The sequence below is a fragment of the Sinohyriopsis cumingii genome, chromosome 1, assembly GCF_028554795.1.
Source record: "Sinohyriopsis cumingii isolate HCF-2022 chromosome 1, ASM2855479v2, whole genome shotgun sequence".
NCBI lineage: Eukaryota > Metazoa > Mollusca > Bivalvia > Unionida > Unionidae > Sinohyriopsis > Sinohyriopsis cumingii.
In genome coordinates, this window is record NC_142961.1 from 21832050 (window position 1) to 21891590 (window position 59541).

Below are 59541 nucleotides of genomic sequence, written 5' to 3' on the forward strand. Positions count from 1 at the left end.
TACATATTTCTTCATGTGTCTCTGTTCCAGAATTGAGTCGTTTTTCTAATGTTGCATCATCTGTTAAAATACATGTCACCAATTATTTTCGACTGCTCATAAAGTTGTGTCTTATTCAGATTGCTAACATTTGTGATTTGTGCTATAATGTTGAGAATGACTGTTATTATTTGCTTGCTGGAGGAAACTCTTCATGTCCATGACCTGTAGAGCTAAAATCTGACATTTTGGGGGAAAGGTGCTAATTTTGGAATCAACATGATGTCATTGTCAGATCCATACAACACTTTTTACTATAGCCTTGCATTACATACTAAAGGTGTATTAAAATTTCACAAGGCATTTAAATTAAAAATGTCACTCCAAAGAGAAATTACATAAAAGTACAGGAAACTGAAAGACTAACATAATCATTTTTGGGAAATTTAAATTAAAATACAAGGAAGAAAGATATGTAAAGTAAAGACCTGAATTTACTTATAATTTTCCTATTACTCAATGTCAACAACGTAACAGATACAAAGACATGATTTACAACTGTGGTCAAATGAAATAGGCAATAATCTTAATAATTGACCTCTAGGTCATAATTTTAAGGCATAAAACCAAAGTTCAAATTCTGTTCCGAAAACTTTGTAACTTTAGCTGGAGTTATTGGAATTCCAAAATTTCTGATCAACTTGTGTACTTCTGATATCCAAATTGCAATGACATTAATGATTCGTCAACATCATGTTTGATTTTGGTGTTTTTGAAACTGAATGTTAAATTTTATGCTAAAAAAGATTACAAGAAAAGGGCCTGAGAAAGTTCTCAGATAACTGAGCTTTATTGATTCAAAATAAAGACAGTAAAACCTGTATTTGCTGATACCTTCATATAAAGGACACCTGATTGTAAAGGACCTCTTTTCATGGTTTCACATTCATATTATGAAAAATACATGTGTTAAAAAAGGACAAAATCGGCTTCTATTAATGCTTTTAGATCTACACACAGTGCTCCACATTAATTGGTTTAAATAACTATCTGCCAACTACATTTGGTAAAACTCCCTGTGCAAAATATGTTGTTCAACATTATATATATATATATATATATATATATATATATATATATATTTCTTGAGCTGAAGTCACATGTTCATGTCCCTAATAAAATAATGATGACTGAAGTTACTGCTGGAACATAACATTAATATTATGAACATTTTTATTATATTATCATTCTATCAGTTAGCAGAATATTACTGAACTATCAAAAATAAATTTAATAATTTATTTTAAGCTTTTTGTCTCTTAATAAAAATGAAACAAATGAAAAATATATGACCTTATCATAAATACCATATGCAAGCACCATAATTGAAAACAAAAACATATTTCAACATCTTTCTCTTAATGCAGTCACTGTTATTAAGCATTGAAAAGTACTGTTTAATTTAGGAATACTCTCACCTGTCTAACTTGCCTCATTATCCATTCTAAATATCTAAAACCCATGAGATCCTTGCTGGCATTACTTAATTCCACAGAAATATAGTCCTCTTACATGTATGACAACTTAAGTCAACACAGAATAACAAAGCCAAAGGAACAATGACTGCCACATACTACATTTTCAATTATTCAGCCCACACAAAACAATGAATAAAAACCATATGTGGCTTCAAAGGTTCCAATTATCTAACATTTGGACATAGAGAAAAATTCACTGGTGTGAACAGGAAATACTGGTATTTTATGACAAGACTGATTAATCATAATTAGTAATGACCATTATACATAACTGTTTAAAGTTTGGGGTGTGCTAGCAATCCCCAAGAAGTCACAAGTATTCAGCAGGACAAAATGGCTCAGTTCCATCTGTGCACTGATGTATCCTGCACATATGACTTGCAAAACTTGAACACAAATTTCTGATGCCATTGCAACTGTTCTTACTAATGCTTGAGGAAAAAAGATATATCTGGCTCACTATGCGTACACAGGGAAGACAAATATGAAAATGTTGTTGTTTTGGGTTTAACACCATTTTTCTGTACCTAATAGGCTGTACATGGCTGAAAGTATAATAACTGATCGAGGAAAACCCTGGCAAGAACTACTGGCCCACGGAAGCTACTGGCAAACTTTCTCATATAACCCAAGCTGGCCGAGCCCCAGACTCAAACCAACGCAGAGGTGAGATTGCAGTGATTGGTATGGGCAAATGCTTCTGACAACAGCCACCCGAGGCCCCCAAATATGAAAATCTCATAATTCCCAACTAATGTTGACAAAGGTGAAGTCTTATGTACTTGGACTATTGTTGGACAACAAAAGACAAATGTTTCATGGAACCTATTGTCTCACCATGTTCCATTGAACCTCCTGTCTTACTACCTATGTGTGTTGATATATTCTCCAGTATCTAACTTTAATACACAACTGGAATATTGTTGATGATAAAGCCAATGCCGCCAGAAAAACAACCTCACGATACACAGTAAGTCCCTTACCAACCAATCAGCCATGAGGATGAGATAAACATGGACTTAAAATTCAATGAAAAAAAAAAAACCCATGTATTTTACCCAAAAATACTTTAAACACAAATTGTCCATAACTCTGGTCAGTTTACCAACATATTTTACCCTTAATCTGTCACACATTTATACACAAGTTTTCTTTCAAAAAATATGTGATACAAATATCAATGTATAGCATACAATATCTTTTCAATATTCTTATGTAATGCACATCAAACCAAGAAATTTTGAAGGCACATACATTATTTTTTTAATAAAAATTGTTTTATAGTAGAGATCATGCAAGACATATTTAGAATTCTTTGAGAACAAAGTTTAATCATATTAAAAAATAGAATGTAAATAATTACATAGCTCACTTCTATTAAGTTTTAGGAATTCTTTAGCACCTATTTTAATGTACATTGTTGTGCAGAAATAAATTCAGACTAAACTTTCAAAATATTAAACCATTTTCTAAATCAAGTTTTTATTTTGTATTTTAACATTTTCTGAACCTAATTTATAATAATCACTATGCAGCCAATATTAAACTATAAACTTACATACATACATCTATCCATACATGAAAGGGAATAAAATATATAAAGTAGAAGGAATATTCTTCTCTATGATATCAAAGTAGAAATACTATTCTGAGGACAAAAACCAGATCAATTTTTCTTAATCACAGTCCTTTAAAGCCAAATCAGAAGCTATTGCCATTGTCCAGTCAGATGAAAGCTTGGGCAGTCTTAGTTCATACATCTGTAATTATCTTGATTTGCAACTAGAGCTGAGGCCTCACATGAAAATCGTGCAGTCCAATCATCTAACTCTGGTACTCTTTCACATATACAATACACAGTTAAGCTATTGAGGGTAATTTAAAAAAATATTCATGTAGAAAGTTAAGTACTGAATAGACAATTTTTATTCCTACTTCCAACTTCACTGTTCAGGAAGCACTTTCTGAGTAGGTCAGAATGCATATAGCTCCAAAAATAAAAACATGTAGGCATGAGCTTAATAAAAATACTAAACCTATGTTTTAGTATATGCATAAAATGTAGGTCACAGTGATCCTTTTTGGTTGTAAGGGTGTACTGCTGATAGAGATGTAACCAATTGTTATGTTTCATGACTCGGCACATAAAAAGCACCTAATAAATGAACAGCAGAGCTCAACAAATCACAGAAGGATGAAATATAGGTCACAGAGAACTCTTTTTGAAATATGGTTGTAATAATAGTATACAAAAACTGATGTGATCCTGAGCTAAATGAAAAATCCTGTAAAAGATAAAATCTTCATCATGTGCTTCTTTTGCCGCAAGGGGTTAGTGATAACAAAGACCGCTCCGGTGGCCTAGTGGTTAGAGCATCCACTTTGGATACAGGAGGTCGTGGGTTCGATCCCCAGCCGAGTCATACCAAAGACTTACAAAAATGGTACTAACAGCTACCTCGCTTGGCGCTCAGCGTTAAAAGGTTAGTGTTAGGACTGGATGGCCTGGTGTCAGGATAATGTGACTGGGTGGGACATCATGCTACATGTCTGCTCCAGTGCTAGGCATCACTATAAACTGTTACACTGCAGACATCGTAGCAATATGACTGAAAACTTGTTAAAGCTATGTTAAAAATCCAGATCACACACACACACAAAGTTGCATATCATTATCAATTTCATGAGTCAACCATAAAAAGCACTGAAGAAGTGAACATCAAAGTGAAAAATTTAAATCAAGTCAGCTAAGCAAGAAATATGGGCCACAGTAACCTAATTATGCAATGAGGAAGTGGTGCTCATCAAGAAGCATCCCCTCACAAAGTTTCCTTATTCTAAATCAGACTGTATGTATACAACATATAAAAAATACACTGTGTGATGATGAGCTAATTGCAAAATCTTTTACAAAGCCAGTCAAATGTGAAATGCAAGTTACATTATCATCCTTTCTGTATAGGTGTCATACTAACTGTAATGTACAGAGTCATCTAGTTGAATAATTCTATCATCAAAGTCAAAAACACATTTGAATGAAGTCAATGAAGCAGCAAAATATGCATCACAACAACTACTTTCATGATTTTAGGTACAAGAGCGTGCAAACAGGCCGCAAAAAATCAGTGTGGAAATGAACTAAATGCAAAACCCTGACTGAAGCCAGTACAATATTAAATGTAGGTCATGCTGACCTTTTGTTGTATTAAGAGATGCATACATATTTGGTCTGAAGATTCCAGTAGGAGCAATGTATGAGAAATACAAAAAATACAGAGTTAAACAAAAGCCAGTGAAACATGAGTCACAATGACCTACGAGAGTGTAGTACACATCAAAATGCATCCATCACCAAGTTTCAGGAGTCCAGATAAAACAGTATAGACACACAGTGAAATGTTAGCCATTTTAGCCCCCTCCACAAACAGCAAGTGCTATGAAACACATTTGAAACTTTTGCCAGGGACCTAGAAATAAAGAACTGTTGATATGCAATGAAACTGTGCATACTTATTTAATGTGTGCAGATGCTGGCATCAACAACAGAGATAGTAAAATACCTCTCTCCCATATTGAAGAGACAAACAAATATTTACAGATCTTAACAATCTCTGACTAATCCATATCAATATACCCACAATGAGGTTTTCAAATAATAAAATGGTAAAAGTCATACCAGGCCACTTTTTCTTAGGATGTCAGTACTGAGAATTCTATCCAAAGTCCCAATAAAATACATGCATACAAAGCTCATTTTCATGCAATTTTGTGAGTCAGGTACTCTCCATATTGCATCAGAATGACCATGCCTACTGCTATAACTTGCATAAAACAATGTCAATTTATGAGAAACTTTCTATTTTCTGAATTCACTGTTGATATTGTCTGATTTTCTTGATCTATCCAAAATATTACAAAGTGTCTAGTTGTTAAATCCACTGTGTATTATTTTCAATTTGGTTCAAAACTTTATATTTTGTTAGAAAGCAAGAGAATATACTTATATGTCAACACAAAGCCATAGTTTTACCCTAACACAAATTACAGACTGAAAAAAAATATCTTTAAAGGGTTGTTAGCAGATACTAAAGGGCATCATTTATGTTGAATGGATTGTTAATTAGCAATTAAAGATGTCAACATTATCTGAATAATCTTAACATAATTATTAATATTTCTTCGTCTTGTTACGAAGATAAAAATGAAAAATGATATTAAAATAAAAATAAAACATCATGTCAGACATAATGGGAAAATGTATCCGATAAAAAATTATCCATATGACCATGGCCACATCTGTATCTTACATACCCACGCTGGCCGACCTCGAGACTTGAACATACACGGATAGAGATGAGATGATGGCCATATTTGTATCTCACATACCCACACTGGCCGACCTCAAGACTTGAACCTACACAGATAGAGATTAGATGATGGCCATATCTGTATCTCACATACCCACACTGGCCGACCTCCAGACTTGAACCTACACAGATAGAGATTAGATGATGGCCATATCTGTATCTCACATACCCACACTGGCCGACCTCAAGACTTGAACCTACATGGATAGAGATGAGATCGCAGTGATCAGTAAAGGCAATCACTTTGGACCAATCGGCCACCAGGGCCCCCTTAATAGTGTGACTGATACTCCATAGATATCAAAACATAATAGAAAAAATCAAGATAAACATTAATGGAGAAAGAAGTAAATAACTTGCTTTACTGAGAATTTTCGTCATCATCATCATCAGCAACATCAAAAATCGCGTAAGATTTTTAAAAAAAAGAAATTCAGTATCAAATACAGTGAATGAGATGTTTATGATTATGGTATCATTCGAGCTATTTAATTAGTATTTCACCATCTATATGCTAATGAGTCCTCTAAAACTATTGTTATGTGTATTTAATTTTTATTATCTGTTGGCTATTCCATGTTATATACATTTGTATTTTGTACCTGACCTTGTCCAAAATCAAGTTCAGTGTGACTAGGGACATTGATCTTGTAAACAACATAATACATAGCTAATATTTTTCTGTGAGTATAGATTAAATATTAGGATCATGTCAATGGAGATGAACATGCTTATCTTAATTGGAGTCTAGGATAATGGTGTACCTGATGTTTCCCATGTTCTTTATTACAATTTTAGTAATAGACCTTATCTTGTTGACAATGTTCCGAAAATGAACTTTTGACCCTCATCCTAGTTTTATTTCTGTATCTTAGCTTTCAATATAATGTTTACTTGAGAAAGTACTCATTCTTGCCTTAACACCTTAAAGTAAAATCAGTCCTACTGTCATGTTCAGTTTTTCATGTGGGTAGAAATATTCATATTATTAATTGTTGGAAATGCAAAGTGCTCATCAATAATATTCTTGGAATAGAACAATGATTTGGAATCATAGTGAATTCAACAAGAACATTTTTGGATTTTATTACTGTGATACATCAAAAAACTGTTAGCATATAATCACAATTGATACTGGAATATTACCCATTTGAGACTACAGGCGCATCAACACATTCAATATTGAAACTTATTTGGAATACCTCAGGAATTCAGTTGGAACTTTATACATTTGGATATTGTATAGACTGTTAGGGATTTAATAAACATTACTGTAAGTTCTTGTTGAATTTTCACAAGGTATTCTAATGAAATATATTATTTGCTGAATTTTACAAAACTTATTGGTTTTTGCTCTTTTCTGTTACTTAGCTTAAGACCATAGAGTTGTAACAATAAAATGAAAGGCACAGATAAAACAAAGCCCTGCTAATCCGGCCTTTCCATTAGATATACTAAACTGCATACATGTTTTTGTTTCAAGTTATTGGGAAAACAAAGAGTTTTTATGTGGCATACAGATATATCAAGACCATCAGGCTAAGATGCCTTCTAATGAAATAATCAACAAGCTCTTTCCCCCTTATTGTGAACAAAGCAATGTTACAAACACTTCATTACATGGGGCCCCGAGTGATCAAGTGGTCTAAAGCGCTCTCCATTATGGATCACTGCCATCTCACCTCTGTCTGCGTGGGTTCGAGTTTCAGATTTGGCCAATGTGGGTATGTGAGAAAGCCTGCCAGTAGCTTCTCGTGGGTCGGTGGTTCTTTCCTGGGGTTTTCCCGGGTTCTTCCTCCACCATTAATACTGGCCGCCACGTATAGCCTATCGTGTGCTGAAAAATGGCGTTAAACCCCACAACAACAACAACAACAACTTCATTACATACCTATTTAATCTTACATGGACGATCTGACATTTGATACAGATGTATAATCTGTACTGCCAGCAATCATACATCACACAGCCATGTTAAAACTCTTCTCTCTGATGCCCACTTATTGGTATGTTTTGACACACTGAATCAAACTTTTAATAATCCCAATTTGTTTTGAATTTCATTCCCATTGTAATGCTAAAATGCTTCAAAGAGGGTGTAAGTAACAAATTCAAAACTTTGTGTTTTGTTTTGAGCCAGGAGAAATAACTTGTTTAATATGGCCTATAAATGCATTGAAATCATCAGGTTGAGACATCCCTATGCCATATCAAACTCAATTTTTCTGCTGGCTCAGAACAAAATATATCAAACTCAAATTTTCTGCTGGCTCAGAACAAAACATATCCAACTCAATTTTTCTGCTGGCCCAGAACAAAACATATTTAGTTTTGTGTATCTTCAAGACTCATAAAAAGTTGGATTTATACATTTTAAAATTTTCTGGAATGGAGTAATATTTATTACTTGAAATGTAGAGTAAACCTTTTCAATGGTGGCAGTCTGTCTCCATTTATCTGAATATCTAACTATCCAAAGATCAACTGGGAACATATTATGAATTCAGTATTATTCAAATGGGTAACAAATTTGTGTGGACAATGTGGCTTCTTAAAAAAATGTTTTAATGCATAACAAAGAATATCTTTGCCATAAAAACATCTGTGTCAAAAATATATCCACACACTAAAGAATTACTGAAAATTTAACTTTTGCAAAACCATGAAACATGAATGCCCATGCACACTGATAAATTCCAAGTATTTTTTCCATTAGTTCAGATTCAGTGTTGATATGAAGAAAGGAATTGGAAATTGAATCTATCTATCCATCCCTGCCCATCAGCCTATGCTTGAAGCTAAAGCTCCTCTCATTTCTGACTATATCATCTCACATGAAATCATCTGAATCATTTCCTGTATCCTGAAAATAGAAAACCAGCATTTATATATGTAAACACATGTATAAACATTCTAACATCATTTCTGTAATTCGTTCTATTTTAATGTGCATGTGTGTGTTTTGGATTTTTAATGTAGCTTGAAAAAAAATTCAGTCATATTCCTACAATGTCTACCATGTGACAGCTTACAGTGATGTCTAGCACGGAGGCATCGTGCCACAGACATGCAGCATTAAGTCCCACCCAGTCACATTATCCTGACACCATTTTGACCAGTCCTAACACTAACCTCTTATGCTGAATGACAAGCAAGGCAGCTGCTTTGATAAGACTTGGCTGGGGTTTGAACCAGTGACCTCCCACATCTGTGGTGGCTGCTCTAACCCATTCTATTTTAATATCATTACAATTTGGTGCACACTACAAATTTGAGCATATATTTTAAACAACTCATGAACATTTTAGGATGAATCTGTGGCAAATGTTTTTTAAACAGAATTTGTGACAAGTTTCTGGTTAAAATTTTCATAACAGGGTTGTTCCTAATTTGAGTGTATTTACTATAGATAATTATTACTCTGTTCATTAGGGCTACTCCCTAGCTCAAGAATTTGTATTTTGAAATATCCAGTCAAAAGTCTGTAAATACTGCTTGCCAGAATTCTTCTTCAAACAATCAAAATCTACAAAGGTTAAAATCCCCCCCAAAATGGGGATACTGGAGTGTTTCGAAGCCCTGGGAGATAAATGACGAAGAGATGCATGGAAAGAAAAATTAATTTCTTGAATCTATTACTGAAGTTGTGAGAAACAACAAAGATCTTCACATCTGAAAAGGACCTTAGACCAGAGTATAATCAACAACTAGATAGCTCACCTCTACAAAGCTTTCAGTAGTCTCCAATAGCCACTGTAAATATTAATTATCATAGAGGAAGTAATCAACAACTAGATAGCTCACCTCTACAAAGCTTTCAGTAGTCTCCAATAGCCACTGTAAATATTAATTATCATAGAGGAAGTAATCAACAACTAGATAGCTCACCTCTACAAAGCTATCAGTAGTCTCCAATAGACACTGTAAATATTAATTATCATAGAGGAAATAATCAACAACTAGATAGCTCACCTCTACAAAGCTTTTAGTAGTCTCCAATAGACAATGTAAATATTAATTATCATAGAGGAAATATGTTCCGACTGAAATGTTGGGGGCCCCGAGTGGTCTAAAGCACTCTCCATTATGGATCACTGCCATCTCACCTCTGTCTGCGTCAGTTTGAGTCTCAGATTTGGCCAATGTGGGTATGTGAGAAAGCTTGCCAGTAGCTTCTTGAGGGTTGGTGGTTCTTTCCGGGGATTTCCTGGGTTCTTCCTCCACTATTAATACTGGCTGCCATGCATAGCCTATCGTGTGCTGAAAAATGGCGTTAAACCCTACAACAACAACAACTGAAATGTTGACAATAAAACGTTAGACACTTTTTCTAATTAAAGTTTGTCTGCAATTTGCTCTTTTCACATTTTAACTTTTAGTCTTTTCAAAATTGTTTTAACTTGTAACTGGCATTTAAAGCCAGTATTGAGCTGACATACCATACAACTACCACCTCCCTACCAACCTACCATATTTCCATGAATGACAGGGCATAAAAGATATAAAACAACATGCAGAGGATTATTTTTCCCAATTTATTAAAGTGGAGGTTTTCATAAAAACAGTTCTGAAAGTTTCTGCATTCTTTTTTTATTTACAATAAATCTGCTGGGAAAGCTGTTGTTCTTGTCCAACCACGGAAATAAATTTTACAGGTTCTAAGTGGCCTTAGAGCGTCAGCCACCTGCTTCGCATGTATCAATAAGTATCACCATTAGCACCACATGCAACATAGAGTCTGCATATCCATACAAAATTAGCTTGTTATTGGTAACCTATCACAATAATTGTACAATATCTAGCCTTTATTATGGAAAGTTTACCACTGAAGAAACATGTTCTACTTCCAACTGTTCTGGTCTGAAAATGTTTTCAAAATAATATGAAACAAATACAGCAGTGAAGAATCTAAATCATAAAATGTAGGTCACAGTGACCTACTTTGGTTGTAAGAGGGTAGTAAAAGAGATACATGCAACTATCAAGTTTCATGATTGGAACATATGCAGCAAGCCAATAAATGAATTCTTATCAAAAAAGTTCAACCAAGTCAGTGAATGATGACATATATGTGGCAGTTGCCTCATTTTGCAAGATGCATTCTGTCACCAAGATTCCTGATTTTATGTTGGGCAGCATGCATAACGATTTCCAACAAGACATGGGAACACCAGCTAGTTGCCTCATTTTGCAAGATGCATTCTGTCACCAAGATTCCTGACGTTATGTTGGACAGCATGCATAACAATTTCCAACAACACGTGGGAACATCAGCTAATTGCCAAAAATTAATAAAACCAAGTAAAAATGATAAACAGGTCACAATGACCTTCTTTTGTTGTAAATGTGCAGTAGTAACAGAGATGCATCAACTTAATGATCCTAGCATGAACAGTGCTAGAAAAATGAATATCAAATAAAATATTATATCATGTCAAAGAAGCATAAAATATGGGTCAATATGACCTACTTGAGCAATTAAGAGAGTAGACCTCATCAAAAGATACATCCTCCTCAGGTTTCATGACTCTAGAGAGGAGAGTATGTACACAGTATGCCAAAAACTTGTCTGGTCATGAGTTGATGCAAAACAGAACTTATGCAAGTAAAATGTGAAATGTGAGTCACAGTGACCTTGCAAAACAAGATATATACAATCAACTAATCTATGATTCTAGCATGCACAGAAAAACAGATTTTTTAAGTAAATTTTTTTTCTCCTAGAATATGTACCCAATCACATTAATGTTGGGAGTATAAGCCTTACTACCTCCCAAATCCAGCCCTCACAAAGATGAAAATTTACTGTTTCTATCTATAATATATAGACAAAGAGGAATAACTCTTTCCCATTTCTTCCCCTTGTTACCTACAGTTGGTGCTAGTTTTATACGGAGAGAAACATCGTGTAATTGGTATGGTCACATTGCAGGGAGGATAGAAGGGTATTAAAGTAATGTGATCTGGTAATTATTTTAAAATTTGTATTCTCTGATCACACTAACGTTGGAAGAATAGGTAGGTGGAGGGAATGTTTAACATCCAGCATATACCCCAGATAACCTCTGAGGGGAGAATGTTAGATTTTCTACATGTATTTATCTTGTTTTGTATTGTCACTGTGACCCAGTCTACTAATTGCAATCAGAAAACTGATGGCAACATGGTTTACATCTGGAAATGAGAAATGAGATCTTGCCGCATAAAAACCTCACTGGGTAAATGAAGGTGCACAGTTTATGATTCCACCTGGTTGTAAGAAGATGAATCATTGAATGCCTTAATAGCTGACAAATTTGATGAAAGACAAATAAATGGAGGGACCACTCTGTTTTAAAAATCTGCACCTCCTTGACAGAGAATTGGCCAAGACAATGAGTCTGTCAGGAATATATCTGATCTGGATGTCAATGTTACATGGACTGACCAGACCTGAATGCAGAATTGGAGTGAGCTGGTACCTTCCTGTTTAAGGAGGTTTGTCACCAGTTTTGAGTTGCATGACATGATGAGCTCCCTCATTCTGAAGATGGGCACTCCACAAATGAAAGGATTTGATGATAGCTTTTGTCTCCAAAAGAATGATGTGGAGACCTGTGTCTTCTGGACCCCACTGGTCATTGTAGAGTTGGGATGATTTGGTGATTTTGTGATTTGGATTTTAATGTAGCTTTAACAATTTTTCAGTCATATCACTACGATGTCTGCAGTGTGGCAGTTTATAGTGAGGTCTAGCACTGGGGCAACATGCCGCAGATATGTAGCATGATGTCCCACCCAGTCACATTATCCTGACACCACGCCGACCAGTCCTAACACTAACCTCTTAATGCTGAGTGACGAGTGAGGCAGCTGTTAGTACCATTTTTGTAAGTCTTTGGTATGACTTGGCCAGGAAACGAACCCACGACCTCCCGCATCCAAGGCGGATGCTCTAACCACTAGGCCACTGGAGCAGTCTTTGTTATCACTAATTTGGTACCACCATGTTTAAGGAGATATGTCACTAATGCTGAGTTGTCAGGATTGATGAGCTCCATCTCATTATGATGATGGTTGCTCCAAAAATAAAGGCTTTGATGACAAGAGACTGATGTTTCCTCAAGTCCCCACTGATTAGTGACAATTTCAAAGTCTGGTAACAGATGGATTGCTTGACCACAGGTGTTTATGTTTGTACAAAGTCACATATAAGTGCAGCTGTTCAAGAGATATTCAGGTCATGAGCCAACCTTGGTTACATCACTGGTCCAGGAATGATACTATCTTGTTACACTGATCCTGTAACCAAGCTGCATGGAAGAGGGACACCCTTGAGATAACAGTGTCATCTGCATGTAGAGACAACCAAGTGGGATAAGATCTGTTGTTGCAAGAACAACCCAAGAAGGAAGTTGCTGAAACTCCCTGGTTGTGATCCATTTGGTTATGTAAACTGATTTTGTTAAAACAATGATTCAGACCACCCAAAGGTCAGAAAGATGTACCCAGCTGAGATGGTGAGAAAATCCATACCACAGACAGCAGTGTACATGACTGTGCTGGAGTAATAGCAATGTTAGGCAGGCAGATGGATCTATCAATACGATCCCTGGACTCTTAGCCCAACTTGAGAAGCACAGGACAATATGTAATGGAAGCCTTATAGTCATAGAACAGTATGGACTGAAAAACAGATGGCTGGTATGGTCAGCAGTCAATCTAGCATCAAAACTGAGGTGTGGCCAGACAGTATGGATCAAGAACTGGATTGGATGGTATGGACTGCAGCCGAGATGGCATCGAAACTGAGGTGTGGCCAGACAGTATGAATCAAGAACTGGATTGGATGGTATGGACTGTAGCCGAGACGGCATCAAAACTTAGGTGTGGCCAGAAGTATGGATCAAAAACTGGATTGGATGGTATGGACTGTAGCCGAGATGGCATCAAAACTTAGGTGTGGCAAGACAACAACAAAACTGAGGTGTGGCCAGACAGCATGGATCAAGAACTGGATTGGATGGTATGGACTGTAGCCAAGACGGCATCAAAACTTAGGTGTGGCCAGACAGTATGGATCAAGAACTGGATTGGATGGTATGGACTGTAACCGAGATGGCATCAAAACTTAGGTGTGGCAAGATGGCATTAAAACTGAGGTGTGGCCAGACAGTATGGATCAAGAACTGGATTGGATGGTATGGACTGTAGCTGAGATGGCATCAAAACTTAGGTGTGGCAAGACAGCATCAAAACTGAGGTGTGGCCAGACAGTATGGATCAAGAACTGGATTGGATGGTATGGACTGTAGCCGAGACGGCATCAAAACTTAGGTGTGACCAGACAGTATGGATCAAAAACTGGATTGGATGGTATGGACTGTAGCCAAGATGTTATCAAAACTTAGGTGTGGCAAGACGGCATCAAAACTTAGGTGTGGCCAGACAGTGTGGATCGAGAACTGGATTGGATGGTACGGACTGTAGTCAAGATGGCATCAAAACTTAGGTGTGGCAAGATGGCATCAAAACTGAGGAGTCACACCCATTCAAGTCATTTATAAGCTCCATGTGCCCAGACTTACATGCCCAAAGGCCATGTTCAAACTTACGACACCTTGGCTGCTTATGGTGGAGACTTCCCCATAGTGAGATAATTTTCACACAAATGAGAGAAGATGGAAGGATATAGACATGATCATTCAAGTTATTTATCAATCCCATTCACCAGGGCTTGGAGACCCAAAGGTCATGCTTGGACAAGTGGGGATACTTATGCCACCTGAGCTGTCTAGAATTGGGTGTAACAGCATCCCTGAAAAGGCTGGACCAAAAACATCAGTACCCTTTGTCCTTTGATTTTTTATGTTCAAAACATAAGTCCTTTGATTTCACATTGCTACTCACTACTTCTTTAAGTTTTCAGTTTTCTTTAGAGCTGCTGACCATGTATTCTCTGACCAACTGGCACAAACGTTGCACACAGCTGACAATGTACACTTTGTATATGCAATACACAAGTTATGAGATTTCTTGCTGGCTTGCATTCTTGCATTTAGCATCCTTTATCAAAAGTTGATTCTGAAATGACACAGTAAGAAAAAGAAAAAAAATGCATAATTAACTGCTTTAAAACTGTCAGCGACACCCACTATTCAAGGGGTGATAAATAGTGTATGTGAAGAACTTCAACATGCTTCAATACAATGCAGTCATGTAGAGTCATGTGGTCAGAGAACAATGAAATTAAGTCTTTATAAGTGAAAGAGATTCAATATTTAAAAAACATATTTTATACCACATGTAGAACTATCCTTAATACATACAAAAATAATAAAATCCTCAATGGATGGAATGAAAATAGTACAAATATCCACTTGTATTTTTTTTTGGTGGGGGAAGACTGTCTTGTCATTTCACAAGGAAAATCTTGCATTGGCCCCACCTGAGGTTGGCAAAGGGAGGTAGTGAGCAAGAGTTACTGCCCTTTGACAATATACTATAGACAAACAAAAAAGACGAAATTTTGTCTTTGGGAGAGTTGGATTCGGGAGTTAGTGTGGTTTATATTCCTAATGTTAATATGATCAGGGGTTGTATTAGAGGGAGAAATAAAAAATGTAACCAAAGTCAGTTAAGTGACCTACTTTTAACATGAGGGTGTAATACTCAACATGATGCATCCTTTCATCAAGCTTCATTATTCTTATACACTAGATGATAACATACATGGTCATGAGCTATTAAAGTTGAAAAACTGAACATAAAGCCAGTAAAATGTAGGTCACAAATACCTTCTTTTGTTGTCAAGGTTTGGTACTAAGATAAGCATACCCTAGTTTGATGATTCTGGCATAAACAGTGCCAGAGACTGAACCCAAGTCAGTGATGCATGACATTTAGGTCAAAGCAACCCCTTTTGTGATTAGAGCTTATTGCTTACTGAGATACATCCCTTTAACAACTTTCATGATCCCATGTATAACAGAGTTTATAAAGTGTGCAAAAAACCAGAACTAAATCTGAAAACCAAGAATGTACAATGCTATCCCCCAATGCCCCCTTCCCCAGGGGAATGTGCTATGATATCCACTACAAAGTGTTGCCTAGAACCTAGGAAAAAAGAGTGACATTCTGTAATGGTGTACATTAAAATACACTGTGGGTCATTGATGAAGATTCCATGGTTAGCAAAATAGCTCTCCTCTACTTTGTTGAGAAGTGAGCCAAACAGCCATCTTACCTGATTAGAAGTCATATTTTCAACCTTCATCAACGACGAATATGATCTGAAAGGACAAAGAAAATAAATACAATGTTAGATTAAGTCACAACGTAAAGACAAACTTGGCCCTTTACTACAATGAAAACCTTCCAACCACAAATTTCATGATGCCCGACATTTCTCCAGGATTATTCTTCCTCTGATATTTCATAAAAGGTGATATTTCATCAATCTGAAGTGGGTGGGGTGAGGTGTGGCTTTTATAGAGAACAGACCCATAACAAAAAGGCGAATTTTGTTTTATAAAATAAGCTTCTTCAACAATATTTACCTGATCATAATACCTTAGGAATAAGACCACTACCATGCAACTGCCTTCCAAAGTAAAATTTTAGCTGTAAGAGTTCAAATTTGTCTGGTCACTTAGGTGGGAGTAAAAACGTGATCTTCCCTTGGATAGACGGACTGGCTCCAAATCCTGGTCATACTTCAGTTATTACCTCCACTCTTGTTAAGAAGAACACTTTTTCTTGAGACCTCACTAAAAATGAATTTTTAATGAAGGCTAGATTTCTGACGTTGTGTTTATACACCTAAGTTATGATTCATCAGGAAGTGCATCTGAAGACATTATTGTGATTAGCAACTTTTTATGAATCTAGATAAAATTTAAAGCTGTTCTTCATTATCAGCAGCAGCTATCATGTGTTATGATAATGGTATTGTATCATATACAATAAAACAGAGAGCAGAGACATTATCTCCAAATACTGACAACCACATATCTGTCATCATCCAACATCAAATGCAATTAGTAAAATGCTTTTATTAACTAGATATTAAATGATAATGCCTGATTGCTCAATTGCGAAAATTCACACTTCCAGCACTTGATTATATTTAATGATTAGAAGTCAAGCCCTTAATGCTTTTGATCATAGTTTCATAATATTAATGTTACAGGTTTTGTTACATTTCCTGCTAATCCACAGTGCATGGAATTTTGTGCTTAGTCGTTTGGAGATGGGGGGGTAGGGTCCCATCAAGTTTAGCAATGGATTCCTGTAATCTTGTATCATGAGAAAATATATTTTTGTTTTTTTAATAAGAATATGCAGTCAAAACTGTCAATAGCAGCCACTGATGTGAAAAAGCAAATCTGGCCATTGCACACAGGTGACTAATTTCTGCCATGACTACATGCCTATTTTCCAATCATCCAGTTCATGAGTTGTTTCAACCCTACCTCTCTCTCTCTCTAATGAAGTGAATCACGTCACATTTAAATTTGACAAAATGACTAGCTACAAATGGCAGTGTGACTGGAGTACAGTGTGCAGAAACAAGGAATATTTACACATAGGTCAACATGTTATACCTTAATGCAAATAATGCCTACCTTAAGCAAAAAGCAAATTATAGTTTTGATTTTTTTTCTTCTGTGCAAACCTTGAAAGTGACTACTTGTCTCTGATAAAAAAATCTAATAAAACATTTTCACTTCAAACCCCGAACAGCAACTTATAAGTTAACTGCAGAATACAGAATGTATGTACTTGGCTATAAAAATATAGAAATCATTTGGTGCTGTGGGGCAAATGCAGAGGCATATATATAAGAATATAGATTATTTCCACCAATACAAATCTATTTTCATAAGGCCTAACACAAATGCAAAAACAAATAGAAAACAAAATTCTGACCTCTGTCAGCAAATTAAGTTGCAGAGACCTAGTTTGTGGCAGCCTGCAAAAATCCTAAAATAACAGGAATATACTTGTAAAATAATGTAAATAACAATATTTCAATGTCACTATATTTTCTACTAATTCAACACGTTACTATTGTCATATCATACATATTTTCATTAGAGAAATTCTTTTCAAATTCAGTTCACCAACAAAATTCTTGAAAATTGTAAGCACAGTAAAATTATATTATTAACAGAATGGTGGTCTTAGGAAAATTGATGTGAAAGACTTATGATGTTGTATGTCTGAACAAGAACTTCTAAGAACAAAATCCTCAATTTTAGCAGCAAAAGTAAATTACAGCAACCTAATTTTTGCTAAACACATATCATCTAATGTTGTTCAAGATGCCTCCAAAATTTGTTTCATGGCTGCTGACTACTAGTGTTGAAAATAAATAGATGTGTAAATGTACACACCATTACAAAACTGCCAATGGTACAGAAATACAAAAAGAGTACAAGGAATGGCATTTGATATGGCCAACCAATGCTTAATTTTTCGTCATGAAGATAACTCTGTGTGTGTGTGGGGGGGAGAGAGATATGGATTTTTTATGTAGCTTTAAACATTTTTCAGTCATACTGCTATGATGTCTGCAGTGTGGCAGTTTACTAGAAATGTATGCAAACCTTTTTTTCCTTCAGTTACACTGACCTTTTATTGTTTGATCCAAAAAAATCAACAACTTTCTTCCTTACCCCATGTAAATGAAATCTGCAAAGTTTGGACCAGATATTTGAAGTGGAACTAATGCTACTGTGCAAAAGCTGCTTTTCTTCTCTTGGTCACAATGAGTCTGACCTTCGACTTGTTGATCCCCAGATCAATAGGTTTTACTTTACCCCATATGCAAACCATCAACAAACATTAGTAAATGTAGATGGTGCAGAACTTTTATTGCACAGAAACCATTTCTCTTTCAGAACGTGACCTAGGCTGTTGAACCTTTTACCCAAAGTCAATACGGTTCTTTTTTAACCTAAGTATGAGTCAGCCACAAAGTCTGTCAACCGTAAATGGCGGACAACATTGAGTTACTGTGTAGAAATGAAATTGATAACAAGCAGATGGATGAATTCACAGACTGTCATCATAGCATAACACACTCTGTGTAATGGCAGGTGTAAAAAAGTCTATAACTGAAAGAATTTCATAACTTTTTCTATAACTGAAAGAATTTCATAACATTTTCTATAACTGAAAGAATTTTATAACATTTTCTATAATTTTTATAGCATTTTCTATTACCGAAAGAATTTCATAACATTTTCTATAACTAAGAATTTTGTAAAATTTTACTTTAATTCGGACTCTTTCTGTTTTTTATCCATCTCCTCTTTCTCTTTCTTTTTCAGTTCCTGCAGTTTTTTCTTCTGATCGTCCCTTTCCTGTCTGTCCCTCTCTTCCCTCAATGCTCTCAGGTCAGGATGTTGTTCTTCCTTTGTCTTGTTTAGTCTGTTTACAATCTCATTGATTCGCTTTTCCACTTTCACTTTTCTCACCTAGAAAAAGGTGAATGGTATTTTCAATGTAATTCAGAACAAAAGTATGTCTAACTAGTGGACTGCCAGATGATAAAACTTCCTGTTCATGACTTTAAAGAAATAACACAAAATTTAAATGCCAGCACAGTCACTGTGATCATCTAAAGGGTGATACGATTCCCTTGCCATTCGCTAATGCTGCGTAAAGAAAGCCTTTTTGTATTTCATTTGTGAATATCCAGACTCCATCATTAAAAACATTTTCAGAGGAGAAAAACAAAGAAACAAAACTAAAATATTCAAAATCTAAAACCCAAAGTTTAAGGCAATTTATTTGAAATCTGAAACAAATGAATAGTCATGTAATCTAGTACAATCCTCATAATTTTATACGTGCATCACTTCTGCAAAGAGACATATTGATAGTTCAAGTTTTAGTGTGCGAGTATGTGTCGGAAAAAAATGGCAGATTTGTCAGAACGTTCAAAGCAGTATAAAATAAGAACCCCTCCTCTTGAAAATGATAATGTATAAACACAATTTAATATTATGATTTTGATTTGACCCCTATTCTATACAATATTCTTTACCAACTTGCAGTATTACATGCTATCCTTTTTAAGAGTATGCGAATGCCAGAAAATGGAAATTATGGCAATGTTGTGAGCCATGTGACTATTCAGAACTTTGAGAATATGATAGACTTTGAGGGTGGGCATTTGAATTTCTGGTGATTTATTAAGTCTGAAATTATTCTGTTGTAAACTAATTCAATGTTGTAAAGTTGACATTTTGCTTTCTTCATTTCAAAAAATTATATCAAAACAGAGCTATGACTTCATGGTCAGAAACAGCTGAGTTCACTGTATATGTTGATACTCCTTAGGAAACAGAATGAATACTATATATTAAATAATACTATATATTAATAATCTGTTCAACAATTCACATAAAGTATTCTGATTCCAAAGTTAAGTTTTCTGTTTCAGATTTAGTGGAGGTTCTGAGGATTTATTTAAACCCTTCCTTTACCAATATAATCAGCATCCTCCAAAGTGGAAAACAGAAAGTCAACTTGTCAAAACTGAATACTGCAGAGAAAATTAGGGATAAATTGTTGTGATAAATGGTTCTATCTGATTTGTTACATCCACAAATGAGCAGGAAACAGCCTTATACAAAAAAAAAAAATCCAACATCAGGATCTGGAACAAAACCAAGAACCAAACAAAGAGGCTGACTTCAATAGCTCAAGTAATCAAATCCTCTCCCTGCCACATCCCCCCAACCATTTATGAGGCCTTCTGATGCATGTCTTCCTAAGTTTTACAATAATTAATTAATTTATAATTTATAATTAATAATTTTCTTTAAATATTATAAAGTTTTAGTGCCAAAATAGAAAAGAATTGGATTTACTAATTTGGCAAGATGTATTCTTTCTTTATAAGAATCAAGATGTTGAAATTTTCTATTTGTGACTGCTCATTTCAACTGAGTAAATGGTTACTTATTTATAATTCTGTCAGATCTTTAAAAAACTAATATTTGTTAATCAAACTATTTTTGTAGTTATTAACAAAACTGCCATCGACTCCAACATGAATATGAACTGAACTTGTTATCCTAGAAGACCTGTGTTTGAAAAAATTAGACTTTTTGTTTCACAAATGTAAACATATTGCTTATATCTAGTGAATAAGTGATTTATTCACTGGTAGAGTGGTGAAGCCACAAGTGAAAATACTATAATATTTTCACCCTCAAGTTGAAAAATATCTGTTATGAACACAAGCAAATTTTCTTTATTCTCAGACATGTCTGCTAAACTGTAAAACAGACTAAAGTATAGATTTCTTATAGCAATATCAGCTGTTTACCACTTTTATTGTACTGTTTTTTGTGTACATTTGCACAGAAAATATGAGTATTAATACACATCTTCCCAAATTCAAGGTAAGAAAGCACAAACTTGAAGAAAAACAATGAATGAAAAAAATATAACCTCATAGTGAGATTCAAATGGTGTTCTATTGTGTGACAGGTCAACATGCCACCACTGCACCAAGCAAATAACAACATGGCAAATTAAATTCTTCTGACATAATGTTATCAAGGTCTATTGAGAAAAATTCTCGCGTGAAAACAAAATTCCAGTTAATTATCAAATTTATTTCTCTTGTAAAATCTACTAATTCATAGAGCAGCATAAAATAAGTAAAAAATAAAACATAAATGCTCTTAACTGTTCTAGTGGAGTGAAAGTAACAAGTGCTGTATCTGAAAAACACCAGCTTACAGTATATTTATTATTTTTTGCTTAAATAAAGAAACTTAAATACTGACACATGGATAAGGAAACCCACAGACAGAGTGGAGAAAGCAAAATATCTAAAATTCTCATTTCCCCAATTGCAAACCTGATTTAAAATAATTTATGATTCAGGTATGGAAATCCAAAGCGATAAACATTGTTAACACTTCATATTTTTGTCTAAACATATAAAAACAAAGGCTGTATCATCTATAACACAAAATATGACTGCAATATTTATCCAGAAGAGCTGTAATGTTAAATAATGACGATATGTATTATGACAAAGTATTTTTTGCTTGTATCAATCACTTTTGACAAGAAAAAAATGTCATTGATAACGACTATACTCATACTTAAAACTAGTCCCATTTTAAAACATGATACCTTGGTGGGGATGGGACTGGAAAGGACAGCAAGGAGGAAAAGAAGGAATTGGCATTTAAATCAATGAGGTATGTAAATGTTGGTAAAGGCAGAAACATTACACCATTAAAACCTTGGTACTGTATTTATGAAACAGTGTATTCATGAACTGACTTTTGTGAGAAGCAAACTTTTTAGCAAAACAAAACAGATATCTGTCTATATGTTATATTTAGACAAAGGGAAGAAACTCTTACAGGTTAACTTCCATTTCTACCTGCTAGGTGGCAAGCCAATTTAAATGAGTTTTTTCCTTGAATGACACACTAAAGGATGCTCACAGGTAGATATTACTGAAGAAAAATAATTTACTACAAATTTACTTTCTCCATCAATACATGATCAAATGACATTAGCAAAATAGGTAAAAGGAGGAGGAAATGCTGAGCATTTGACCATTATGTATGTCATTCAGTAGGTACATGACTGCTCTACTAAAAGGATGAACTTTTTAATGTTGGTTTAGCACAATATGAGTTAACATTTTTATATATGTGTGTAGCATATCCCTGCATGATTCCTCTCTTGAATACTGTCTCACCATCAAAAAGTTTCCCAGGTGCATCTGGCGAAAGTGGCAAATTATGTCTGGGTCAAAGGTTGTGCTTGCATGAATGGGGTGTGTGTATGTGTTTGTGATTTGGATTTTTAAAGTAGCTTTAACAATTTTTCAGCCAAATCACTATGATGTCTGCAGTTTGGCAGTTTACAGTGATGTCTAGCACTGGAGCATCATGCCACAGACATCATGTCCCACCCAGTCACATTATCCTGACACCAGGCTGACCAGTCCTAACACTAACCTCTTAATTCTGAGTGCCAAGCAAGGCAACTACTAGTACCATTTTTGGTATGACTCAGCTGGGATTTGAACCCATGACCTCCCGCATCTGAGGTGGATGCTCTAACCGCTCAGGCCACTGGAGCAGTCACTTTCATGAATGGAAAGTGGTCACTGTCTGTACAGCTACCACTAACCTGATGAGATTCAGTTCTTTCCTTAGCAAGGTCGTCTCATGCAAACAGAAACTAGATGCCAGACTGGGCATACCAGTCATCTGACTCTCCATGTCCCAAATTGAGACATTACATTCAAGGGCAGGCTCATGGAAGCTGCTCGATCTTTGCTAGCTCAAATCTTCCTGAGTGTACCTGATCCTGTGAGAGTTCAGAATACAACATTTTGATAACTCCCTTTAGTCAAGCAGCCAGCACCTGTGGGGTTTTGTTTGCGTTCCTGCCTTCAGCAGTAGAAAGTCTTTCATAGTTGATGCAGTCATTGTGCAACTGTAACTATGGTCCCATCTGAGGGTACACATATGGTCCTGCATCTTTGCCTCTCTTGACAGAACAATCAAGGAGAGGGAACAAACAGTTATTGTTGGTTGACTAGTGACAGCAAGCTGCTCTTGGGAAGGAACCAGCTATTGTGCTTAGAATGACAAATGTCAGTCTAGAATCGACCTACATGTAGAATGGATCGATGGATAAAGCATATAGCTCACTCATTCATCAAAAATAATGCGAGTGGGTGTGATTTGTGTGTTTGAACTGAACCCCAAGCTGGAAATTATCTTGTTTCCGCCAAATTCATCTCTTCCTTGAAGTCTGAACATGTCTGAGATCATGAATATTAAACCCTGATTGTAAAATGAAATAATTTCTTGTATTTTAAGAGAAAAGGAAAGAAATCTTCCTTTGGGGAATAAATGCTGAAAGTGGTGTAACTTCACTAATGTGACACCAGTAATCAACAACAAACAATTTCCCCTTGTATGTCCTCATGAGGAGGATCCTCAGCTGTTCTGATCCCCCCATCAATGAAGCTCTAGACTCATTTTTAATCACAACATCCCTGAAATGAGCCATGAGTGAAGGAAGAGTTTCTCTGGACAGGGATGGAATAGTGCCAATCTCGATTGCCTGAAAGGTATGGAGATCACGATGACTTGTTTTGCTGTCTGTCACTAAAGGAGCAGATTGTTGAGAAAGCAAGTTTCATCTCAGTGGACAATAAGAGCTAATGCAATCTGTGTCTCACATTTTGTAACTGTTTTCATGATAAACACTAATGGAAGGAAGGTAACCACATTACCTACCAGATAATTAAAACAGCACATATAGCCCATTCTTATGGGTCATGGAAGAATGAAAAATCAATGCCTGACATCTTACTGAAGATTCACCTTCAACATATTGGTTGATGCCTTCTCCATTGCATGAGCAATTCTTTTGATGCACTTTGAAGAAAATGCCAAGTTAATGTGCCCACATTACCTTCCAGATAAAAGATGCCAAGTTTATGTGCCCACATTACCTTCCAGATAATTAAAAGATGTCAAGTTAATGTGCCCACATTACCTTCCAGATAATTAAAAGATGCTAAGTTTATGTGCACACATTACCTTCCAGATAATTAAAAGATGCCAAGTTTATGTGCCCACATTACCTTCCAGATAATTAAAAGATGCAAAGTTTATGTACCCACATTACCTTCCAGATAATTAAAAGATACCAAGTTTATGTACCCACATTACCTTCCAGATAATTAAAAGATGCCAAGTTTATGTACCCACATTAACTTCCAGATAATTAAAAGATGCCAAGTTTATGTGCCCACATTACCTTCCAGATAATTGAAAGATGCCAAGTGTATGTGCCCACATTACCTTCCAGACAAAAGATGCCAAGTTTATGTACCCACATTACCTTCCAGATAAAAGATGCCAAGTTTATGTGACCATATTACCTTCCAGATAATTAATAGATGCAAAGTTTATGTGCCCACATTACCTTCCAGATAATTAAAAGATGCCAAGTTTATGTGCCCACATTACCTTCCAGATAAAAGATGCCAAGTTTATGTGCCCACATTACCTTCCAGATAATTAAAAGATGTCAAGTTAATGTGCCCACATTACCTTCCAGATAATTAAAAGATGCTAAGTTTATGTGCACACATTACCTTCCAGATAATTAAAAGATGCCAAGTTTATGTGCCCACATTACCTTCCAGATAATTAAAAGATGCAAAGTTTATGTACCCACATTACCTTCCAGATAATTAAAAGATACCAAGTTTATGTACCCACATTACCTTCCAGATAATTAAAAGATGCCAAGTTTATGTACCCACATTAACTTCCAGATAATTAAAAGATGCCAAGTTTATGTGCCCACATTACCTTCCAGATAATTGAAAGATGCCAAGTGTATGTGCCCACATTACCTTCCAGACAAAAGATGCCAAGTTTATGTACCCACATTACCTTCCAGATAAAAGATGCCAAGTTTATGTGACCATATTACCTTCCAGATAATTAATAGATGCAAAGTTTATGTGCCCACATTACCTTCCAGATAATTAAAAGATGCCAAGTTTATGTGCCCACATTACCTTCCAGATAATTAAAAGATGCCAAGTGTATGTGCCCACATTATCTTCCAGATAAAAGATGCCAAGTTTATGTACCCACATTACCTTCCAGATAATTAAAAGATGCCAAGATTATGTACCCACATAACCTTTCAGATAATTAAAAGATGCCAAGTTTATGTGCCCACATTACCTTCCAGATAATTAAAAGATGCCAAGTGTATGTGCCCACATTATCTTCCAGATAAAAGATGCCAAGTTTATGTACCCACATTACCTTCCAGATAATTAAAAGATGCCAAGTGTATGTGCCCACATTACCTTCCAGATAAAAGATGCCAAGTTTATTTACCCACGTTACCTTCCAGATAATTAAAAGATGCCAAGCTTATGTACCCACATTACCTTCCAGAGAATTAAAAGATGCCAAGTTTATGTGCCCACATTACCTTCCAGATAATTGAAAGATGCCAAGTGTATGTGCCCACATTACCTTCCAGACAAAAGATGCCAAGTTTATGTACCCACATTACCTTCCAGATAAAAGATGCCAAGTTTATGTGACCATATTACCTTCCAGATAATTAATAGATGCAAAGTTTATGTGCCCACATTACCTTCCAGATAATTAAAAGATGCCAAGTTTATGTGCCCACATTACCTTCCAGATAATTAAAAGATGCCAAGTGTATGTGCCCACATTATCTTCCAGATAAAAGATGCCAAGTTTATGTACCCACATTACCTTCCAGATAATTAAAAGATGCCAAGATTATGTACCCACATAACCTTTCAGATAATTAAAAGATGCCAAGTTTATGTGCCCACATTACCTTCCAGATAATTAAAAGATGCCAAGTGTATGTGCCCACATTATCTTCCAGATAAAAGATGCCAAGTTTATGTACCCACATTACCTTCCAGATAATTAAAAGATGTCAAGTTAATGTGTCCACATTACCTTCCAGATAATTAAAAGATGCCAAGTGTATGTGTCCACATTACCTTCCAGATAAAAGATGCCAAGTGTATGTGCCCACATTACCTTCCAGATAAAAGATGCCAAGATTATGTACCCACATTACCTTCCAGATAATTAAAAGATGCCAAGATTATGTACCCACATTACCTTCCAGATAATTAAAAGATGCCAAGATTATGTACCCACATAACCTTCCAGAGAATTAAAACATGCCAAGTTTATGTGCCCACATTACCTTCCAGATAATTAAAAGATGTCAAATTAACGTGCCCACATTACCTTCCAGATAATTAATAGATGCCAAGTTAATGTGCCCACATTACCTTCCAGATAAGGGGGCCCCAAGTGGCCAAGTGGTCAAAAGCGCTCTCCGTTATGGATCATTGCCATCTCACCTCTGTCTGCATGGGTTTGACTCTTGGATTCAGCCAATGTGGGTATGTGAGAAAACTTACCAGTAGCTTCTCGTGGGTCAGTGGTTATTTCCAGAGTTTTCCCAGGTTCTTCCTCCACCATTAATACTGGCCGCCATGTATAGCCTATCGTGTGCTGAAAAATGGCATTAAACCCTACAACAACAACAACAACCTTCCAGATAAAAGATGCCAAGTTTATGTGCCCACATTACCTTTCAGATAATTAAAAGATGCCAAGTTTATGTGCCCACATTACCTTCCAGATAATTAAAAGATGCCAAGTTTATGTGCCCACATTACCTTCCAGATAATTAAAAGATGCCAAGTTTATGTGCACACATTACCTTCCAGATAATTAAAAGATGCCAAGTCTATGTGCCCAAATTACCTTCCAGATAAAAGATGCCAAGTTTATGTACCCACATTACCTTCCAGATAGGTAAAAGATGCCAAGTTTATGTGCCCACATTACCTTCCAGATAATTAAAAGATGCCAAGTGTGTGTGCCCACATTACCTTCCAGATAAAAGATGCCAAGTTTATGTACCCACATTACCTTCCAGATAATTAAAAGATGCCAAATTAATCTGCCCACATTACCTTCCTTATAATTAAAAGATGCCAAGTGTATGTGCCCACATTACCTTCCAGATAAAAGATGCCAAGTTTATGTACCCACATTACCTTCCAGATAATTAAAAGATGCCAAGTTAATGTGCCCACATTACCTTCCAGATAAGGGGGCCCCAAGTGGCCAAGTGGTCTAAAGCGTTCTCCGTTACGGATCATTGCCATCTCACCTCTGTCTGCATCCGTTCGAGTCTTGGATTCAGCCAATGTGGGTATGTGAGAAAGCTTGCCAGTAGCTTCTCGTGGGTCGGTGGTTATTTCCGAGGTTCTTCCTCCACCATTATCACTGGCCGCCATGTATAGCCTATCATGTGCTGAAAAATGGCATTAAACCCTACAACAACAACAACAACCTTCCAGATAAAAGATGCAAAGTTTATGTGCCCACATTACCTTTCAGATAATTAAAAGATGCCAAGTTTATGTGCCCACATTACCTTCCAGATAATTAAAAGATGCCAAGTGTATGTGCCCAAATTACCTTCCAGATAAAAGATGGCAAGTTTATGTACCCACATTACCTTCCAGATAATTAAAAGATGTCAAGTTAATGTGTCCACATTACCTTCCAGATAATTAAAAGATGCCAAGTGTATGTGTCCACATTACCTTCCAGATAAAAGATGCCAAGGTTATGTACCCACATTACCTTCCAGATAATTAAAAGATGCCAAGATTATGTACCCACATTACCTTCCAGATAATTAAAAGATGCCAAGCTTATGTACCCACATTACCTTCCAGAGAATTAAAAGATGCCAAGTTTATGTGCCCACATTACCTTCCAGATAATTAAAAGATGCCAAGTTTATGTGCCCACATTACCTTCCAGATAATTAAAAGATGCCAAGTGTATGTGCCCAAATTACCTTCCAGATAAAAGATGCCAAATTTATGTACCCACATTACCTTCCAGATAATTAAAAGATGTCAAGTTAATGTGCCCACATTACCTTCCAGATAATTAAAAGATGCCAAGTGTATGTGTCCACATTACCTTCCAGATAAAAGATGCCAAGGTTATGTACCCACATTACCTTCCAGATAATTAAAAGATGCCAAGATTATGTACCCACATTACCTTCCAGATAATTAAAAGATGCCAAGCTTATGTACCCACATTACCTTCCAGAGAATTAAAAGATGCCAAGTTTATGTGCCCACATTACCTTCCAGATAATTAAAAGATGCCAAGTGTATGTGCCCACATTACCTTCCAGATAAGGGGGCCCCGAGTGGCCGAGTGGTCTAAAGTGCTCTCCGTTACGGATCATTGCCATCTCACCTCTGTCTGCATGGGTTCGAGTCTTGGATTCAGCAAATGTGGGTATGTGAGAAAGCTTGCTAGTAGCTTCTCGTGGGTCGGTGGTTATTTCCGGGGTTTTACTGGGTTCTTCCTCCACCATTAACACTGGCCGCCATGTATAGTCTATCGTGTGCTGAAAAATGGCATTAAACCCTACAACAACAACAACAACCTTCCAGATAAAAGATGCCAAGTTTATGTGCCAACATTACCTTCCAGATAATTAAAAGACGCCAAGTTTATGTACCCACATTAACTTCCAGATAATTAAAAGATGCCAAGTTTATGTACCCACATTACCTTCCAGATAACTAAAAGATGCCAAGTTTATGTGCCCACATTACCTTCCAGATAATTAAAAGATACCAAGTTTATGTACCCACATTACCTTCCAGATAATCAAAAGATGCCAAGTTTATGTACCCACATTACCTTCCAGAGAATTAAAACATGCCAAGTTTATGTGCCCACATTACCTTCCAGATAATTAAAAAATGTCAAGTTAATGTGCCCACATTACCTTCCAGATAAAAGATGCCAAGTTTGTGCCCACATTACCTTCCAGATAATTAAAAGATGCCAAGTTTATGTACCCACATTACCTTCCAGATAATTAAAAGATGCCAAGATTATGTGCCCACATTACCTTCCAGATAATTAAAAGATGCCAAGTTTATGTGCCTACATTACTTTCTAGATAATTAAAAGATGCCAAGTTTATGTACCCTAATTACCTTCCAGATAATTGAAAGATGCCAAGTTTATGTACCCACATTACCTTCCAGATAAAAGATGGCACGTTTATGTGCCGACATTACCTTCCAGATAAAAGATGCCAAGTTTATGTGCCCACATTACCTTCTAGATAATTAAAAGATGCCAAGTTTATGTACCCACATTACCTTCCAGAGAATTAAAAGATGCCAAGTTTATGTGCCCACATTACTTTCTAGATAATTAAAAGATGCCAAGTTTATGTACCCACATTACCTTCCAGATAATTGAAAGATGCCAAGTTTATGTACCCACATTACCTTCCAGATAATTGAACGATGCCAAGTTTATGTACCCACATTGCCTTCCAGATAATTAAAAGATGCCAAGCCTATGTACCCACATTACCTTCCAGAGAATTAAAAGATGCCAAGTTTATATGCCCACATTACCTTCCAGATAAAAGATGCCAAGTTTATGTGCCCACATTACCTTCCAGATAAAACAAAGAGCACATGCAGCCCATCCTTATGGGTCGTGAAGAATGAAAATCAATGCCTGACATGTTACTGAAGGTGCAACTTCAACATCTTGGTTGATGCCAATGCATGAACAATACTTTTTATGCACATGGAAGAAGATGCCAAGTTTATGTGTTCAGGGTTCCATACCTAGATGGATCAAATGTTGAGAAGGAACATGGATCTGGCTTCTCTACTTTGATTATCCACCACACAATGAGGGATGTAAGATTGTTGATTTCGTAATCCTAAAACCAAATATTCCACACGTTTTTGAAGTGTGCCATGCAGGAATGTTGATGTCTCTGCAGCAGGTTTCCTGAACTCTCAATAAAGACCCAAGGGATTGAACTGTAGCCATATGAAAGTACATAAGTATATGATGGCCATGTCATAATTGATCATGTACTCATCACATCTCTATTGCAGGTCTTTTAACCAGAAATGTTGTGGAATAAAAACCCTGTTCATGTGATTTTCTTAGTACCTATATTGTCCTTTACAAGCAAAAAAACTAGATTTTCTTGTATTAAAACATCCTTTCTCAAGAGATCACTTGGGAATTCCATGATGAAGGTAGGACATGTTCAAATAACAAAATCTGGAGACCTATGAAAAGGTTTGGATCAATCACCATTTTGCAAGAAGTCCAAATCTAATCAAAAGGGTTAGTTTATAGCCCAGCACCACAGGTGACTCACCAGAGGGCATGGGCGATAGTGCAACAATGATGATTATCAGAAGGCCTAAGGAAGGAACGACTGCATTTATCTCTCTCCCCTCCCTGTCTGCCTATAGACATATGGGTATATGATCAATTATAACTCAGGAGAAAAGAAAAAGAAGCCTGTCTTTGCTGAGAACCGCTACTGCAAATTAATTGTAGAACCACATGCATCTTAAAGGCCAAGTTAATACTAATTGTGGACAACACAGGCAATCTGTTCTTGATTCAAATGTCACATGCTTCGCAACCTAAAAATAAAATACCCATTTTGTCAGCATGATGAAAGTTTTCTCTCATAAAATAGATTTTTGGACAAGCCCGAATGGGCAATTCACTTAGAATACCTGAGTGGCCCAGTCTGAAATAAGGGAAGCCCTGGTAATCAGGCTGTCAGAATTTTTGAGCACTGAATATTAGTATCAACCTATATTTTTCTAATAATTACATAATAATGATGAATAATTACACCTAACAATTACAGTAATAATGAAGATGAATTACAGCAGTTGATGTGACCAGATCTGAAACAATGGTATAGAAACATTACTGCTATTTTTCCTGCAATAGTAATTGATATCTTTAACCAATAAAAAATAACAAAACTACTAAAAATAAGCATTTGCTATAAATTAAATAACTTTACCAAGAAAACAATTCTTAATGATATAACTGAGAATAATCAGTGCCTGATGCAAATAGCTTTATAATTAATAGGAAAATGTTTGTCATAATGAAAAAATATATTAGAATATAATAATATAAAAGGTATCAATTTTGATCAATATAAATGGAAATGAGAAGCTGAACTTGCAAGTCTATGTATACATTGTAGCACACGATCAGTACACAATATTGTACCGATCAGTACACAATATTGTACCAAAATATAATGGAACATCGAGGCATCTCATTTTGATGCTTCCCACTGTATATAATGTCATCATCATTTTGCATTAAAACCACAGTAAAGGCAAATACCTATTTTGGATACAAGCCATGTTGAAAAAGAATATGTTCTATTAGGTACCCATATTGAAGATACATTCTGAAAAATAGCTTTACAATCTAAAGTAGGGCCAATTTTAGCCATAAAGTGAACCAAGTCTTTTGAAAGTCTTTATGCCAGGGTTCTTTCAGTAAAGCTGGCTCAAATTATATTGTGCAGTTTTTCAGAATAATTCATTTAAATCTTGTAATATTTTTTTTAATCAACAGTGGCCCTACTTAATGACATATATGCATCATTTGTAAATAAAACCTGAAAGGTTGAATGTCAGAATGCACTCTATTAAAATTGATCAAATTCTGTTGAGTGAATTTTGTAAAATGTAATTTAAAAGTTTTATAATTTTTTAGTAACAGTGGCTATATCTGATGGCAGATCAACATCATTTGTACAAAATGTAAAGGTCTTCTTGCCAGGTAAAGGTGTCCACATTTGATGGCAGATCAGCATCATTTGTACAAAATGTAAAGGTCTTCACACCAGGTAAAGGTGTTTACATTTGATGGCAGATCAGCATTATTTGTACAAAATGTAAAGGTCTTCTTGCCAGGTAAAGGTGTCTACATCTGATGGCAGATCAGCATCATTTGTACAAAATGTAAAGGTCTTCACGCCAGGTAAAGGTGTCCACATTTGATGGCAGATCAGCATCATTTGTACAAAATGTAAAGGTCTTCTTGCCAGGTAAAGGTGTCCACATCTGATGGCAGATCAGCATCATTTGTACAAAATGTAAAGGTCTTCACGCCAGGTAAAGGTGTTTACATTTGATGGCAGATCAGCATTATTTGTACAAAATGTAAAGGTCTTCACGCCAGGTAAAGGTGTCCACATTTGATGGCAGATCAGCATCATTTGTACAAAATGTAAAGGTCTTCACGCCAGGTAAAGGTGTCCACATTTGATGGCAGATCAGCATTATTTGTACAAAATGTAAAGGTATTCTTGCCAGGTAAAGGTGTCTACATTTGATGGCAGATCAGCATCATTTGTACAAAATGTAAAGGTCTTCACGCCAGGTAAAGGTGTCCACATTTGATGGCAGATCAGCATCATTTGTACAAAATGTAAAGGTCTTCACGCCAGGTAAAGGTGTCCACATTTGATGGCAGATCAGCATCATTTGTACAAAATGTAAAGGTCTTCACGCCAGGTAAAGGTGTCCACATTTGATGGCAGATCAGCATCATTTGTACAAAATGTAAAGGTCTTCTTGCCAGGTAAAGGTGTCTACATTTGATGGCAGATCAGCATTATTTCTACAAAATTTAAAGGTCTTCACGCCAGGTAAAGGTGTCCACATTTAATGGCAGATCAGCATTACTTGTATGCCAGGATGTTTATGTCACATCTCATCAAATTGTGTTTAACAATTTTTAAGAACAAATAGTTAAAGGTTTTTCTATTTTTAGCAATTCAAGCCATATCTGATGACCTCATTTGTACAAACCTGAATGCCAGGATTATATGTGCCATGTCTGGTTGGAACTGGACTAGTGGCATTTTTTAAGAAACTGAAAATAGCAACAGTTCATAGAAAATGAATGGGATTTTTAATTTTTAATAAAAAGGTCTTCATGCCAGGATGCTTTCTGTCATATTCAATCACATCCTATTCACTAGTTATTTAAAAATTTAAATATAGTTCTATTTTTAGCAACAGTGGCAATATCTGTGAAAGACTTCATCATTCAGACAAAGCAAAAGCATTTCCTGAAAGATTGCTCTCTGTCGAAACAGGTCCACAGGAGTCTGAGGAAAAGATTCAAATCATAATTACTGATGGACACATGACAGATGTAGGGTCATATTACATGCTCACTTGGCCTAACAGCCACAAGAATTAAAATAGGCAGTCCAAGATGTATTACCATTTTCAAAAAATGACAGAACAATTATGCATAAAATATGAATGTGAGAGTACTAATAGATTTCTTGTAAACTACACATACCTCTTTGTCCCTGTAGAAACCAACTTGACCAACATCCATACCAGCTGTTTTCTTCAAGTTACCCCACATTGTGTATACAACATCTATATTATTCATTTTAGTTCCTGAAAAATTTAAGAAATGAACTCGGAGTTGAGCTGAAATTTTAATAGCTTACTGTAGTCAATAGTTAAATTATTTACTTATTTAATTAGTTACATAGAGTGTGACCCTACTATAGCACCGTCATAACATGAATTCAGATATAACACAGTCGTGGTGTGGCTTCTGAAATTTCATATACACATATTTTTCTCATATATGAAAAAACAATTTCTTTCATAAAAGTACTATAAAAAAAACTTTAAAAGTTCATTATCATTTTGTGGAAGAGATCACATATGAATAATACAAGACAATGATGGTGTGGCTCCTGAAATGCTATATGTATTTTTCGCATACACAAATAAATAGTTTTTTCTTTTGTTATGCATATTTGATTTAATTTATATTTGATTTAATTAAATTGTTTGTTTGTAAGTTTTACATATTTTTATTCCATTACCTGCTATTGTAATGTAACTTTATTTACTGACACAGAGTTCAGTTCTGACCGATTTTCTTTTACTTTTGATGTAAACAACTTTACAGAGACATTGTATTTAATGCTGACCTAGTTCCTGACCTTGATTCAGAACCAGAAAGAGTTGAAGTAAACAACTTTTTTTTATATTTTTTATAAGCTCATAAAGTGGAATTGACGCTATACTTGGAGTATGTAACAAATAACATGTATCAATTAGGTTTTTCCAGAGGACTGACCCACATCTGGGCATCTGTTTTGTGTTGTTGCTAAATTTACTATTGATGTTTTGAGAAAGAATAGTCATTAGTGCCTTAACACTTGAGAAGTTAAAGTGTTTTATGTTGTGACCAGTTTTGGGGCTAATTATTTTATTTTATTTTAAAGAAAAGTGATTCTTTTCCCTGGAAATACTAGTGCTCTAAATTAATTCTTGGACAAAGACAGTTATCAAAATTTATACAGAATTCAAACTGGAATATTATCATTTTCTATGATTCAACAAAGAACTGTTAACATATCAGTACGACGCTGACCACAGCCTATGCCATCACCTTCCATTTTGGATTTCATCGAGATTTGAACTCAGTTTTATTAGGACGTTTTATTACTAGGGCTTTTATTTTTTAATTCTTGGATTAGTTTTGGATTTGATTCTTAAAACCATAAGTTCTTTTTCTTATTTTTAACTTGTTTTCAAGGTTAATAAATTATTTGTTAAATTTTACACAGCTTGTTGTCTTCACGCTTTTCTTGTTACTGTTTGAAAGAGCCTAAACAAATAACACTTTTTAAAAGTTTCGAAAAATAACGTGTAAAAAGTATATTCAGAAATCGTGCAGGGCTTCATCAATGTTGCAAATTGCAATTTGTTTCCTTATTGCCAACAAAATATACCGTCTGGCAATATTTGTATTGGCGACATTGTTGGCTATTTAGACTTGTATATATAACCACTGGTTTGGAGTGGAGAAATTCAGAGGCCCCATGAAAGGAAGCCGCAAACTTGATATAAAATGCACACTGAAATTTATCTATTGTTACATAAACAAATTCTTTGTCCATATTGACAAACCATCTTAGTAGTGCATTGTTATATCATAATCCACTTATGTTGCCAGCTAGCAGAGTACTGTATGTTGTGAGATATCTGCATTTGTTGTTTTAAAAAAATCTGACATTTCTAGTAGCAGAGATCAACCGGACGAGGCATCTCATAATCAATCTTTCGTTGGATTTTTGACTGCTCACTAGTAAATTAATATATTTACATAGACTGACATTTGCATGTGGATGGTAAGTAAAATTCTTCTTTTCACTCAGAATTAAATCCTTCACAACACTCATATTTTCTTTAGTAATTCCTGTCATCAGACCAGAACACCTACATCTCTATTGTCTGTTGAGCCTTTTTATAAATTTCTGATGCATGCATGGAAGGCAGCATCACCCCTCTACCACAAATGTAAAAAAAAAAAAGAAAAACACCCGAACATCTATTCAATAGGCAGGAATGAATAGCAACTACAATTGAGCAAATGACAACCAATTCCGCTTTTATATATAAAAGTACTCAGATAAAATAGTTTGCTGAAATTTCAAAAGAAAACATTACTTTTGAAGCACCGATTGTTATGAAAATGTAGTAAGCAAATGGGAAAAAAGTCAGTTGCAATCATGCAATACAATTATTTGATGTTGCCACCACAATAAGAAATGGGCATTTGTTTGGTTCTCCAAAGCTGTCCTTTAGCAGCAACTTCAGTAATGTATGCACCCTTCATCAAAGAAAGTCAACCACAATCTTCAATAAAAACAAAGGAAGTCAATACCAAACTTAAATGAAAGCAATACAACCTGATGGATTGTTTCATTTTCTAATGTGACTGGAACATGTTTACTGTGCCATGAAAGTTTCCTTTTCACAGGAAAAAAGTTTATGCTTACGAACACTACCAATGGCAGCTTAATATGCAAACTAACTTCTACCAACTTGAGACGTAATGAAAAGTAAATGTGCTTCATCATTCGTTATGAGAATGAGTTATTTTTTCCCACTGAATTAAAACCTATATGACCTGTGCCAAAATTAATGAATATTTAAAATGTGTGTGTGCATATTTTCAATGGAATTACTTGTACTGTGGATTCAATGTATGTGATGAGATTCGTGGGTGAGTACATGGTATTGATACTTTATTCATGCTATGCATTAGACATGTATATAAACAGTATACATGTATATGTACCAATACACGGTTCTCTGAATAAAGTAAAATATTATGCATGCCTTCTCTGTTTCCACTACAGGTGTAGCTCTTATTTAATATGCATCGACTAAAGATGGTAGCTGTGCCAACGAAGCACGTTTTTGCAACCGCATTTATTATCTAAACACCCCTCCCTGCAATTTTATGTGGGGACATGCATCATTTTCTTCAGTTAACTGATCTGTTTGCTTATAACATGGTTCGATCTATAAAATGGTCAAATTCTATGGCTCCCAGCTACCATGTTATAGCAGGGTCACGCTGTACTTATTTATCAAAAGAGCCCGAGCCCTCACATGAAAAATATAGAGTAGATCTATCTGACAAACAGCTCAACATTTAGAGTTGTATGCTCAGCTTCTACCAAATGATACAGGCATCATGGCAACTGCTTTTTCCTCCCAGTTGTATGTTCCATTCTCTCTTGCATGTAGTCTGGCCATGTAAAAACATGTACTTCATGTGAACAATGTATATTATAAGGTTTAACTCCTTACAAATCTAGCTCAGTTTCCTTATGGCTGATTTTATTCCATTTTTCTTCTAAATAATGCTGGCTGCTCTGAATGGTTCCTATTGACAACTTGGATTATATAGTCTGTAACTTATTTAAGATACATTTCCAACTGAGAACCTGGAAAATATTACAACAGCAGGGAACCAATAACTTCAATAATTTTAACAATCTGGAATTCAAGGATGATTTTGAAATATTTCATTTAGGAACAGTCTCATTTTGGGCTTCTGAGGACCCCTAAAAATCTATGTACTCGGTACCAATTATAAATCGCAAATTAACTGCTGACCATACAAATTGTGATATTCTAGAATAATAGTCTAATCCTAATCATGTAAAATCCCTGAAACCAAATATAATATCACAAAAGAAGGACTGAAACCAAAAAACTAAGAAGAGATTAATTAATTTATCCCATATTTCACCTGCAAAAACTGCAGTGATCTACTTTTGACAGGTATGAATTACTGTTTTTCATTCACAAATACCAATTTGTGAGGTTACTGCCTAATGCAATTAACAAAGTTATGAAATAGTTTCCCACATTCAAGATAGAAAGTTTTAACATTTTCATTAAATATTTGCTGTATTTTAATATAATTTAACTTGCAGAGCCAATAAAATGAAAGTTGTTCACGATCTCATTTTGCCATAACAAAATCTGACCTCTAACTCACTTCTTCCTGGTTTGCCATCACTTCACCCAACTTAGGCAGTGGGGATAAGTCAGATTACCTAAAATTATGGGTGCAGCATGATACCTGATGTGCAAGCAAAATTCTTTTACCCTGTATACTGTTTGCTTTGACAAGCTGTGCACAGTCATCTATTACAGCTTGTGGAACATCATCTAGGGTTTCTCCCTGAAAGAAAACTAATATACCTTAAAATGTCACCCATATCTTTATCACAATTTAACTGCTTAACTCTAAAATGTAAGAGAATAATAGCATCTTTTCTCCAGTATTTTGATAGGCATGTGCTGTGTGCGTCACATGGAAAGTCTACTTAAAAAATTCCAAGAATCTGAACCAGAACACAAGCAAATCTAACAACTTAATAATGATTACCCTAGCAACAATAGTTAGACTGGTAACTGAGCAACAATAGTTAGACTGGTAATTTAGCAACAATAGTTAGACTCGTAATTTAGCAACAATAGTTAGACTGGTAACTGAGCAACAATAGTTTGATAATTTAGACCCATGTTTTCAGTAATACATGTACCTTCATCTTTTAACCTTTTAAGCTCAAACAATATTTTTTTAATTTTCTACCTTACTGGTTGTCTTGTGATTATTTAATTGGCAATGTCTAATGACAAGGCACATGGAGAATAACTTTGGTTAACACACATTTAATGTTACTGGGTAAGACATTTGAAATGCACATTAGTGTTAATGTTACTGGGTAAGACATTTGAAATGCACATTAGTGTGGCTCCAGCAACTTACCTTTGCAACACAAATAAAATTAACAGCATGTGAAGCAAAGTATTTATTCCATATTTACAATTAAAGCAAGACTGGTTATTTCTTCTTATATTAATGGATTTCCACAAGTTAAACTCTGACAAAAACTTCTTTCCCAACACTACCTACATGGAACTATCCCTTAGGACAAACACACATTGTCAGTCCATTTTATTTTTTTAATTACAAGATCATCATCTAAAATCAAGGGACCTCTCCATTCCAAGAACTTTTCCTTAATCAGATTTTTATTGCCAATTCAGTAAGATTCATTGTGTTTTTCTCCACATAATCCTAAAGTTAACATTTGATAGCAGAGACAAGAGCTGACAAGGAAAGAAAACATTTGTCTCGCTGAGAATGTTGCAAAAATTGTAACACATTCTAAATAAGATAACTTGTAGCACATGGGAAAAGTGGCCTCACTTCTGGGAAAGAGTTTGCTTTACTACAAAGCAAATGGGACTGGCATCCTGTGTTTTTGTAGCAGTGGTCTTAATTCAGGGTGGCCGTAAGGATGTACTGTAATTACATTCATTTTTGAGAGCAAAGAGTTTATGTATAGACTCGTATATCAATTAGTAATAAATATATTTAACCTAAACATGCTGATGTTGTTGTTGTTATCGGGATTAATGCTATGTTTCAGCACAAGTTAGGATATACATGGTGGAGGAAGAACCCGGGAAAGAACCACCAACCCACAAGAAGCTACCGGCAAGCTTTCTCACATACCCACATTGGCTGAGCCTGAGACTCAAACCCACACAGACAGAGGTAAGATGGCAGTGATCTGTAACAGTGAGCACTTTAGACCACTCGGGGCCCACCTAAACATGTATTAACACAGAAAATAATTACTTCATTTGAATAAAAATTGATTGCAAAGAGTTCTTTAATCTGACTGCAACTTCTTTAGTTGTGAAATCATTTATGGCAACATTTAATTGGAGCACAATTACATTACAATTAATTGTGAACTGTATCAAAACTGCTCTTACCGGATGCAGCCTGAGATATACGTGAGCCGATGACAATTTGTCCACATGAAACCTGCAAAAAAAGATATATATCAAAATCATGCAACATGTGCTGATCATTCAAAACTAAAGCCTTACTCTCATTACATTAACGAAATCTACTTAGATTAAATTTTGAAAAGGAGATATTTACACATTACAAATTTAAAAACTGTCATTCTACTAACATTTTCATGTAAGACAAATATGTCTATCACAGACTAATAGGCAGAATATGGACAAATCATTTCAAATCTGTCCCAATAACAACACTTTTAATCTTGTAGTCATTGGAAATGACCACCATAAAATAAAAATATTGTTATAAGTACATATTTATTGGTCTAAAAGGAATAAAACAATGTTAATATAAAGGAAAGAAAAGTCACTGATCATTACTTTCATACAAATTACTTTTGTGCATTCAATGGACATTAGAAATAAAATTAATATATCCATGAAACACTCCATTTGTTCAATGGGTAAAAAGTCAAAATGATAAATTTACCATACATCTTCAGGAAAACCCCATTTAATCAAGTCTTCATCTAGAAATAAAAAAACTCAGTTTAAAAGAAGCACTATTATGATTTATAGTTTAAAATATTTGATATAATATAGTATTCCTTGAAAAGTTAAAATTAAGCATGTCTCCATGTGGTGAAAAGTAAATCAGATTTGCCTTCTTATCTATCATCACGTCTTCTGATCTGTTGTTGTTGTTGTTGTTGTAGGGCTTAACGCCATTTTTCAGCACGCGATTGGCTATACATGGCGGCCAGTATTAATGGTGGAGGAAGAACCCGGGAAAACCCCGGAAAGAACCACCGACCCACGAGAAGCTACTGGCAGGCTTTCTCACATACCCACATTAGCCGAATCCGAGACTCGAACCCACGCAGACAGAGGTGAGATGGCAGTGATCCGTAACGGAGAGCGCTTTAGACCACTCGGCCACTCGGGGCCCCTTCTGATCTGTCATTATTTACAAGTTACATTGTGGGACAAAACTGATCTGTTATCATGTACAAGTCACACTGTGGGACAAAACTGATTTGTCATTATGTACGAGTCACATTGTGGGACACAACTAATCTGTCGTTATGTACAAGTCACACTGTGGGGCAAAACTGATATGTCATTATGTACAAGTCACATTGTGGGACAAATCTGATCTGTCATTATTTACAAGTTACATTGTGGGACAAAACTGATCTGTCATTATTTACAAGTCACATTGTGTGACACAACTGATATGTCATTATGTACAAGTCACGTTGTGGGACAAAACTGATATGTCATTATTTACAAGTTATATTGTGGGACAAAACTGATATGTCATTATGTACAAGTCACACTGTGGGACAAAACTGATCTGTCATTATGTACGAGTCACATTGTGGGACAAAACTGATCTGTTGTTATGTACAAGTCACACTGTGGGACAAAACTGATATGTCATTATGTACAAGTCACATTGTGGGACAAATCTGATCTGTCATTATTTACAAGTTACATTGTGTGACAAAACTGATCTGTCATTATGTACAAGTCACATTGTGGGACAAAACTGATCTGTCATTATTTACAAGTCACATTGTGTGACACAACTGATATGTCATTATGTACAAGTCAGGTTGTGGGACAAAACTGATATGTCATTATTTACAAGTTATATTGTGGGACAAAACTTGTATGTCATTATGTACAAGTCACATTGTGGGACAAAACTGATCTGTCATTATTTACAAGTCACAATGTGGGACACAACTGATCTGTCATTATGTACAAGTCACATTGTGGGACAAAACTGATATGTCATTATGTACAAGTCACATTGTGGGACACAACTGACCTGTCATTATGTACAAGTCACATTGTGGGACACAACTGATCTGTCATTATATACAAGTCACATTGTGTGACACAAATGAGCTGTCATTATGTACAAGTCACATTGCAGGACACAAATGATCTTTCATTGTGTACAAGTCACACTGTAGGACAAAACTGATCTGTTGTTGTTGTTGTTGTAGGGTTTAACACCATTTTTCAGCACACGATAGGCTATACATGGCGGCCAGTATTAATGGTGCAGGAAGAACCCGGGAAATCCCTGGAAAGAACCACCGACCCTCGCGAAGCTACTGGCAAGCTTTCTCACATACCCACATTGGCCGAATTCGAGACTCGAACCTACGCAGATAGAGGTGAGATGGCAGTGATCCGTAACAGAGAGTGTTTTCGACCACTCTGCCACTCGGGGCCCCAAAACTGATCTGTCATTATGTATAAGTCACACTGGGGGACAAAACTGATCTGTCATTATGTACAATTCACACTGTGGGACAAAGCTGATATGTCAATATGTACAAGTCACAATGTGGGACACAACTGATCTGCCATTATGTACAAGTCACATTGTGGGACAAAACTGATCTTTCATTATGTATAAGTCACATTGGGGGACAAAACTGATCTGTCATTATGTACAAGTCACACTGTGGGACAAAACTGATTTATCATTATGTACAAGTCACATTGTATGACAAAACAGATCTGTCATTATTTTCAAGTCACATTGTGAAACAAAATGTCATTCTTTTCAAGTAACATTGTAAGACAAAAATGATCTGTCATTATTTTGTAAGTCACATTGTGAGATAAAACTGATCTGTCATTATTTGCAAACACTTAACACTTTGTTTTCAGTCCACTTTAGCCACAGATCCTTGTTTACATTAACATGTAGTGTTAATAAGTGCATCCTCATGAGATATACAAATAATTACAACATCAATACTACAATGCATCATAAAATTGGATCTGACATTTTATACTGTAACAACATATGTTCTACCCTTTTTCCAGTATGTCCAATTTTGCATGGACCAAAGATCCAACAATTTGTTTTATAGAATAAATCAAATGCTCTATTCAAAATCGGGAGAACTGATAAAAAATATGTTGATTATGGCACAGCCAAATTCTAGTAATCACTGAAATTTGTAATAAACAATTCCTAACATTTATGAGCCACCTTTTCAAATGTTTTTTTTTTATAGGATAAAATAATGATGATGGTCTAAAAGACAAAATTTGAAAATATGACTACTTACTTTCATGTTTGTCAGCACCCATATACAAGGTGTATGGAGGTGAAACCACTGTAAATATTATACAAGGTTTGAGTTCATTACAGTTAGCCTGAGTTGTAGAAAAATCAGCATGTAAATCATTAATATGATATTATCACTTTCATTTAAAGACAGCGGTCATGATATATTTATCAGGACTTCACATTTTGATCAGAAAGTTCATATACCCATGAGCAAAGGAATTTCAGGGTTTTTTTCCCGGTGATGTAATAAGGCAAATAGCATTTACATACCTGTCATAACACGATGTGTCATGCTAAAAATATATTTTTACTCCCAAACCCCCTGACACTGTTGTGTTTCAAAAAACACAATTTTCAGTAATCTTCTGAAATAAAACAAAACAAAAGAGAAACCCCACCACTTCAATATATGCCCGTAACATGCTGCATGTTTAAACTGTAAACAGTCATGAGCTAATGTAAAAATATCCTTCGGGCAATTCAAATAGCAGTAATCGAGAAGCAAAGAGGTCAGGTATAAACCACCATCATTTCATATTAAATGGCTGACAAAAGCTGGTGCAGGGGTCATGGTTCCCTTGCCTTATCCAGGTTAGTTCAGTGTTGTGTTACAGCTCAAGGCAAATATTTTGTGTTGATATCAATTGTGCCAACAAACTCTTGCACATTCACAGGATGGTTTTTGATAGCTGATTGACCATTAACCATTCCTGAGTAAGTTAGCAACTATCACTGCCCAATTTCCGCAATTCCTTTGATGAGAAAAAAACAAACATATCTTTCGAAACTTAAACTTACTATGTAAATAGCAATCTGTGTTTTAAGAATGGAATCAGTAACTTGTATATTTTACCTCCCCAGTATACATTATTTTCTTCATAAAAATCAGTTTGGAACTGTAGTTGTTGTAGGGCTTAACGCATTTTTCAGCACAAGATAGGCTATACATGGCGGCCAGTATTAATGGTGGAGGAAGAACCCGGAAACCCCCGGAAAGAACCACCGACCCACGAGAAGCTACTGGCAAGCTTTCTCACATAACCACATTAGCCGAATCCGAGACTCGAACCGACGCAGACAGAGGTGAGATGGCAGTGATCCGTAACGGTAAGCGCTTTAGACCACTCAGCCACTCAGGGCCCCTTGTTTGGAACTGTAAGTGAACCTGTCATGAGGAAATAATGGGGCACATCTCTTTTCATAAACCACTGGGCAAATATATTCAGGAAAATACACAAGTCATAGAAAACAGAGTCTAAATATTATGTTATTGAAGATTTAGCTTTAAATTGCAATTATGTAGGTCAGAAACATATGGAACAATGCTGTGCTGTGGAATTTGAGAGATGCTCTACAGTCAATGTTGTTTTCTAATTTTTGTGAAATTATGAATAAAAAAGCCAGCGAATCAAATACTATTTAACCAATGCCTAATGTTACAAAAACTAGGTAGACAAATAATAAAACCTTATGTCTGCAATCCTATCAATGTACTGTTGTATCAAAGCTATAAAGTCCATTGTTACATAAAGAAAATCACCCTTTCTAAAAATAGATTCAGTTACATGTTGGCTGTGCTGATTTGGTTGTAAAGAATGGTTTAGTTCATTTGTATACTAACTTTAATTCTTCACTGCATTGTCTATAAACAGTTATCATAAGGTTTTATCGGCAACAAAGAAATTACAATGAACAGTACGATCTGAAAGATGTGCATTTGCTCTCATGCATTGTTTCAAACAAGTTTAGATATCTTGTCAAATACCATTTTATAATGAAATTTCAGAAAGTAAACAGAAAAATTATTGATTAAGGGTAGTTGGTTAAGCATTGTTACTAGCTTGAAATTGCAATACTGTAATCAAGTTAATCAGTTAAAATTCATTACAAAGTATAGCTTCTGTTGTTCTCTTTTTAAGACTTATGGCCAAATACACTGCATATGAATTTTAACCACGCACAAGCTGTGCTTATAATATACATACAACTCATAAAATTTTCTACTTGAAAATAAAGTATTGCTTAAAACTAATGTTAAATGCAAAATATGCATAATGGGAAATAGAAGGCATAATCCAAATAAGAGAATGACAACATAAACACATTGTGTGTGTATATATATATATATATATATATATATATATATATATATATATATATATATATATATATATATAATGTGTGTGTGTTGCCTTTCTTGCTTTGCTCCCAGTTCTCCCTGTTCAGCTCCCACTTCTTCCTGTTCTGTCCACAAGAAGAAGTCAATTTCCCCCAAAATTCAAGTCTAGCTTGACCCCTGCTTTTTACTAACAAGTGTCTGTGACTGCAAAAGTTGTTTCAGATGAATGCAAATTTAAAGAATAACCAGGCAAACTAATAATAATAATTATTCATGACTGCTGAGGACTAAAATAACTTGCATATGGTAAATACTGTTTTGTATCGCTTCTCCATCTCTTTTATCAGTACGTGTATCATACTGATGCATTGATGGATCATTTCACCCCAGTAATGTGTTTTAATCATTCATGTGACCAACCTATGCTGATTGCATATTTTATTCTTTTTATATTCCTCATTTTGTTTATTTATATCTAGAAATATGCAGTCTTTAACTCATTAACCCCTGGCGCCACGTTTATGCGTCAGGAGGTAGTAGCCTACTGCCTGGCTCTGTAGCATCAAGGTCATGTATGATACACTACAGTGAGTGGTATTACAGAAAGGTAAACAGATGTAGTTCTACAATGATACCAGATAATCTGGATGTTCTAGTTGCACTACAAAATACAGAGGGAAAAACCTAATTTTTGGGACCCGATTTTTTCCACCCAAAATTCACTCGTGGTCGGAATCTGACTTTGTGTCCGATATTTGAGACCTTTTGGCCTCAGACCTAAGGCAGACCAGTCTGAACTGCACACAGACAGGTGAACCTTTGCAAAAAGTAGGATAAGATGGGCATTTGGAATAAAGAATGGTCTCGATATGAAAATGATGGGTCTGTTAAGCAAAAAAAAAAACTCCAACTTTACCCTTCTGCTCATGCGCGAGTGAAATAGCCAATGAAAAGCAATGTTTCTAACATAACTAGGCATTAGGTTAACAGGAAATCTCTTGGAAGTCCATGTATTAGGATGTATTCAGAAATAGCCCCCAAAATGTGTTTCCTACTCACATTTAGGGCGAAAACGACAAAAACCTCCACAGGTTAATAAGTTAACAGAAGCAAATGCATGGAATTTAGCTCAATGAATGAGACTTTTATGTACACAAAAATTTATATTCATAAAAATAAATTAAACCACTGTATTTCTGCATTATTCGCAGAGTTGGCCAACACAACATTTTCTTCTTGGCCAAGTTTTGCACAGCCTGGTAACATATATCGTCTTTTATCATCAGAAATGGATTGGGCTAGGGTACTATGCTAGTTCAATATGACTACTTTAATAATCATCACCATTATTTACTTGATGTGTGGAATAGCACATGGTCGTTTCTACAAAAGCCATTCCCCGTCTCTCATCACATCAGTTGCTAAACAGATTATGATTTTTATTTCACTGATCCAGAGGACCACCAAAATAACATTTTTACTGATTTCACCTAAACTATACTTATCTGCACTCTTTCAAGTTTCTCCAAATGCTCAGTGCAAACTATATCACACTTTTCAAAATCGTATATCGGACATTCCCCGATATCACTCTTCTCTTAATATCTAAGCAGGACAATCGGCTATGTTACATTGTTTACTTTGTGCTGGAATGTGTACTTTATTTTAATTCAAACATGTACTCAGTGGAAACTGAAGTGTAGACTGTTTGCCGTTACAAACATGAAATTGTATCCTAGATGCATGTATTCACCTATCCTCGAAAATACATTATACCATATTACATTGTCAACACAAGGAATGACTATCTTTCATTAATCGTCTTTTAATAAAAGATTCCATTGCCTTGTGTAAAATAACTCACCATTGCTTATAAAATAGAAAACCATCACTGCTTTCCTCTGATAAAAGTGACAGATGATTGAGATCTAAGTTCTTTATTTTACTATTTAAACGAACAAGACTCATTAGCCTGTTACATCCGGCCACATTCGGCTTTCACCCTTATGCAATAGAGAACTGGTCTGGCAATGGCTGCACTCAAAATGGAGTAAATATGGGTTTCGTGCGCCATAATTGGTTGATAATACAAGCAAACTTTTAGTATAAACAATCTTTTGACACTTTATCCAATTTGCAAGTGGATAAAAAATAGAGACAATGTACTAATGATGGAATTTTAGTCGTTTCAAAGGCTTGGCATTGGAACACTCATTATTGAAATTTGCACTTAGGTGGCAGGGTCTAGTTTCGTAAATTAGCCCCTGGCAAATTTCTGAACTTAGGGCTATGGTGTGACTGTTTCAGTTATTATTGTTTACTAATTAAAGATATGGATATATTTGTGAACTAGTTGTTCAGGCTTGTGTTGTTCTTGAAACTGATGTGAGGCATGTACAACTTCCATATTTACTCTGCAGTGTGTTGATAGTGAAATCTTAATAGTCAGCTAGGAAGAAGAGCTAGCCTCCACTAGCAGTAAACACATGGGTTTGGGGCAAGTAGAATATATAAAAAACGGCTTGGATGACAACTTTTTTCAATTGCATCAGCCTGTTCAGTACACACTGTTTTGCAGAATGGTCATCTAGGAAAAATGTTTGTGTTTGCACTGTGAGCATCACATGGTGTCAAAACTGACCTTCGGACATGAAAATTGTATATATAAATTTGGAATTGGGGTGCATAAACTTCTTCTGTTATGAACTGCTATTGACTTCTCTGGTCAAGTGGATAATATTCGTATGCTTTGTTTTAATATAGGTATCCAAAACTATAGACCTTTTTGACCTCACATGTGTATTTGATTTTTTTATGATTTCTTGTACCAGGTCGCTGATTGCGGCATTAAATTTGTAAATACAAACTGGCCCCGGCCCCCTTAATACTTTAGGTGTAGCATTGAAAATAAGTTTCAAACACGTGCAGAAAAAAATGCCGAGGCTCATAATTTTCTCTTGACACATACGTTTTCATCAAGGATTGATTTATACTGAGAAATAACGTTCGATTATCAACATTTAGAAATTTGAAGTTACTTAATTTTTAATATCATGGTGTTTCCACAGGTTTAATATAGAAAGAGGAATTATCACCAAGTGTCCAACGGGGGGGGGGGGCGGGGGGAAACAACGGGTATTGGGAGAGAGAATACAGTTGATTGAAAACGAATTTGGGACGCTAGAAGGCTCTGTGAGTGCTGATTATAATTAAATACAAACAAAGCATGAAAAGTCACACATTTAAGGCCAGGAAAAGTAATATATATATATATATATATATATATATATATATATATATATATATATATATATATATATATATATATATAAGCCAGGAAGATTATTGTAAGAAGTATTTATAATTATTTATAATTTAGTTGTATACAAGTTCACGTCATGTTAGGTGATGCCAACACTCTCTCAATGAATGAGATTAAAAGACATCCGTTTTTGATGTACATGTACGACAGCAGTCTGGTGAAAACGAAAGAAGAAAAAAAAAACGAAAAAAAAACCCGGCGAAAACCTCTCAGCCTGTTCAGACTGTATCTGCACAGAGAATTTGCAACGGTTCCTTGTGGTTTTGTTTATCTGACCAGATTTTCGATCACACATACACACACCCACGAGTTATATATATAAAAAGCGGCTGCGTGGATCATGGTAGTACATATCTTGTGCGTCTGCCAGTCACGACACGACGCAATTAGAACAATCACAAACCAGTAGGATAATCGGCAGTAGTATAGAACGATATTAGGGCAGTAAGGGACATCGTGTTTAAGTACTTGGGGTAAAATTATCCAAGCCCTCAACGTGAAAATTTCATGTGAAACTGTAATATGATTGGTATGCTTTGTCGGATAAAAGTATCATTGAAGGGTATATTTGAACTCCGAGATTCAGATCCAGTGTGTGTGTGTGTGTGTGTGTGTGTGTTTAAGGTAACTTTAACAATCTGAGTCACATCGCTACGATGTCTGCAGTGTGAAAGTTTATAATGATGTCTGGCACCCAGTCACCTTACCCTGAAACCAGGCCTTCCAGACCTAACACTAACCTCTAAATGCTGAGTGCCAAGCGAGACAGCTGCTAGTACCATTTTTATAAGTCGATGGCATGACTCGGCCGAAGTTCGAACCTGCGACCTCCCGCATCCGAGGCTGACGCTGTAACCACTTAGGCCACCGGACCGCTGACGAGGTCCAGTGACGGTATGCTGATTATAGGGACAGTGGGAATAAACATTAAACCGTCATTGCAGAAATGGCTCCTGATACACAGTGGGAAATAAATACTAGGACTTCATTTTAGTACGATGCTAGGGACAACGGAAAATCTCATTTTAAAAAATGTTCATAGGTCTAATTAATAACGAAATATTTTAGTCTCCAATAAACTAGGAATTAGTTTCCGAATTTTTTTAGCACTTTTATTTTCATCATATTTTTCTAATCTTTATAGCTTACCGTAAATGCCATGACAGTTTTCGAATTTTAATAGTACTTTAGTCTCGACATTGTTTACTAATTTTTCGGTTCTGTTCTATTATAATTTACACGGACACTACACGTGTGCTCATTCTTCTGTGTAGATTTTTGCCAAATATATATGTACATCAACACTGTATTTTGATATTATGATTAATTGGACTGAATATTAACTGTGCTTGTTTTAGTTTCTCAATACAAATCCATAACCTAGAAAACGATTTCTTTTCTCTAATTAAGGAAATGCATCTTTCTCAGTTTGTATACCCCTCAAAGGCTTAATTTGATATATTTATGACTTTCTTTATAAATTGATGAACGCCAATTAATTAATAATGTCTGATAGCATCTCCGTTTTCCTGGGGTTATCAAATCAATTAACAATAATAATACATTTTGTTATGTATATTATGACGACATAAAACAATGGAACACAAGTTATTTTCACACATGTACCTTTGCGATTGCTTTCTATAACTTTTTTAACAGATGCATCTTCCAAATATATCATGATTCGCTTAATAGTCAAAGATTTGCTTTGAAGTCTTCTTTAGATAATTAGTGTGGAGGGTAATTAGGCTTTATATGCCAACTCAACCCCCAACCCTCAAAGTATTCACTACTAGAAAATATACCTACCCTGGAACTTACATATTTACAAACAATCTCTGAAAACTGCTTGCGCTGCCATGCGTTTACAGTGTGGTGCAATGATCCTCAACTTACTGGTAACAACAATCAGGGATGACGATGTTCATCTGTCAATCATTGATACCAGCTTCCTAACAAAGTTGGTGATATTCTCAGGCTGCATATAAAATATTATTTGCACGCATGCTGATAGAAAGAAGTATATTTATTTGCATATTATGTCTACTTTTACAAACAATGAATTCAAACTGCTTTGACACTAATTAGCTCATATTGTGCACACACACACACACACACACACACACACACACAAATCGGCAATATAATTAGACAAGCATAGTTATGTGGTTTAATAATTTGCTTGTTAAAAAAAAAATTGCAACATCTATGAACCAAGAAAACAAAATGGTGAACCCAACAGTTTACAATATCTAACATACAATGGTAAAGAACTATTATTACTAGGCGATCGTTTTCACCTTGCAATATGGTAGAAAATATGTCGCTAAGCGTGTGGCGTCTTTCCAACTAAAACCAATATTTGAATAAAAGAAACCATTCTTCCGTCAAGTACGTTTTGTTGTGCTGAAGAATCAATATCTCGTTAAAAATTTAATGTTTACTTGCGTTGTGTCAACATACTAAAATTTAAATGAGTCTACGGCCGTGAAAGCTTGACCGATACAGCTGGTCGCTGGACAAGTTACACTTTATGTATATACATGCATGTCTGATGTATAGATAAACAATTGGATATGGGACAGTATAACTGACACTCTACCAGATAATAGTGCTCTCGTTGTTATCGCTGTATGACCTTAGTATACAACGATCGTATACACTTAAGTAAACACAACTGTGGCCTGGGAAAGGGCTGCATATCTCAATGCACAATTATATCTAACTAGAGGTAGAATACACAAGTTAAAGAGAACCTATAAAGGATTCATACAAAATAATCAGTAAGAGACCATGAAATACTAGTTACATGTATTAACATATAGCACGAATGCTGCATGTCCAAAGCGACATCAGACTTAGCATGAAGGTTGGAGAAGTCTCTGGATCTGCAAGCATACACCATGAGGATCGTCGAGAAAAGGGGTATACTGGCAACTCTTGTAACTTGTGCGTTTTTTACGGGACTATTTACTGGCAAATATATGTTCAACAATACGCTGCAAGTGAATCTAAATACTTTCGAAAAGATAACTTCACAAACCGTCGCAACAGGATCAATGTCCAGGTCATCGGGCAATATAAGGCCGTTGAATGAGATCGAACCTGCAGAATCTGAAGAAGAGGAGCAGAATTCCAGCGTCCAGTTACCATCTGATGATGCAATGAAGACAATGACAAAGGAACAGTTAACTAATGTACTCTACAATTACCTAAATGGTTTACAAGTCCTCTGCAGACGGGTCCTCCGGTTGGGACACATTGATGATGGAGGAAAGGAGGTGTGTGATGACGCAAAGTACCGGCCTAGGTCTTCTTGTCTTGTTTACTCATTTGGAATCGGCTACAGGTTCGATTTTGATGACGACGCCATTCAATATTACGGGTGCGAAATGCACTGCTTTGACCCGAGCATGAATAATTTTAAGCAACGACATCCGGGAGACAAAGCAATTTTTCACCCCATCGGACTCGCCGCTTTTGACGGAATTTTAAATGCCAGCACGAAAACAGAGACAAGATTGTGGGAAGTAAGAAAGTTAAACACAGTTAAATCTATGCTGAATCATACAAAAAGGGATATAGACATTCTGAAAATGGACGTAGAAGGTGGCGAATATGCATCTTTTCTAGAGATGGCACGCTCTGGAGAGCTTAAACACGTCCGCCAGATTTGTGTAGAACTTCATTCGTGGGCAAAGGAAACAATCAACGAGCAGATTACGGTAATGCGCACTTTGTATGAACATGGATTTCGGATTTTCATGCGCGAGAGGAATTTATATCATGAATGTCTATTTTCATCAAGTGAAATTCCCGCTAGAAAAACACAATGTATGGAAATGTCTCTGGTCAATATTCGTTGGAAGAGCTAGGATAAGAGTTCTTCATAGAACGAAAGCCGAAGTATTAGTTTCTTCTCTCTAGTGGGATGTTTTGATTTTAATATACATACATGTATCCCCCGTCTCTGTTTGTCTGTCTGTCTGTCTGTCTGTCTCTCTCTCTCTCTCTCTCTCTCTCTCTGGTCAGTATTTGTTGGATAAGAGTTCTTGATGAAACGAAAGCCAAATTATTTTAAAAAATTCTCCCTGGTGGGATATTTTGATTTTAATATATGCCCCTCCACCACCTTCTCAAGAATGACCCATCTATCTAATCCTACTAGAAACGCACACATCAAGCATGAAACATATATACATATACCAACATACCTATTTACTTACTTTAGAAGTAGACTAAGATTCCATTGTTTGAAATTCAATATTTGTGTTCGAAAAAGTAATCAATCACCTAGAAACGTCAGACAGCATATTTAGCGCCACCAATACAGCAATGATAAATGCAGTTGCTTTATTTTCACGACCTGCAGAAACTAATCTACTTTTATTATCTTCTTCTTGTCCTTCGTACTTCCTTCTTCTTCTAAGTGTTATTTTAGTGTCGTTTTCAAATATTTTGCATGTATTACTTTTAGATTAAAATATGATGTTTTACTTTGCATTTATTGTAGCTGTGACTAGAGCCATTACAGATTAACATGCACCCTCTCACGCACACATACAAGGTGGTTTACCTGGAATACTTGATGTCTTCTCTGTTTATGCATTAATGTGAGAAACAAAACTGAGGTTACTCCTTAAAACACCATTTCGGAGCCATGTATTATTCTTACCGCTTTTAATTTAATATGCTTATAGTGTTGCATCTAGTTTCTAAAGCGAAACGAAACAATAAAGCACGCTTATACATAAAGAAACATATGCATAAACCCGCACATATTCTCATTCTCTGCCCTGGGCTTATTGTCCAGTTGTCATGTGTTATCTTAGAAGTATTTCCTGTTTTAACTAGTGAGTTTCTTTTGAAACGCCGCGAAACGAAATGTGGACTTTTTACATTATGACTGGTTAATACCAATGAAATGTGTATCGGGTACATTGTGAAAAGGTTAATAACCATGCCAGTTTAAGATACGAGTGTCATTTGAATTCCTGAGAATTAACAGAAGAACATTTACTTTGTATTGTTCCGACCATTACCAGTTAGGTTGCAGATGAAGCACAAGAGACAAGAAAGGAGAGTAAATGAAACGAACTAAGAAAGATAGACATAAATACTGCTCGTATCATATTCACTGTACTGAATCTACTCGTACTCAAAGTTTGGATCGATTGTTTTCGTGCGGTATCTGGTGAATATTAGCTCGTGAAATACTAATTTTGCAAGCTGTTGATACTGTATATGCACAATTGACAAATGTACATGTATTCTAATGCTGAACAGATTTACGCTACGCATGTGAAATGAGTTACACTTCTAACACCTTGTATGGGCTTTTAAGGATACGTTCTTTAGTTCAGTTCATTCTCATACCTGCGTACAGTTGCTTTGTATAAAATATGAGTAGTCTTGTACAATAAGTTTACTTCATGACACTTAGTACGAATTATTTTCTCTTTTCATTCTTCTTTCAGCACCAACCACACGACCTTTCTCCGCGATTTGGTCACGTTTGTTAAAAAATAAATAGTGATTAATTTTTCTCTGTTTTTGCTTTTAAACTTTTAAGATATATACAGTCTTTAGATTGAAGATACTATAATTGACCCTCAGGGTTATCCTCTAACTAAAATGCAGTCTTTATATCGAGGATACTATAAATGACCCTCAGAGTTATCCTGTCACTAAAATGCAGTCTTTATATCGAGGATACTATAAATGACCCTCAGAGTTATCCTCTCACTAAAATGCAGTCTTTATATCGAGGATACTATAAATGACCCTCAGAGTTATCCTCTCACTAAAATGCAGTCTTTATATCGAGGATACTATAAATGACCCTCAGAGTTATCCTCTCACTAAAATGCAGTCTTTATATTAAGGATACTATAATTGACCCTCAGAGTTATCCTCTCACTAAAATGCTATGGGACAGCTTCTTTTTGTCCTAAAATATTTCATTGCCTATTATGTCATTGAAAATTATTTCATCCCTAGCATCAATAATACCAGTCCTAAAACTTCTCTCGCTCTTGCTTCTCGTGAAATGCCTCTACAGCTGAATTCTGCAGGAACCTTGCAAAACCTAATTGTCTTTTCTTCTCTTCGTGATACAAGTGAATAGCAAAATTATACCTAAAATGCATACATTCACGTGTTGCACGTCACAACACGTTTCACACTTTGCATGGTAACGTATTTCATCTTCACACTTTTCTTTTGATATGCAATTTAAATCAAAACTTTAACATTTCAAATTTAACCAGTGACATAAGTTTGATCCAACATTGCGTAATTACTTTCAAAATGTATGGTCCAGAAATGATATATAATGCTAGGTTCACAACAGCTTAAAATAGCACCGATTTACCTTTTTTTCCTTGAAAATCCCCATCTCCATTTAAGTCTGAATGGACTACCTGGGGCTAAAATTATCACACGACTGTTTATATAGGTATATATTAAATCTATGAACGACCTGAATTTAAAGTATTGTGAGTATGAGCCAGCCTGGACAAGTATTGCGAATGATCTAAAGTAAAATTCATTAACCAGTGTTGACATGCCGTTATTCTTCCCAACTTTGGGAGACAATGCACATTTTTTCCTTTTCTTTCTTTATCACATGAGTTAGTGTAAACGAGAGTTAAAATGGAAAAAATAAAGTGAGGTGGTATGGTGTACGAAAATTAACGTACATAAAATTAACGCAACGAAGTATTCTCTGTGTGTTTAATTTCCTTTTAGCAAAATAACATTTAAATAAATGAAAAAATTAATTAATAAATTGCTCAATGATTTTTCGTCCACAATATTCTATCCAATCTAACTAAAATGAACATGGTATCTGTAAAACATTTACGTGGTTTAGAATTGTTTTATCAAGAAATTACTAGTACTATAGACCAGTCCAGACACATATCAGTACAATCCAGAAACAAGGAAAACCATTGGGTTTTGTGAAATGTTACACTAACTTAGTGCATTAAAACAGATTTGTTCCATTTCAGGCTAAATTTCAAACTAACACTCCAAATGTTTCAGAAATTCTCACCTTCTTAACTATGTAACTGACAAAAAGGCCTGAGCTAAATCGTTATAACATACGTGATCTTCTGAAAATATTCAGAGAAAGAGATAATATGATGAACAGACACGACTTTTCATCTACTGAACAACGACGTGTTTTTGTTTATATGATATTACCCATCCAATCAATTTCGTAATGAGACCTATCTTTCGGCTGTTCTTTTGGCTATTGTGCTAAACGACTCATTCGTCTTTTCAGCGATGCGTTTTAGCATTTTTGTTTCCATAAAATGTATCGAAAAACAAGCACAACAGTGTAATAAAGAAGTCTGAAACTGAGTAGTAAATCCAGGTAAAACATTTTACCCACTTCCAAGAACATTTACATAGACAAAACCCTACCGCAACCGACTACTCCCCACCCCGTCGAACAAAATCGCCGTATTCATCAAAAGAATTCGTTTAAACTTTCTCCAGCAATCACGCTAATATAAATGTCATTACTGCGCAGATATTCGAGATAAATTGATGTTTATATGCTAAAAAATGAACAAACCATGCTAAACGAAGTGTGGCCAAATCTTCATGAGCAAAGCGAGCAAGTAAATGTAGATAATTTAGATCAGGTATGAAACTTCGTGACAATTAAATAATGGATGTTAGATCTGAATATATAAAAAAAACACATACACAAAAACAACAGCATAAAACAAAATAAAAATTAACAAGTATTCCCTCTTATTACCGTAACACAAATGTTTAATAAGATAACAATTTACTTCGCGGAAATTAACTATTTTTCATACAAAACCATACACATTTTTGACAGATACACCTTTAGATTTGACAATGATGATTCAATAAACAGGTCCAGAGCACAGCATGACATTTAAATGCTGGCAGAGTCAAATTAAACTGGGCAGTATGGTGGTCAAGTTATTAATATACCAAACAAAAATAAAACAATTTAATGTAATTTATAATAACTTTATTATTCCGCCAAGTCATGCAGATTGATGATACATCAACTGCACTTTACCATTCCGCCAAGTCATGAAAAGAGATATAACTGAATTCATACATGTAGTAAAGATTTATGGGCACGAATATAACAACAGTGTACACTAGGGTTTTGAAGAACATACACCAGTTACTGTGGTAAAGGCATACAAAATACATTATAGTTATGGTGCTGAAACATATGGATGTTATAAAAAAATATGCCCGCTGGAGAAACAGTTTAATTTATGTCAAGCAGTGAAATAAAAGATTGAATTCGTTTCTTCTACAAAAGAGCAAAGGCCAGACAAAAAAAAAATAACTATAGTAAGTTGAAGTACAGTATCAGCTCTTATTAGACATGCATTTTGGATGCTCAGATACACAACAGAACATTTCTTAAGCAGTCTTCTTCCACTGTAACAAAAGTTGTTTGAAAAATAAATGTTGGAATAATAAGGTTATGACTGTAATGAAAATATGACAATAAGATTTCAGCAATAGATTTGAATTAAAAGTTAGACTCAGCTACACTATTAGTGGCGATGTTTGCTATTGATAGAGCGATGACCACTGGTAGTATTATTGGATATAATAAACAGTTTTAAAAATTCATTAGACACATTGAATCTAGAATAAATACTACTATAAATACCTCGAGGTGGTGAATAATATCAATAGCTGATGAGCAGCCTGTAGCAAATGAATTCGTTAACAAAAATGGACAGCGAACTAAAAGAAAAGGAAGGTAAAAGTTATGTCGACAGCGAGGACGAAAATGGCAAGTCTTTGCATCATTTGTAACCGAAACAGCTCATGATATGAAACAATTAAATAACAATTTATTTATGTCTATAGTTGCAGGTGTTGGCATAACTGACTTCTTGAAATAGATTATTACTTTTATTTCTGGCCTTCTCGCCCTTTTCCTTTTCTTTCCAAATATAAAGTTTTGTTTATAACTGCAAACAAGAAGTTAATAATGCATGAATAAACATACGGACCTGATCACCTAATAAAAATATTTGTCCCACTGACATTAAAAGCCAGTTATCACAACAAAATGATATCAGGCAATGCTTGCTTTTTAGCTTTCTCAAACCAATAGTTGCCTATATTTTTCATTCCTCGCTTTAACTTGTGAACGAACTATCTACTTTTAGTACACAACCACCGTCACATGCTGCACTTTACGTTAAACCTCTTACAAAATTCGTCAGTATATGAAAAATATCAACATCTACGTGGCCATCAGTATGCTTTTATGGTTTGCTGTTTCTAGGGGAGTGCTTACTTTCTTCTGTTCGGAATTGAAAGTTTTCCTTTACAGTAATTTCTTTTCTTTCACTAGTGACTTCTTTTCAACTAAAATACATGTTTTCGTTAGATAACCAGTTGCCCATAATGTCATTAAAAACAATCTTCATTTTAGTTTCAGAATTATGTACTGGTTCCAAGTGGTCATTAACTTGTGAAATGGGTGTGTGAAGACACCTCACTTCAGAAGTATCAGATCCATCCAGACAACAGAAGGAACTCATTTCCTGACATGAAATAAAGATTTGCTAGTAGGCACTGACTCTCTACTGTCCTAAAAGAATTTACAGGAATTCAAGATAATAAGTTATTTTTAACTGCTATGTGTTGAAACCATCTCTGATATATTTGAACGGTAAGATTTTCAAAATAGCGAAGGTGGTAGCCATATTGTATGAAAGATCGGACCCATTTTATTTTGGACAAACTAGGCGCCATTAGAATACGTTTGGTGAAACATCATGACCATCATTTCAAGAGAATTCGTGTCAAGAACTTCAATATGTACATTGTGACAGCCATATTTCAGGTCACATCGGTACGTTTTTGATTCAAGACCAATTAGATATCACAATTAGTCTTATGGTATCACGGTACCATTTGTTTTTCCATATACCTCAATGCTAATGTTTTGTGAAATAAATATACTTTCTGTCCTACTTGGGCATGCATGTCACACACTGTCATATAGAACAGTGCTAGATTGTCAATTTGACAATGACATAACCAGGTACTCCATTGCATTTAAGAGAGATAACTCTACTGGAACTAGACTGGGGTAAGAGTTATCTAGTCACAACAAGCACATTTTCAGCCATGTGTACCATATTTTAAAAAAATCATAAAAAATACAAAATATGAACTAGATAGAAATTAACACAAACTCACATGTTGCCAAGAGGCTCAACGTTTTTTTAAGCCAAACAGAAAGTACAACTCTTACATAATGCACCAATCACAGCTAGTGTTGTTCATTAATTCTGAATACAATGTTCCATACACCTTAAGCTCCGCCCACCTGGACTTGCGCAATTGGTACCGTTATACCTATAGCAAACCTTAATTTTTCCAATAATCTGCGAAATAGTTCAGGACTGTATAAGTAACAAATATACTTAGTCTCACTTGTGAAAAACAATTTGATGAGGTACTAACATATGTCTTATATGAATGTGTATAGAAATGTCATTGAGCTGTTTGAACGATTGTTTTCCAACTTTTGCTTCACCATCAAAATCATCTTTGGAAATAAAATGAATTCTTTCAACTATGAGTTGTATTTTATTCATATCAGCACTTATTGAACTTCACATAGGTGATATGGGATAAATTATATTATGTCATATTATGTAATAACTAGGTCAAAGGTCAATGTACCAAATAATATGTACCTGTCCTACTTCAAAATGTACAATTCACCTAAAAGAAAGGAATTTATATTTGTTTGGTAGGTGCAGAACTTAACATCAGAGACAGGTGGACATGACCCAATCTTATTATAAAGTATAAGCTTTGACCACTTTACACTATCTGCAGATACAAGAGGTCACTAACCACCAGTCCTCACACAAAGGTCCACCTACCCATCCTCTTTGTAACACAAATAGTAAGCTTTCCTCCTTTGTAATGTGAATAAAATTGTTTCAATAAGCCAATCAGTCACAAAATATAGTAAATCACAGCTTCTAAGTGGTTATGTTGGATTGGGGGGTGAAATTAGGGGAATAAAATACAGAAAAATGCCAAACATAAACACTAAGTATAGCACATCAAATGGAGTTAAAAACAGGAGGAAAGTGTTTATCTAAAAGGGAGAGGTAGCTTATGATAAAGGAATTAAAGGAGGCAAAATCGGCAATGCAAAAAATGAGAAGTGAAAGTTTGATGACCTTACCTTGGACAAATATATGGGGCAGGGCCCAACAGGAACAAGGACAGCCCAAAGGCAACTGTGCTATCACATCCCTTACAGGTACCCAAATTTCAAGTGAAGTTGTGTTCATTTCCATCTAATATAAAAGGGTGAATAATTTAAATAATATAGATACATATAAAGTATATTTCTTCTACATAAGAATTTAATAATAATTGG

The 59541-nt window shown here is 35.4% G+C and overlaps 2 protein-coding genes across 2 annotated transcripts; one reads left to right on the forward strand and one right to left on the reverse strand.

The window, feature by feature from the left end:
- Window positions 1-801: 801 nt before the first annotated feature.
- LOC149806535 (coiled-coil domain-containing protein 25-like) lies at window positions 802-46786 on the reverse strand. The gene is made up of 9 exons (XM_089954221.1): window positions 46644-46786; window positions 42659-42706; window positions 40048-40087; window positions 39522-39573; window positions 37836-37911; window positions 33700-33803; window positions 19145-19347; window positions 16110-16155; window positions 802-8747 (listed from the first exon to the last, which is right to left on the reverse strand). Exons 1-9 carry the CDS (start codon window positions 46666-46668, stop codon window positions 8715-8717), a joined length of 627 nt encoding a protein of 208 aa, XP_089810347.1. The 5' UTR covers window positions 46669-46786; the 3' UTR covers window positions 802-8714.
- A 4060-nt stretch (window positions 46787-50846) lies between these two features.
- On the forward strand, window positions 50847-58716 carry LOC149806536 (putative methyltransferase-like protein 24). The gene is made up of 2 exons (XM_089954228.1): window positions 50847-51826; window positions 57565-58716. Exons 1-2 carry the CDS (start codon window positions 51005-51007, stop codon window positions 57598-57600), a joined length of 858 nt encoding a protein of 285 aa, XP_089810354.1. The 5' UTR covers window positions 50847-51004; the 3' UTR covers window positions 57601-58716.
- The last annotated feature ends 825 nt before the right edge of the window (window positions 58717-59541 follow it).

What these genes read in the sequence shown, in the direction of transcription:
- LOC149806536 (XM_089954228.1), top strand. Translation starts at nt 51,005, where the DNA reads ATGAGGATCGTCGAGAAAAGGGGTATACTGGCAACTCTTGTAACTTGT. An exon ending in CAATCAACGAGCAGATTACG is followed by an intron (nt 51,827 to 57,564) that starts GTAATGCGCACT and finishes TCTTCATTTTAG; the next exon opens with TTTCAGAATTATGTACTGGT.
- LOC149806535 (XM_089954221.1), bottom strand. Translation starts at nt 46,668, where the DNA reads ATGGTTTTCTATTTTATAAGCAATG. An exon ending in GGTTTTCCTGAAGATGTATG is followed by an intron (nt 39,574 to 40,047) that starts GTAAATTTATCA and finishes CTTTTTTTGCAG; the next exon opens with GTTTCATGTGGACAAATTGT. An exon ending in AAAATATGACTTCTAATCAG is followed by an intron (nt 8,748 to 16,109) that starts GTAAGATGGCTG and finishes TTCTATTTTCAG; the next exon opens with GATACAGGAAATGATTCAGA.